This window comes from Ooceraea biroi, chromosome 13 (assembly GCF_003672135.1).
Source record: "Ooceraea biroi isolate clonal line C1 chromosome 13, Obir_v5.4, whole genome shotgun sequence".
NCBI classification, from domain to species: domain Eukaryota; kingdom Metazoa; phylum Arthropoda; class Insecta; order Hymenoptera; family Formicidae; genus Ooceraea; species Ooceraea biroi.
The window spans coordinates 394,028-466,116 of NC_039518.1; the positions used below are offsets into that span (position 1 = coordinate 394,028).

The following is a 72,089-nucleotide window of genomic DNA, read 5'->3' on the forward strand; positions in this document are numbered from 1 at the left end:
ACGTACAAGTTTGGTCACTCGTGAAAAATTGTTGCAGCTTGGATGGATGTGTTACCACATCCACCATATTCGCCAGACCTGGCACCATCAGATTACCATTCGTTTCGTTCTTTGCAAACGCCTTGAATGGTAAAACCTTTACTGCTGATGAGGATATCAAATCGTTCCTGGAATTGTTTTTTGCTGAAAAAGATAAGAACTTTTTGAGCGCGGAATCATGAAGTTGCCTGAAAAATGGCAAAAGATAATCAAACAAAATGGACAATATATTGTTTAATAAAGTTTTTGTTTCCCATGAAACATTCGCCTTTATTTATATAAAAAAAAACGCACTTGCTTTTTGGCCAACCCAATATATGGCGAAGATGCTTTAAAACTGCGGCAGTGTCAAAATTGGTTTACTAAATTTCGATCTGGAGATTTTAATGTGAAAGATGCACCACGCTCAGGAAAGCCAATCGAAATTGATGATGGCAAAATAAAGTCACTGATCGATTCCAATCGGCGTTTAACGACACGAGAGATTGCTGAGAATCTTAACATATCGAAATCGAGTGTTGAAAACCATTCAAAACGACTTGGATACATTAGTAAGCTCGATATTTGGGTACCACATGAGCTCAAAGAAATTCATCTCACTAAGCGTATTGACATCTGCGATTCTCTTTTGAAACGTGAGGAAAATGATCATTTTTAAAACGTATGATAACAGGCGACGAAAAATGGATCGTCTACAACAACGTCAAACGAAAAAGATCGTGGAGCAAGCGTGATGAACCTGCTGAAAGCACTTGAAAAGCAGATATTCACCAAAGAAAGATCATGCTGTCAGTCTGGTGGGACTTTAAAGGTATTGTGTATTTTGAGCTGCTTGCAAGGAATCAAACCATTAATTCAGACGTATACTGTCGTCAACTGGATAAATTAAATGACGCCATCAAACAGAAACGTCGAGAATTGGTGAATCGCAAAGGTGTGTGTTTCACCATGATAACGCTAGACACGTACAAGATTGGTCACTCGTCAAAAATTGTTGCAGTTTGGATGGGACGTGTTACCACATCCACCATATTCGCCAGACCTGGCACATCAGATTACCATTCGTTTCGTTTTTGCAAAACGCCTTGAATGGTAAAACCTTTACTGCTGATGAGATATCAAATCGTTGTTGGAATTGTTGTTTGCTGAAAAAGATAAGAACTTTTTTGAGCGCGGAATCATGAAGTTGTCTGAAAAATGGCAAAAGATAATCAAACAAAATGGACAATACATTGTTTAATAAAGTTTTTGTTCCCATGAAAAATTCGCCTTTTATTTATATTAAAAAAACGCAATTACTTTTTGGCCAACCCAATAATTCGGCACGATTCGGGCACCTTGTAATTTCAAATGTTACATTTATTTCACGTTGCTGCTCGCACTGCTGCATTGTTGATAATGTGCACACACACTAATGCCGATATTATCTGGATTCGAACGTGCAACTGAAGAGTTATTTAGTAGCGGTCGTCCCATAAATATCTCGCGCGCGTTCTGGCAACCGTGAAGGGGACGCGAAAGTAGTTATTCATCGCGCACGGGATTCGCCCCGTGGAAGGATAACGCGAGCAAGCGGATTACAGAAATTTATGCACGCGTCGATCTGCCCGTTAGATTGCACGAACGGCAGTCCGATTTTGAGAAATGTTCGTTGTAAGGAAGAGATCGCGTGCCCTCTTCTAGGCAAGAAAAGTCACGGACGCAAGAAGAAAAACCGATATTCAAGCCTGCCTCATGACGAGTCGCTCCTTTATTTCCCCGTAATAGAGAATCAAGAACCTCCTCGATTATCCATTATTCCCGGAGGAACCCAACCTTTGTCCCCGCGGAGAATAAAATGACTTTGAAAAACTTCCGTCTCTCGTTCGCGATTCTTTCACAGCGCCTCTTGAAACAGTGCAAGAGGAGGAAATTTCCTCCCCCCGTCTCTCGCTTCCATTCAACCGTTGCCATATCTTCTCAATTATCGAGTAGTACTCGATTACCATACAAAACGTATTTCGCGCTTCGTAATGGCCGTCTTTTTAACTCTCGTGTATTCGCAATTTGCCGGACCGAGTTAATCGAGCGTCGCCTGAGCGCTATGGATATTTCCGTCAAAACGCGCGCGAAACTCCATCTTTCCGCCCGATTTCCGGATAACTTGATCGCGATGGGACGCAATTGTGACATGAGATCTGCGAGGATCCGTGCGACGATGCTCGTTCGACGGCCATCGGTTACATAATAATGTTCTTGTTTTTGCAAAAGCCCATAATATGTCGTAGATACCGCACTTCCTTTGCCGCGTTTGCCTTTGACAGAGACGGAGGAAAGAAGTATCTAAGAGCGAACTCGTGTGTCGAATGGTATAAAAGGAAGGAACGTCTTTCCCGTCTTCTGCGCAAGAGGTCCTCCTTTCACAGCGCGAGGAATGAGCAACCGAGGAAGGATGAAAGAAATGGGAAATAATGCGAAACCAGGACGCCACTGCTACCGGAGAGCGAAAAAGAGACAAGAGAAGGAAAATAGAATAAAATACAGGACGATAAAGGGAAGGGAAAGGTGTGGATCGCGATTTTAGCCGAGACTTTTCAGACACAGGCAGGCGGGCCATTAAAACGCCTCGCAAAACAACGCTTCGTTATAAACCTCGTGAAACGCTTCTCATCTGCTCCTTTCTGTCCCTGTTCCTCATCTCGCTCTTTCTCACCATCTCCATCTCGTTACTCTTTTTCCTTCGCCCCTCGTAAGCGCAATAATAATAAATGAGGAGAAGCGGCTTTACGATGCCACTAATAACTTTTTACCTATCGCAGCGAAAAACCGCGCGACAGTATTCAGCACTCTTCGAGAGATTCGTACACACCACGTGCGCTTTACAGTTCGCTCGGAGGTGTCTGTGTGAAACTAGCGCTATGTTTAATTATGAACGCTCTCAGTCTCATAACGATGCGGTGAGCTCGGGAAACCTTAATCGTTGTAAATGTCCATCACGGCTAATAATCATACACAGTTTAAATGCACAGTATTTTATGACATCACCACGGAAAATTATTTATTGCTGATACTTTGAAATAAAAATATTGCACAAATTTCGTGAGAATTGAATTTCACATATTCCAAAATAAAATTTTAAATCTTTTATGATAATGTGACAATCGCGAGAAACATTTGTATCATTCGAACGATATCATGATTCGTTGATACCACTAAATAAAGCCATCCTTTCGAACGTGCACTGTGCACAAGTGTAATAAAACAAGCATACACCGCGAGGTAATATTTCGTAGTCAGACGCGGCGAACCAATTGGTAGCGGATGTCAACAGTATGCCCAACGCGCGCCGAGGCATGACCACAATAGAAAAAGACATAGAAAAGCTAAAATATTTGAAGAGACGTCCGTAACAGGTACGCGGAGTGGAGTCACAGGAGTCACAAATAGTGATAGGCTGATGCTTTCTTTATATGTTTTATGTCACGAGAGTCGCTCAACCAGCTAGAAACTGATCGTTACGCAGTTCGGTTCATAAAACAAGCCCGTCCACCTCGTCTATCTCTCTTCGTCTAATCCCCAGGATTCTGTGAAGAATCTGGAAAGAATAGAGATCGATGTGACTGAACTATGTAACGTATTACAAAGATTTCCGAAATGACGTCTCAGAAACAAGTTGGTATCACAAAACAAGTAGACGTTATTGGCCCGCTATAGCAGGCCTAAGGAGCCTTAGGCCAGCAGTGAACCCAGGTGATCCTCGGGAGAGTTCGAGCGTGTCCACTATCGTGACACAGGACCCTAGTTGATCTTTCTCCTAATTATTTTCACCATGTCACAAATTCCAGAATAAGCCATGTAGGGAGAATAAAAAATCCCGTGACCCTTAAGGGACCAGGTATAGGGAGGAGAACATTGCGAGAGCAAGCTAGCGTCAAGGTGCCCTCAGGATATAAAGTATGAATGAAGCAATAAATTTCCATTTCGAACACTGGTAGGTCCCCGAGTAATCCAAACTCAAGAGGAGTATGCAACAACCACACTGCATTCGGCATCGATTGGGAAGGTACATACCGAGAGGAACGATAGAACCGATAATCCAAGAGGCAGAGGTGGGATGGATACTCCAGCGAAGATGATACGAATCGAACCAACGAAATTGTGAATGGCGATTGGCAGGACTCAAGAAAGAAGTTGAAACCCAAATAATCAGACGGTGTTAGAGGAGGACTCAAGTGGAGTGAACGGACGATTTGGAGACATTCGGGACGAATGTGAATGTCAGGAGACTGGTTCACCCGAATCTGATTAGATCTGGAAAGATAGTCGCGAACTGTATCTCTGACAGGTTCGAATATGCTTATTAGCATAAACGAAATACGGAAATCTGTAAAAAACCGAGTTGGATCGATAACTCAGTATGGAGTAAATTCGCTCCGTACGCATAACACTAGACCTGAGGCGTGTGTAAATTAACATGGTGTATTACCACGAGAAGTGTACAGTTCACGTAGTTCATATCTAAGGAACTAGCGGTCTTCGCTAAAGATGTAATTTTTCGACTAACTACATTCAGAAGTTGTGGATAAAAATCCGCTATCCTGAAGACAGTTTGAGAATTCATCGCTACCCCTCGGAGAGGAGGCGAGTTGAGAAAAGCGAGAGCTCGGATCCTGTGCGTTAGTGAAGTCCATCAAGCATGCAAACTGGAACTAACACTGGAGGTCGGGAACGAACTACAGGAGAAGTACTACAGGCTGACCCATAGCCATTATGGTAGATATGAGGAAAAAGAGTCTATAGAAGGTGTGAATACCAAAACCATGTGTAGTGCTGGCCAAGACTCAGAGAGATGATGAGCAGACCCAACTATGCAAGCAATCGGAGAAAGGACTCACGAGGAGGCGTGATGAACCCAACAGATGAGAGAGAGGTTGGTACGACGAGACATCAGAAAGATCTGTATACCCAAATACGCATGTATGGGGGGACTAGAAGAATGAAACCAAAATGGAGGTTGGAGGGACTAAGGTGGAGTGAACCCCGACGGATTTGGCAGACCATTCGGTAACGCGGAATTGTACCAATAATAGTCTCAGGAGCTGGCGTAGCACAGCACGAAAACTGATAAAAGATCTGAGGTGTGAACCGATAGTTCTCCGAGCGACTGGATTCAAGAGTACGTGATACTAAGAGGATTCAGTGACTTTAAAAACACTGCATACGTTGACTCTTCATATAACATTGCTTATAGTGAAGGAGAATTGAACCGACAAGCCTCAAAAAAGAGCCTAGGCTTGACGTAGTAAACGTCATGGAACTCCCGCTGAGAATCGTTCGCGAGTGTCAAATTCATAAAGAACAGTCTGATCACTTAAGATATATTTTATTATACGCTTCATCACAATTCAGTAAATGTAGGGATAAAACTCGCCGCGTCGTAACACACCATCAGACAAGACAGTTTTAGAATTCATTCCCGCGTACCCTCCCTCGCGCAGCGAAGGAGGGCGACAGTTGTGAAGCAGTCGTGTGCCCTTGTCATCAAGGGCTATGTGTAAGAACGTAACCATGAGCACATTGAGAACGGTCGGAGACGCGGTTGACTACAGAGGAATTAGAAACACAAACATGGAGGATTATGAGAAGGAACTTCAGATGGAGTGACAACCAACATCTGTTCAGCGCGGAAGTGAATTTCGGCAGAAGGAGTTGAACCAACAGGAGGTTGGAGATGGAAACACTCAAAGAGTCGAACGAACAGAGGTTGATGTTGGGAGGGACTCAGAAGAGTGAACCAAAAAAAATGGAAGGTTGGGAAGGACTCAAGTGGAGTGAACGACGATATTATAGAGAGACCAATCTAGGGACGAGTATAGACTATTCGTCAAGACTGGAGTCGATGTAAGATCTGCGAAAGATAGTCGAGTACGACTGTGCGCGCGCGGCGCACGCGGGCCGGCTTCAGGTGGCTCCGCGCGAATCAGCCTTACATGGCCGCACGTAATTACTATCATCGTGCACCTCACGGTGCTCCAGTTCTTTGGACGGCGAGGGTGGGAGACCGACGGCACGGCACGGACTCCCGCGACCCGGCCGGGAAACGTCAAAATGCACCGACACGAAAGAAAACCTGCAATCAGCGCGTCAAGAGCAAGAACTTTCACCCGCCGCCCGTGCTCGTGTGCACGTCGCTCGCTCGGGGAACGCTCGAGGAACGCGCCGCGCGTGTGCGGATCTCGCGGATCTTGGCGAACGCTCGCGCGAGTTCACTGGGACACCGCGCGAGGACGAAATTTCGATACGTTTGGAAAGTTATTGGATCCTTAATGAGGGGCCATTACGCCAAATGGGATCGATTTGCATCGCAACACTGTTGCGCGCGTTCGGTGCGGTCCTTGCGGTTTTGCGTCGTGAAACTCGTGAGACTCGCAGGTGAACGGGACACGCGCAGCGGAAGAGAAAAGAAAAATGATATTATATGCTGTATGCTCTCGAAGTTACACTCGACCTACTCGCAGATCGCTCTCACAGAGTCTGCGGTGTGCGATTTTTTGTCGCAATCTCGCAAGAGTGTCCACTCGTCCGCTCGAGATTGGACAACGCGGCAAGATACTTGCTGAAGCTGATTAACGAGACGCTTCGCTCCGGCCAGCGCCGGCTCCGTCTCGAGCGTCTCGAGCTTAAATCGTTAAAAGTGCCGCGAATATCTATTCATAAGGCTATTAAAGAGCCTTCCAGTCGTCGTTCCATCAACCCGCTCGCTCGCGACGCCGACACTTGCACCGAGCTGGAGCTTTAATCGCGGCAGCCGTCGCGCGTAACTCGCAACGGACAGGCCACGTCCGTCGCGCGTACGCGCGATGCGACGTCCGGAGGAGGCACATATATGCATTTATGCATACGTCCGCAGTCTCTCTCTCTCTCTTTCTTTTTCTCTCTTTCTTTCTCCGTGCATGGATGCAGATGCGGCACGCACGGCCCGGCAGCGCGGCTCGGCGCGTCCGTAATCCTTTCCCGACACTCGTAATGGCCGGAATCGTGAATTCAATTGCATCTGAATTGGACGCAGTCGTCGCGACTCGGTATAAAGAGTTCGGTCCGTCGAATGCGGCTCAAGGCACGTACCGGGCCGTGAAAGGAAGCGAGGCTGCGCGTCTCAGCGTAGGTGCGCATCCGTCAAATGAACGCGCTCCGGTAGCCAGCGCGTCGTGCACAAAGGGAGCTCCCTTGCGCAGCGGCGCAATGAAGATCCAATGAGTAAGTGACGACGTGGATGCCTGCGCCACGATCGCTCGAGTGCGCTCGAGTGGACGCCGGCAGTTGAAGAAAGTTTAAGTGCCAATCGGCGGGAGAGATTGCGCCTGGAAGACGTTTATCAGGCCGATAAGAAACGACGAGGTCTCGTTCGACGATCAGCGACGCTGGTGGACGCTGATGGGCTAGCTTGAAACACACCGCGCCCTGTGTTCGTCAGGAGATAACGCTGAATTCTGATCGCCGCGCTCAGTAATCTCTGCGGCTGCCGCAGAGCGCTCAACAAAGGGAGGAATACGAAATTAAGGGGGGAGCCTGCTTTAGAACGTTGAAAATAAGGTATAATTTTACGAATTTTTTGGAGAAACTATACAGCGGATCATTATAAAACTTTGATGCATTTATTAGTACGTGTTTAAAGATAAAAAAATTATTTTTTTATTTGAATATATCGCCTGTAGAGGTCGTCCTGGAGGCATCTTAGTGCAGCCGGCATTGTAAATTGGTGAGCATTCTCCCGCCTCCAAATTTCATCCAAACTGAAAAATTGAAATATTTTCTCGGTATTTATGAATTCCCATCGTCGATGAACCTTTATATTCATAAAAATTAAGTTAAACATTATTTTTGCATGAAAAGTTCAAAACTTTGCCTAAAAATCGTACTTTTGTGTTCTAAGCTCCACCATTTTGGCACTTTTCAACTTTTTTCTTCGCGTGCATTACGAGTATCATCATTACATTCACCGTTCGCAGCGCAGCGTTAAGGGGGAGCCTGCTTTAGAACGTGAAAATAAGGTATAATTTTACGAATTTTTTGAGAAACTATACAGCGGATCATTATAAAACTTTGATGCATTTATTAGTACGTGTTTAAAGATAAAAAAATTATTTTGTGATTTGAATATATCGCCTGTAGAGGTCGTCCTGGAGGCATCTTAGTGCAGCCGGCATTGTAAATTGGTGAGCATTCTCCCGCCTCCAAATTTCATCCAAACTGAAAAATTGAAATATTTTCTCGGTATTTATGAATTCCCATCGTCGATGAACCTTTAATATTCATAAAAACATTAAGTTAAACAATTATTTTTGCATGAAACAGTTCAAAAACTTTGCCTAAAAATCGTACTTTTGTGTTCTAAGCTCCACCATTTTGGCACTTTTCAACTTTTTTCTTCGCGTGCATTACGAGTATCATCATTACATTCACCGTTCGCAGCGCAGCGTTAAGGGGGGAGCCTGCTTTAGAACGTTGAAAATAAGGTATAATTTTACGAATTTTTTGGAGAAACTATACAGCGGATCATTATAAAACTTTGATGCATTTATTAGTACGTGTTTAAAGATAAAAAAATTATTTTTTGATTTGAATATATCGCCTGTAGAGGTCGTCCTGGAGGCATCTTAGTGCAGCCGGCATTGTAAATTGGTGAGCATTCTCCTGCATCCAAATTTCATCCAAACTGAAAAATTGAAATATTTTCTCGTTAGTTATGAATTCCCATCGTCGATGAACCTTTAATATTCATAAAAACATTAAGTTGAACAATTATTTTTGCATGAAACAGTTCAAAAACTTTGCCTAAAAATCGTGCTTTTGTGTTCTAAGCTCCACCATTTTGGCACTTTCCAACTTTTTTCTTCGCGTGCATTACGAGTATCATTATTACATTCGCCGTTCGCAGCGCAGCGTTAAGGGGGAGCCTGCTTTAGAACGTTGACAATAAGGTATAATTTTACGAATTTTTTGGAGAAACTATACAGCGGATCATTATAAAACTTTGATGCATTTATTAGTACGTGTTTAAAGATAAAAAAATTATTTTTTTATTTGAATATATCGCCTGTAGAGGTCATCCTGGAGGCATCTTAGTGCAGCCGGCATTGTAAATTGGTGAGTATTCTCCCGCCTCCAAATTTCATCCAAACTGAAAAATTGAAATATTTTCTCGTTATTTATGAATTCCCATCGTCGATGAACCTTTAATATTCATAAAAACATTAAGTTAAACAATTATTTTTGCATGAAAAAGTTCAACAACTTTGCCTAAAAATCGTACTTTTGTGTTCTAAGCTCCACCATTTTGGCACTTTTCAACTTTTTTCTTCGCGTGCATTACGAGTATCATCATTACATTCGCCGTTCGCAGCGCAGCGTTAAGGGGGGAGCCTGCTTTAGATCGTTGAAAATAAGGTATAATTTTACGAATCTTTTTAGAGAAACTATACAGCGGATCATTATAAAACTTTTATGCATTTATTAGTACATGTTTAAAGACAAAAAAATTATTTTTTTATTTGAATATATCGCCTGTAGAGGTCGTCCTGGAGGCATCTTAGTGCAGCCGGCATTGTAAATTGGTGAGCATTCTCCCGCCTCCAAATTTCATCCAAACTGAAAAATTGAAATATTTTCTCGTTATTTATGAATTCCCATCGTCGATGAACCTTTAATATTCATAAAAACATTAAGTTGAACAATTATTTTTGCATGAAACAGTTCAAAAACTTTGCCTAAAAATCGTGCTTTTGTGTTCTAAGCTCCACCATTTTGGCACTTTTCAACTTTTTTCTTCGCGTGCATTACGAGTATCATCATTACATTCGCCGTTCGCAGCGCAGCGTTAAGGGGGAGCCTGCTTTAGAACGTTGACAATAAGGTATAATTTTACGAATTTTTTGGAGAAACTATACAGCGGATCATTATAAAACTTTGATGCATTTATTAGTACGTGTTTAAAGATAAAAAAATTATTTTTTGATTTGAATATATCGCCTGTAGAGGTCGTCCTGGAGGCATCTTAGTGCAGCCGGCATTGTAAATTGGTGAGTATTCTCCCGCCTCCAAATTTCATGCAAACTGAAAAATTGAAATATTTTCTCGTTATTTATGAATTCCCATCGTCGATGAACCTTTAATATTCATAAAAACATTAAGTTGAACAATTATTTTTGCATGAAACAGTTCAAAACTTTGCCTAAAATCGTACTTTTGTGTTCTAAGCTCCACCATTTTGGCACTTTTCAACTTTTTTCTTCTCTCTTTGGTTCATCGACGATGGGAATTCATAAATAACGAGAAGATATTTCAATTTTTCAGTTTAGACGAAATTTGGAGGTAGGAGAATGCTCACCAATTTGCAATGCCGGCGACGCGGCTGCACTAAGATTTCTCCAGGACGACCTCTACAAGCGATATATTCAAATAAAAAAATAATTTTTTTTATCTTTAAACATGTACTAATAAATGCATCAAAGTTTTATAATGATCCGCTGTATAGTTTCTCCAAAAACAATTCGTAAAATATACCTTATTTTCAGCGTTCTAAAGCAGGCTCCCCCCTTAATGGAGCAAATGGTCGTTTGAGCAGCCGCTATTCATCTGAATTTTTACCATGTCGCATGATGAATGCAGAAACTCACGGGGCAATCATCGGCCATAAGCCGAAACGTCCGGCCGCGAAAGCCCTCTACATAGAGAAAGAGAGAGCCCGAAGGCGTCTGCTTAAATCAATTTCATTCTGGTAATTTTGCTCCTTCTAGACTAACGCCAACTGGCGTCATTTGCCTCGTGATTGAGTGCGAAAGATTGCAACCGGATTATGCGCGGGCCCACGACGTGCTCGCCAGGATCTGGAGTCCAGCGAGGGGTTCCCGGTCCGTTCGGTGGCGGAGAAGAACGACCGTAAACCATTATTCCGCAGCGTCATGTGGACGTACGCTGATGCGCGCGAGTCGCAAAAGAACCTTCGCGAGAGCTGAAGAGAGAATAATGGATTCGCGAGACTGGGGATAATGGTCGCGTAACGAGCTGCAGAATGAGCAGAAACGCGTAGCTTTTGCTCGCGGTGGACTCGCAGCCGGGTTTTCTCCCCGTGCTTTTCCACATCCGGCGAGGTGAAGTTAATTGAAAAAAAAGAAAGTGAAACTCCACACGCGGGACGGAGCGAATTTACGATCGCCCTTCTCGGGCTTCTCGGGAGTGCCTGCTGCGAGAAACTTCGCCAGTCACGTCTCCAGACTTTATCTCGCAGAGGGAATTAATAGAATGAAAAATCGCGTAAAGTTCAGGGCGACCCGCGCGAAAGCGCTCGAGAGCTTTTCGAGGGGATGCGAGGCGAGACGAGCGGGATAAAAAAGGGCGCAGCGTGGTGTAACGTAGGCGCGCGACTGTAAACCGACACTTTGATAGTCGGTTCTCGTTCCTAAAGCTGGCGAGGCGTGTGCCGCCCACCGAGGACGAAAAGGGACAACCCTCGCGAAGGAACTCGACAGCGCCAGGGTTTCTCATACGCGACAAGTGCGCGTTCCATCTCGAGGAAGGAACATTAGTCTTGACGCTAGTCCGATTAGCGCTTCTGGCTGGATCTCTTTCAGGATGGGAACGACGAACGCTGCGAGATCTCGTGTCACGTCGTGACCGAGTAGCAAAGCAGTATATCGTAAAATATGGTCGCACGACCACTGAGATCCACTGCTCTTCATTCCTTGCAGCCACGAAGAGGCGCCACGAGGACGTCTTTGAGCGTGCTGTCCTCTTGTCTTCCAGCCACTCCCATTTTCAGCTACCGAGTTACTGCCACTCTGTCAATCCGGTCTGATGCCCGCATCCAGACGCGGAAACATCCAGCCGTGGCACTGAACGACTTCAGAACCAGTCTTATTAAAAACGCGACTGGCGTTTTACGTCGGGACGACATAAGCACGTAAAAAGAATATTTCAATCGCTGCAAAAAGAGTGTTGAGTTGAGCGGCGATTCTGGTGCTGTACATGCGTCCTGCCTCCCGGTCGAATTTGGACATTAATATCCTTTAACTTCGGTACATGTACGTCAGCCACTCCGTCACAATGGGCACCTGTAAAATAAAGTTGTAAAATAAAGTCAAATAAAACAGAACGGAGCAATTGCAGAGCAAACGTCACGCGGGTTTTAATGCTCGAGTCCTCCCGGAGGACTCGTTTCTCTTCGAACGAGAGCCGTCCGAAAACACCTCATTTGAATAAGACAGATGAAGACATCCCGGAGACACAGTCCGAAAAAACGATGAAGCCGATACGACGAGATGGACCGGGGATCACCTACGGCGTGGCCGGGGCGTCGAATCGCGCCGATTGATTGCTATCGTTATGGAGACAATAGCGGACACGGGCTTACTCTCACGATAATGCCCACGTAGAAATTGCCGAGGTTGTTTAACTGGCCCAACATTGGCCTAGCATTGGTAGCCCAGAGTACGGCATGGCGTTACACTCCAGTGTCGGATCTGTACTGGCACAATACTGGCGGCCAGTACTGCAAAGAGTTGGCAGACAGTCTTGTCCCAGTACTTATTAAAAACTGGGCCATTATAAAATACAGACATGGACCAGTACTGGTTGCGAGACAGGCCATGCTTCGGCGACCGACACAGACCCAGCATTCGACTACATGCATTGCCGATAATATATAACTAGCAACACAGGCGCGCGCTACGCGCGCTATAAATGAAATAAGAAATAAAAAAAATAATATAATAAATACAATTGTCAATATAACCGCACTGACAGCCACTATGACATTCTGACATTCGCAACACGAAGTTCAAGTCACACGAAATTCGTCGCGGAAAAGAGGCCTCAATATTCGATAAAAAAGAACTTCACGAAGTTAACACGGCTTTTTTAGAACAGGATTATAACAATATATTGATTCACCAGCGACCGATAGATGGCCAGATCAGGCGTGACGTTCTCGCTAGAAACATTTGCGTTATCACGCATAAATAACCATCCGGAAAACCGATTTAACATCTTTTTCTTTTAAACGCGATATTAATTCACGCGACATTTACAAAATGATTTTACTAATGTTGTTTGCATTAGTCTTTGTTTATAATATTTAAGTCACAAATACAAATAGTACAAAATACATATTATATATATATATAAAATACATTTATAAATTAATACATTAATTGGTCCACTTCTATGCCCAATGCTGGTCCATATATTGGGTTGTTCGGAAAGTTATTTCGTTTTTTCAAGGAAAAATGAAAGGCGGTTTTTTCATATTTAGAATAAATTTTATTCAGTGATGTATTGGCCATTTTGTTCCACTACCTTTCGCCATCTTTCTGGCAACTTTAAGATTCCACGCTCATAGAAGCCCTTCTCCTTATTGACAAAAAATTGAAGCAAGTGATTTTTGACGCCTTCGTTTGAATCGAAGTTTACATTGTTCAAAGAATTTTGTAGAGACCGGAACAAATGGTAATCGGATGGTGCCAGATCAGGAGAGTATGGTGGGTGTGGTAGCACACCCCATCCAAGCTGTAGAAGCTTCTGGCGAGTGACCAAACTTGTGTGTGGTCTGGCATTGTCGTGATGGAATACGACACCTTTCCTATTCGCCAATTCTGGTCGCTTCTGCTTGACGGCAGCATCCAATTCATCCAGCTGACGACAATACACTTTCGAATCAATCGTCTGGTTGCTTGGTAGTAGCTCGAAAAATACGATTCCCTTCCAATCCCACCATACAGAAAGCATGGTCTTCTTTTCATGAATATCTGCCTTGGATGTCGATTGAGCAGGTTCATCTTGCCTGGACCATGATCGTTTTCGCTTAACATTGTTGTAAACAATCCATTTTTCATCTCCAGTTATGATTCGCTTCAAAAATGGTTCATTTTCTTCACGTTTCAACGATGAATCGCAGATGGTAATGCGTCGAATCAAGTCAATTTCCTTGAAATTGTGTGGAACCCAAATATCGAGCTTTGAAACGAATCCAAGGCGTTTCAAATGATCGTAAACGGTCGAATTCGATAAATTTAACTTTTCAGAAATTTCGCGCGTTGTTATGCGACGGTTTGCATCCACCAGAGCCTTTATTTTCTCGTCATCAGCTTTAATTGGCCGACCTGAACGTGGTGCATCTTTCGAATCGAAATTTCCAGTACGAAATTTCGAAGACCAATTCTGACACTGACGTTCACTCAATACATCTTCTCCGTACACGGCACACAATTTTCTTCTCGCTTGTACTGCATTTTTACCCTTTCGGTAGTAAAAAAGCAAAATATTACGAAAATGCTCACTTTGATTTTCCATGTTTGATGTGATGCCAAAAAACAATTACTTGACAGATCGCAACACAATAAGATACTAAATGACGTCTGAAATGTCAGTTGTCAAAATATAAAACGAATTTGCCGCTTAGAGTAAGGTTAAGTATCGAGGAACGCGACTAACGACATCGCTTTGTGAAAAACGAAATTACTTTACGAACGACCCAATATATATATATTGGGTTGTTCGGAAAGTTATTTCGGTTTTTCAAGGAAAAATGAAAGGCGGTTTTTTCATATTTAGAATACATTTTATTCAGTGATGTATTGGCCATTTTGTTCCACTACCTTTCGCCATCTTTCTGGCAACTTTAAGATTCCACGCTCATAGAAGCCCTTCTCCTTATTGACAAAACATTGAAGCAAGTGATTTTTTACGCCTTCGTTTGAATCGAAGTTTACATTGTTCAAAGAATTTTGTAGAGACCGGAACAAATGGTAATCGGATGGTGCCAGATCAGGAGAGTATGGTGGGTGTGGTAGCACACCCCATCCAAGCTGTAGAAGCTTCTGGCGAGTGACCAAACTTGTGTGTGGTCTGGCATTGTCGTGATGGAATACGACACCTTTCCTATTCGCCAATTCTGGTCGCTTCTGCTTGACGGCAGCATCCAATTCATCCAGCTGACGACAATACACTTTCGAATCAATCGTCTGGTTGCTTGGTAGTAGCTCGAAAAATACGATTCCCTTCCAATCCCACCATACAGAAAGCATGGTCTTCTTTTCATGAATATCTGCCTTGGATGTCGATTGAGCAGGTTCATCTTGCCTGGACCATGATCGTTTTCGCTTAACATTGTTGTAAACAATCCATTTTTCATCTCCAGTTATGATTCGCTTCAAAAATGGTTCATTTTCTTCACGTTTCAACGATGAATCGCAGATGGTAATGCGTCGAATCAAGTCAATTTCCTTGAAATTGTGTGGAACCCAAATATCGAGCTTTGAAACGAATCCAAGGCGTTTCAAATGATCGTAAACGGTCGAATTCGATAAATTTAACTTTTCAGAAATTTCGCGCGTTGTTATGCGACGGTTTGCATCCACCAGAGCCTTTATTTTCTCGTCATCAGCTTTAATTGGCCGACCTGAACGTGGTGCATCTTTCGAATCGAAATTTCCAGTACGAAATTTCGAAGACCAATTCTGACACTGACGTTCACTCAATACATCTTCTCCGTACACGGCACACAATTTTCTTCTCGCTTGTACTGCATTTTTACCCTTTCGGTAGTAAAAAAGCAAAATATTACGAAAATGCTCACTTTGATTTTCCATGTTTGATGTGATGCCAAAAAACAATTACTTGACAGATCGCAACACAATAAGATACTAAATGACGTCTGAAATGTCAGTTGTCAAAATATAAAACGAATTTGCCGCTTAGAGTAAGGTTAAGTATCGAGGAACGCGACTAACGACATCGCTTTGTGAAAAACGAAATTACTTTACGAACGACCCAATATATATATATTGGGTTGTTCGGAAAGTTATTTCGGTTTTTCAAGGAAAAATGAAAGGCGGTTTTTTCATATTTAGAATACATTTTATTCAGTGATGTATTGGCCATTTTGTTCCACTACCTTTCGCCATCTTTCTGGCAACTTTAAGATTCCACGCTCATAGAAGCCCTTCTCCTTATTGACAAAACATTGAAGCAAGTGATTTTTTACGCCTTCGTTTGAATCGAAGTTTACATTGTTCAAAGAATTTTGTAGAGACCGGAACAAATGGTAATCGGATGGTGCCAGATCAGGAGAGTATGGTGGGTGTGGTAGCACACCCCATCCAAGCTGTAGAAGCTTCTGGCGAGTGACCAAACTTGTGTGTGGTCTGGCATTGTCGTGATGGAATACGACACCTTTCCTATTCGCCAATTCTGGTCGCTTCTGCTTGACGGCAGCATCCAATTCATCCAGCTGACGACAATACACTTTCGAATCAATCGTCTGGTTGCTTGGTAGTAGCTCGAAAAATACGATTCCCTTCCAATCCCACCATACAGAAAGCATGGTCTTCTTTTCATGAATATCTGCCTTGGATGTCGATTGAGCAGGTTCATCTTGCCTGGACCATGATCGTTTTCGCTTAACATTGTTGTAAACAATCCATTTTTCATCTCCAGTTATGATTCGCTTCAAAAATGGTTCATTTTCTTCACGTTTCAACGATGAATCGCAGATGGTAATGCGTCGAATCAAGTCAATTTCCTTGAAATTGTGTGGAACCCAAATATCGAGCTTTGAAACGAATCCAAGGCGTTTCAAATGATCGTAAACGGTCGAATTCGATAAATTTAACTTTTCAGAAATTTCGCGCGTTGTTATGCGACGGTTTGCATCCACCAGAGCCTTTATTTTCTCGTCATCAGCTTTAATTGGCCGACCTGAACGTGGTGCATCTTTCGAATCGAAATTTCCAGTACGAAATTTCGAAGACCAATTCTGACACTGACGTTCACTCAATACATCTTCTCCGTACACGGCACACAATTTTCTTCTCGCTTGTACTGCATTTTTACCCTTTCGGTAGTAAAAAAGCAAAATATTACGAAAATGCTCACTTTGATTTTCCATGTTTGATGTGATGCCAAAAAACAATTACTTGACAGATCGCAACACAATAAGATACTAAATGACGTCTGAAATGTCAGTTGTCAAAATATAAAACGAATTTGCCGCTTAGAGTAAGGTTAAGTATCGAGGAACGCGACTAACGACATCGCTTTGTGAAAAACGAAATTACTTTACGAACGACCCAATATATATATATTGGGTTGTTCGGAAAGTTATTTCGGTTTTTCAAGGAAAAATGAAAGGCGGTTTTTTCATATTTAGAATACATTTTATTCAGTGATGTATTGGCCATTTTGTTCCACTACCTTTCGCCATCTTTCTGGCAACTTTAAGATTCCACGCTCATAGAAGCCCTTCTCCTTATTGACAAAACATTGAAGCAAGTGATTTTTTACGCCTTCGTTTGAATCGAAGTTTACATTGTTCAAAGAATTTTGTAGAGACCGGAACAAATGGTAATCGGATGGTGCCAGATCAGGAGAGTATGGTGGGTGTGGTAGCACACCCCATCCAAGCTGTAGAAGCTTCTGGCGAGTGACCAAACTTGTGTGTGGTCTGGCATTGTCGTGATGGAATACGACACCTTTCCTATTCGCCAATTCTGGTCGCTTCTGCTTGACGGCAGCATCCAATTCATCCAGCTGACGACAATACACTTTCGAATCAATCGTCTGGTTGCTTGGTAGTAGCTCGAAAAATACGATTCCCTTCCAATCCCACCATACAGAAAGCATGGTCTTCTTTTCATGAATATCTGCCTTGGATGTCGATTGAGCAGGTTCATCTTGCCTGGACCATGATCGTTTTCGCTTAACATTGTTATAAACAATCCATTTTTCATCTCCAGTTATGATTCGCTTCAAAAATGGTTCATTTTCTTCACGTTTCAACGATGAATCGCAGATGGTAATGCGTCGAATCAAGTCAATTTCCTTTAAATTGTGTGAAACCCAAATATCGAGCTTTGAAACGAATCCAAGGCGTTTCAAATGATCGTAAACGGTCGAATTCGATAAATTTAACTTTTCAGCAATTTCGCGTGTTGTTATGCGACGGTTTGCATCCACCAGAGCCTTTATTTTCTCGTCATCAGCTTTAATTGGCCGACCTGAACGTGGTGCACCTTTCGAATCGAAATTTCCAGTACGAAATTTCGAAGACCAATTCTGACACTGACGTTCACTCAATACATCTTCTCCGTACACGGCACACAATTTTCTTCTCGCTTGTACTGCATTTTTACCCTTTCGGTAGTAAAAAAGCAAAATATTACGAAAATGCTCACTTTGATTTTCCATGTTTGATGTGATGCCAAAAAACAATTACTTGACAGATCGCAACACAATAAGATACTAAATGACGTCTGAAATGTCAGTTGTCAAAATATAAAACGAATTTGCCGCTTAGAGTAAGGTTAAGTATCGAGGAACGCGACTAACGACATCGCTTTGTGAAAAACGAAATTACTTTACGAACGACCCAATATTATTGCCAGTATCGGATCAGTACTGGCAATTAAGTACGGCATGGCGGTACATTCCTGTGTCGAATCTGTACTGGCACGATACTGCCGCGATGGCAAACGGTACAGTCCCAGTATTGGACCGTTTTGAAATTTCTACGTGGGTGCTTGGCTCAGAGATCAGGGATTATCTTGGTAGCGCGACGACTAACAAGTAAGGGAGATAGGCCCGAGTCAGCCTGATGAAAACGGATCCCCCAGCGACTACCCACGCTCGCATTTTTTCACTCGCGTTCGCCACTCGACGCCGAGAGATAGGCAAATCGCGTGACTTTGTCATGCAGATCGCCGCGACGCCGAGGGCGAAATTGAAAATTGCAAATTCCCCTCCGCACGAGGCAACGTCCCTGTAACCCCGTGGTAACACGAGAGGCCAGGGATGAACGATCCCCGGTAAAGTGTACTTGTTGCGCGAAAAAAAAGGGAAGAGCGAAACCAGGCCGGGGACGGAACGCTCTTAGAGACACAACTCGCGCGCGGGAACTTAGGACGCGTGTGCTTGTGGCTCGTGCGTGTAGGTAGGTCTCACCCCGGAGCGTCGTGCTTCGTTTTAACACCTTTCCCGACGTAATTTTTATGACGCCACGCGGCCTTCTCGCGGCGTCGCGTTTTTGCTCGTTCCGGGTTCCTGTCTCGAGTGTCGCCTCGCGCGTGAATAATAATTTCGGGCTACTCTCGTGCACATGCTCCCCGAGGAATCTTTCCTGTTTTTCACCCCTTTTTTCAGCGGGCTCCTCTCGAGGCGTCGGCGAACGCGCGATGGTAAAAGTTTAGCAGTCGCTGATTACATGGTGGAAGCTCTCCGCTTTAGGGATAATTCGTGATTTCTCCGGCTGTAACTTTAACGACCTAAAGATCGGGAGAGAAAGAGAGAGAGTTACAGTTCCGTTCCATCTTCCGCATGAATCGAGTATCAAAACTCGAAGAGATAAACGCGATACGCTCCCTTCATACGCCGTACGCGTCCTCGCACCCGAGGACCACGAAGAGGAGCGGAGAGCTGGCTGCCGGGGTGTCTGCGCAGCCCCGTTGCCTTCATCAGCGCGTTTCTCCTCGCCATCTGCTGGAAGCTGGGGAAACCAGGAGATGTATTGAACAGGCTGGATGCGCGCGGCGAGATGCGCGAATATCCGCGAACTCCCGTCAGCGGGGGACCGCAGTCCGTACAATAAGGAAAAAAGCGCCCAGGATAGAGCGAGAGGAGGCGAGTGCAGGCTCCCGGCACGAGCGAGAGGGCACTCCGCCGAGGGAGACCGACGAGGAGCACCGAGTCCCTAATCCTCCCGGACGCCGAAGAGGCGGACTCGATTAATAGTCGCGCTTCGCGGGTGCAACAACGTCGTCCTCGGCAGCGGCGCGGAGATGACTTCCATGGTGCTGTGAGCGGGAACTGCGGTACGCTGCACGTCGATGTACGATCGTGCGCACCTGGAGATTGCGGCTCCCTACGGCAGGCTCTACCCGAGTGACGCGGTCAGTTCGGGCGGTCGAGCGGTCATGTAAACGTCCCCCGGTGTCTGGTGGTGTGCCGTGTGGTCCAACTTGTGCGCGACCCGACCGTCAACGCGATACTTGGTCTTCGTCCGCTTACTCCAGAGTGAACCTCCGTCAGTGGATCCCCGGGATCCGTTCTCGACCAGGATGAGGCCGAGCGCGATCGTGCTGTTGTTGCTGCTGTGCGCCCAGTTCCTCGCGTCGGAGTCGAAGCTCCGGCAGCAGGCGGCCGTCGACGACGACGACGACGACGACGATGATGATTTGGATGAGGACGATGACGACGATGACGACGATGACCCGAAGCTCGAGGTCGACGACGACGGCCGGATCTACAAGAACCCGCGGAACTCGCCGTCCGCTCAGTGCCCGAGGGACGAGGAGCAAGCGGAACTGATCGGCCAGAAGTGTCTGCGGAAGTGCTCGACCGACGAGGACTGCAAGAGCAAGAAGAAGAAGTGCCGATGCGACGGGGTCTGCGGAATGTCGTGCATCAAGCCGGAACGCGAATGCCCGCCGCTCAGCGATATTGAGCACGGCGCGATGACGGTCACCGGCAGATTCTTTGGCGATCGCGCTCATTACGCCTGCGATACTGACTACTACACGGTCGGCCTGTCCGAAAGAACGTGCCGCGCGGATGGCCACTGGACTGGGACGACCCCGTCTTGCAAGAAGGACTCCAGCACCTTCTGCTCGCAGCCGCCGAAGGTCCAGAACGCGCATCACAACGCACTACCGGAGCAGACGACTTTCGATCTCAACAACACGGTGGAATACTTCTGCAATCACGGATACGTAACCACGGGGATGAAGAAGGCCAAGTGTCTACTGATGCAAGGGGCTGCCAGTTGGTACGGGCCGGATATCACGTGCAAGCCGCAGAGCTGCGAAACGCCGCCGGGCATTCCGAATGGGTGGCATGCTGGTAAGTTGATTAGTAGACAGGCGGGTTCGATTAGTCGATTAGTTTAGCATATCACGCAAGGGATCGTTTACCGATTCTGCCTTCAAGGGGAGTGTTATACGTACGATTGTCGCGTGTCGTATCATTGCTCGGATGGATACGAGCTGGTCGGCAAGACAGAGAAGCTGTGCCTGGCGGACGGCACGTGGACCCCGAAGGAGCTGCCGCAGTGCGTTCAAGTAAGAGATTCAAGCGACAATCCGAGCGTAAACTCTTTCTCTGGAGAGGTAGTGCGCTTCTCTTAGACGTGCTTGATGTCCCGTGCAGGTCAAGTCCGTGCAATGCCCAAAGCCGGAGAATCCAGTCAACGGCAAGGCCGTCTACACCTCCTACGCGTATAATTCCATCGTGTCGTACGAGTGCAAGTACGGCTACACTGTCGTGGGCGCAGCGACCAGGCGCTGCGGCGCTGACAAAAAATGGACTGGAAAGACGCCCAGCTGCCAGGAGATCAACTGCGGCTTGCCCGGTGTGCTGTATAACGGTTGGATCGAGAAAATAGAGTCTGGTGTGTTGCTTAGAGGGTTCGAAGCTAGATAGAAGCGAACGTAAAATGTATTGGGTTCTTCGGAAAGTTATTTCGTTTTTTCAAGGAAAAATGAAAGGCGGTTTTTTCATATTTAGAATAAATTTTATTCAGTGATGTATTGGCCATTTTGTTCCACTACCTTTCGCCATCTTTCTGGCAACTTTAAGATTCCACGCTCATAGAAGTCCTTTTCCTTATTGAAAAAAAATTGAAGCAAGTGATTTTTGACGCCTTCGTTTGAATCGAAGTTTACATTGTTCAAAGAATTTTGTAGAGACCGGAACAAATGGTAATCGGATGGTGCCAGATCAGGAGAGTATGGTGGGTGTGGTAGCACACCCCATCCAAGCTGTAGAAGCTTCTGGCGAGTGACCAAACTTGTGTGTGGTCTGGCATTGTCGTGATGGAATACGACACCTTTCCTATTCGCCAATTCTGGTCGCTTCTGCTTGACGGCAGCATCCAATTCATCCAGCTGACGACAATACACTTTCGAATCAATCGTCTGGTTGCTTGGTAGTAGCTCGAAAAATACGATTCCCTTCCAATCCCACCATACAGAAAGCATGGTCTTCTTTTCATGAATATCTGCCTTGGATGTCGATTGAGCAGGTTCATCTTGCCTGGACCATGATCGTTTTCGCTTAACATTGTTGTAAACAATCCATTTTTCATCTCCAGTTATGATTCGCTTCAAAAATGGTTCATTTTCTTCACGTTTCAACGATGAATCGCAGATGGTAATGGGTCGAATCAAGTCAATTTCCTTGAAATTGTGTGGAACCCACATATCGAGCTTTGAAACGAATCCAAGGCGTTTCAAATGATCGTAAACGGTCGAATTCGATAAATTTAACTTTTCAGCAATTTCGCGTGTTGTTATGCGACGGTTTGCATCCACCAGAGCCTTTATTTTCTCGTCATCAGCTTTAATTGGCCGACCTGAACGTGGTGCATCTTTCGAGTCGAAATTTCCAGTACGAAATTTCGAAGACCAATTCTGACACTGACGTTCACTCAATACATCTTCTCCGTACACGGCACACAATTTTCTTCTCGCTTGCACTGCATTTTTACCCTTTCGGTAGTAAAAAAGCAAAATATTACGAAAATGCTCACTTTGATTTTCCATGTTTGATGTGATGCCAAAAAACAATTACTTGACCGATCGCAACACAATAAGATACTAAATGACGTCTGAAATGTCAGTTGTCAAAATATAAAACGAATTTGTCGCTTAGAGTAAGGTTAAGTATCGAGGAACGCGACTAACGACATCTCTTTGTGAAAAACGAAATTACTTTCCGAACGACCCAATATATATATATTGGGTTGTTCGGAAAGTTATTTCGGTTTTTCAAGGAAAAATGAAAGGCGGTTTTTTCATATTTAGAATACATTTTATTCAGTGATGTATTGGCCATTTTGTTCCACTACCTTTCGCCATCTTTCTGGCAACTTTAAGATTCCACGCTCATAGAAGCCCTTCTCCTTATTGACAAAACATTGAAGCAAGTGATTTTTGACGCCTTCGTTTGAATCGAAGTTTACATTGTTCAAAGAATTTTGTAGAGACCGGAACAAATGGTAATCGGATGGTGCCAGATCAGGAGAGTATGGTGGGTGTGGTAGCACACCCCATCCAAGCTGTAGAAGCTTCTGGCGAGTGACCAAACTTGTGTGTGGTCTGGCATTGTCGTGATGGAATACGACACCTTTCCTATTCGCCAATTCTGGTCGCTTCTGCTTGACGGCAGCATCCAATTCATCCAGCTGACGACAATACACTTTCGAATCAATCGTCTGGTTGCTTGGTAGTAGCTCGAAAAATACGATTCCCTTCCAATCCCACCATACAGAAAGCATGGTCTTCTTTTCATGAATATCTGCCTTGGATGTCGATTGAGCAGGTTCATCTTGCCTGGACCATGATCGTTTTCGCTTAACATTGTTGTAAACAATCCATTTTTCATCTCCAGTTATGATTCGCTTCAAAAATGGTTCATTTTCTTCACGTTTCAACGATGAATCGCAGATGGTAATGCGTCGAATCAAGTCAATTTCCTTTAAATTGTGTGAAACCCAAATATCGAGCTTTGAAACGAATCCAAGGCGTTTCAAATGATCGTAAACGGTCGAATTCGATAAATTTAACTTTTCAGAAATTTCGCGCGTTGTTATGCGACGGTTTGCATCCACCAGAGCCTTTATTTTCTCGTCATCAGCTTTAATTGGCCGACCTGAACGTGGTGCATCTTTCGAATCGAAATTTCCAGTACGAAATTTCGAAGACCAATTCTGACACTGACGTTCACTCAATACATCTTCTCCGTACACGGCACACAATTTTGTTCTCGCTTGCACTGCATTTTTACCCTTTCGGTAGTAAAAAAGCAAAATATTACGAAAATGCTCACTTTGATTTTCCATGTTTGATGTGATGCCAAAAAACAATTACTTGACCGATCGCAACACAATAAGATACTAAATGACGTCTGAAATGTCAGTTGTCAAAATATAAAACGAATTTGTCGCTTAGAGTAAGGTTAAGTATCGAGGAACGCGACTAACGACATCTCTTTGTGAAAAACGAAATTACTTTCCGAACGACCCAATAGCAAGTAGACAGTATAACGCGCTGTATTTTCGTTGTCGTGAAATTATCGCAATCGCAGGCACAGGCATGGGCGTCAGTATAATCTTCCGCTGCAAGGATCACATGAAGCTGGTGGGCAACACGTCTTCCGTCTGCCAGAAGGACGGCAAGTGGCGTTATCCACTGCCGCAGTGTCTGGCTCCGTGCGTCGTCCCGCAAATCGAGAACGGCCAAGTAGTTGTAGCCAGCCACGACCGGGATCACATCAACAACGTCACCGTGGTCGAGCACGGCGAGAGGCTTCTGGTCACCTGCATCCAGAACTACGAATTCGCCGCCAATAGCACCCCGGTGTTGTGCAACAACGGCACTTGGTCGATAGTGCCCAGTTGCTCGCCAGCCCGGTGCAAGCAGATGCCAAAGGTTCCGAAAAACGGAATGGTGATAGCACCGAAGACGGACCACGGCATGAGGGCGATCTTCAAGTGCAAGGACGGCTTTGAGCTGGTCGGCGGTGGTCCCCTGAACGCCTCCACGTCCGTGGAGTGCCGTTACGGTAACTGGATCGGCGATATACCGCATTGCGTTCAGGTGTTCTGCCCGTTCCCAGGTTTCATCCCGAACGGCAAGGTCTTCCTGGTGGGCAACATGGGAGTTTACGATTACAGGCCGTACGTGAAGAAGATCGTCAACAACAAGCAGATCATGTACGACTGCGACAAGGGTTACGTGCTCGACGATGGACCGAGTGGTGCGACCTGCATAGGTGGCTCGTGGAGTCCGAAGGAGCTGCCCAAGTGCATTCTTGGACAGCACCCGAGAATCAGATGGAGCAGGCGGCGCAGATCGGTGGATGACGATGACGACGACGCCACCCCGAATTACAAGTAAGAATTTGTATGTCGCGAGCGTTGGCATGTAAACGATTAAAGTGATTTGAATCGCAATTTATGCTCTGTCTACATGAACAGATTTCCTCTAAAACATCCTATTTTTACAAGTCAAGAGATGATCATTTAAAATGGAAATTGGACATTAATGTTTCAGAAAATTCATCGAGTTTTTCCGCAAAGTGGGTAAGAAGCTTCTGCACATGGAGATGAACAGAAGTCGCGAGCACGCCAAGCACAAGATGGAGGCGAAGCTGGCGATCACCATCAATCATCAGAACAATAGCAACGCAGCGGCCTGGAAGCCGCACGCGAATCACGGCAACAAGTCCCGTCTGCGAGAGGAGAGGATGATCGATTTCCTCAAGATGGTATACCGGAAGCTGCAGCGTATGGACGCTCGGCAGCCAAATAACTCCAGCAATAATAACACTATGCACGATCTGCTGAACGCGATGAGCAAGAACTTCTTTCACGTGGACCTGGCGGAGTCGCGACGGAACGGCAGTCGCGGCCGTTCCGACTTCGAGATTCGCAATCAGCGCGAGTTCATCAAGCTGAAGCGAGAATTCGAGCGCATTATGCGATTCTACAACAAGTCCATACGCTGGAACGAAAAGCAGAATCGGAAGGATGCCAAACGGAAGGGTCTGTCGCACGCTGAGAAGCGGAAGGACAAGAAGAAGCACCGGAAGAATTACTACAAGGGCTTCTACGAGTTCGTCAACAGCTACGTGACCGAGAAGCTGTCGATGCTGGAGGCGCGCAACGCGACCGAGGAGCTGATCAAAAAGATGAACATCGACAAGTTCACCGTGAGGAACGGCACGACCTTCACGATCGGCGAGATGTACGCGTTTTTCAAACATATCATAGAGAATAGGTTGAACATGACGAATGAGGAGAGCGTGGCCGTCGCCGAGTCGTCCAGCACGACCGTGGCGACTCCGAAAGTGACCGAGCCGCGTGATAATCAGTCGACGACGGTGTCAACTAGCGAGGTATCCGCGCTGGACAATGAGATTCCAGCCAAAGAGGGGGCGCCCAAGCACCGCAGCAAGCGGATACGGAACGCGTCGGAGGACACCGGAGGCGCGCCGCGCCAGAAGAGGAGACTCCTGTCGCTGAAACCGGCCCAGTCCGAGTCCATCGACGATGCTAAATCAAAACAGTTCACCTTCGACGAGCTGCAAGCGCAACAGCAGAGCCGCTCGAAGCGATTCTTGCCGCTCTCCGAGCTGGATAATCAAATATTCCTCAAGAACTTGTATCTCACCGCGTACGAGGACGAGTATCGAGCGAACGTGAAGCGGTCCATCGGCCCGATAAACCACACGGCCGACTGGTTCACCACGAGGAGGCGCAAGGGGAACCTCGACACGTACGAGATCAAGTGAGGGGGTAATGTGTTGTGATATTAACGGAATTTACTAAATTATTTACCGATATCAATCGACTTTAGGCGAGTATACACCATATACGATAGTTATAATCGTTGTCCCTCGTCGATACGCACTGTAACGTGTATCGCGCTTTTTTGAAAAATAAATCTTTTCCATGCAAGCATCTGTAATTCACCGCTCGTTCGATCCGCTCATGAGCGCGCAGATCTCCTGAATGAAGATGATCAATAAATATTAGAAGAAACCCCAGGTTATACATCTTTTATTGGACAAGCGTACACATAGGCCTATCCAAATCGTTGACGGAGGAGGAGGAGGAGGAGGAGAGATGAAGTTATTGGGTTGGCCAAAAAGTAATTGCGTTTTTTTTTTATATAAATAAAAGGTGAATTTTTCATGGGAAACAAAAACTTTATTAAACAATATATTGTCCATTTTGTTTGATTATCTTTTGCCATTTTTCAGGCAACTTCATGATTCCGCGCTCAAAAAAGTTCTTATCTTTTTCAGCAAAAAACAATTCCAACAACGATTTGATATCCTCATCAGCAGTAAAGGTTTTACCATTCAAGGCGTTTTGCAAAGAACGAAACAAATGGTAATCTGATGGTGCCAGGTCTGGCGAATATGGTGGATGTGGTAACACATCCCATCCAAGCTGCAACAATTTTTCACGAGTGACCAAACTTGTACGTGGTCTAGCGTTATCATGGTGAAACACAACACCTTTGCGATTCACCAATTCTCGACGTTTCTGTTTGATGGCGTCATTTAATTTATCCAGTTGACGACAGTACACGTCTGAATTAATGGTTTGATTCCTTGCAAGCGGCTCAAAATACACAATACCTTTAAAGTCCCACCAGACTGACAGCATAATCTTTCTTTGGTGAATATCTGCTTTTCAAGTGCTTTGAGCAGGTTCATCACGATCTTTTTCGTTTGACGTTGTTGTAGACGATCGATTTTTCGTCGCCTGTTATCATCCGTTTCAAAAATGGATCATTTTCCTCACGTTTCAAACGAGAATCGCAGATGTCAATACGCTCAGTGAGATGAATTTCTTTGAGCTCATGTGGTACCGAAATATCGAGCTTGCTAATGTATCCAAGTCGTTTTAAATGGTTTTCAACACTCGATTTCGATACGTTAAGATTCTCAGCAATCTCTCGTGTCGTTAAACGCCGATTGGAATCGATCGGTGCCTTTATTTTGTCATCATCAATTTCGATTGGCCTTCCTGAGCGTGGTGCATCTTTCACATTAAAATCTGCAGATCGAAATTTAGTAAACCAATTTTGACACTGCCTCAGTTTTAAAGCATCTTCGCCATATATTGGGTTGGCCAAAAAGTAATTGCGTTTTTTTATATAAATAAAAGGCGAATTTTTCATGGGAAACAAAAACTTTAGTAAACAATATATTGTCCATTTGTTTGATTATCTTTTGCCATTTTTCAGGCAACTTTATGATTCCGCGCTCAAAAAAGTTCTTATCGTTTTCAGCAAAAAACAATTCCAACAACGATTTCATATCCTCATCAGCAGTAAAGGTTTTACCATTCAAGGCGTTTTGCAAAGAACGAAACGAATGGTAATCTGATGGTGCCAGGTCTGGCGAATATGGTGGATGTGGTAACACGTCCCATCCAAGCTGCAACAATTTTTCACGAGTGACCAAACTTGTACGTGGTCTAGCGTTATCATGGTGAAACACAACACCTTTGCTATTCACCAATTCTCGACGTTTCTGTTTGATGGCATCGTTTAATTTATCCAGTTGACGACAGTACACGTCTGAATTAATGGTTTGATTCCTTGCAAGCAGCTCAAAATACACAATACCTTAAAGTCCCATCAGACTGACAGCATAATCTTTCTTTGGTGAATATCTGCTTTTCAAGTGCTTTCAGCAGGTTCATCACGATCTTTTTCGTTTGACGTTGTTGTAGACGATCGATTTTTCGTCGCCTGTTATCATCCGTTTCAAAAATGGATCATTTTCCTCACGTTTCAAACGAGAATCGCAGATGTCAATACGCTCAGTGAGATGAATTTCTTTGAGCTCATGTGGTACCCAAATATCGAGCTTGCTAATGTATCCAAGTCGTTTTAAATGGTTTTCAACACTCGATTTCGATATGTTAAGATTCTCAGCAATCTCTCGTGTCGTTAAACGCCGATTGGAATCGATCGGTGCCTTTATTTTGTCATCATCAATTTCGATTGGCCTTCCTGAGCGTGGTGCATCTTTCACATTAAAATCTGCAGATCGAAATTTAGTAAACCAATTTTGACACTGCCGCAGTTTTAAAGCATCTTCGCCATAAACATCACATAAATTTTTATGAGCTTGCACAGCGTTTTTCCCTTTTCGGAAGTAATAAAACAAAATATGACGAAAATGCTCTTTTTGATTTTCCATTTTGAAATCGACGGCAAACAAACAATTGTTAACGAAATCGTGTACTTTGTTTTTGTAAAACAAGCTTGAACTGTGAGTTGTTAACCTACATAATGAATTTGCGGTTTAGAATGAAGTTAGTTACATTTCAAGACATGTATGTCCATCTATTGGAAAAAACGCAATTACTTTTTGGCCAACCCAATAAATCAGATCGAGCGCGCCGTTGCGCAACCGCGCTTTGGGCGACCGCGCAAGCAGCAATTTCGATTCTCTCGCAACGCGATTACGCCACGGCGATGTCATTAAATTCTTACCAAAAGTATTTATCTCGCGCGCACCAGGACCGGTGTGCGCGAAATTGCTCGCCGCAGAGGCGGTCCGATCGCGAAGGTGCGGGCACGATCGTAAACATTCGCAATTGCCGCGCGATATCGCGCGCGATCAGGTCGTACCGTGACGGTGATTATGCCGTAACACGTCTGGGCAATTAGGCCTAAAAATAAGCAGGGCCCGAAACGAGATCAAGGGGCGCGGCCGAGCCGAGTAACTCGCGTAGCACGGCGGCGAGGGCGGCGCACGGCGAGGTTTCCCACCTGTCAATAACGGCGGCATCATTAATTACGGGCCAATTATAATTCGTGAATGCTCGCGGAATGCTCGTGTACGATGGTATCGGTGACGCGCTGCTCGTTAATATATCCGCCAAGTCGTCGGTCGCTTCTCCGAATCGCGCTAAATCGATTAATCGTGACAGCCCATTCGGCGCATTCATCACGATAAGGCGGATCGCGCGCGGACTAGTTGATACTTATGATAATAAGTATTTGTTAAAAGCATGGCGATGGGGGCACGTCAAAGCTCCGAGATTGCATTCAAGTTCCCGGCTGCGCGCTCGCGCGATTTATCGCGGCCGCTGATTAATGACGGAGCCTTGGAATATCGCACGAGATATCCTCGTAGCCCAGTTCGCGGGGTATAAATTATTTCGATGCTCGGGTGTTCGGTGACGGGAGCGCGACAGCGCCCGGCGATCATTCCCGTAGGCGGAGTTTGCTGAATATTCGTGCGCGACCGCATCTAAATTTTAAATCGGCCCGTTCCGCGCGTCAACTCGCGACGAGAGGACGCGCCGAACGGGAGACCGACGCTGCGAAAATCGATACGCGCGAGGGGGGCATTGTTCCGGCGTCCGTAAATGGCGAACCATCAGGGCGCCTGCGCTCGACGAGAGGGAAAAACGGAGGTGCCGGACGCGCACCACTAATTCACTTAGCCGACGCGTTCTCGGCATTATTCCGGCTCAGACGCCGATGATTACGCGGTCAGTTGGCCGCTGAACGCTAAACCGATGCTAAACGCGTTAAACGCTCGCGGGAGCTCGCGGTAACTGGCTGCCAGCTAGTCCGACTCGGTCTCCATTAGAGCCGTTTCACGCGCAACCTTTGGCATACGCCGACAGCCTGTCGTTAGAACGCTCGAAAGTGTGTTAACGACGAATAATGGAAAGCACGTGCGTGGCGAGATACGAAGAGAGAGAGAGAGAGAGATTCCGAAGCCGCTTGGAGAAATCCTCGAGAGGACTCGCGGTCCACGGGCTCGTGTAAAAGTCTCGGAGGGCACTCGATTATCCCGATACTCGGTGCTCGTAGCCGCCGTTAATTGGCTCCTCCACAACGCGGTTCCTCCGCAAGCGAGCGAGGACACGCGCTAATTGCGATCAACGGTGATACTTCGCGGCGGGGTCGCGCGATTTGCGAGGAACGAAATCTTCTCGAGGAACATTCTCGGCGGTTCTCCGGGCTGGTAGGGGACACTGCCGTGTCGATCAGCCACTTGAGGCACTCGGAGACCCTTCTCCGCACGGTCAGCCCTGCGTTTCGCCGGTCGCGTTTATGAATCGTCACCGGTAACCGGTAGCCACGACAATGCGAATGAAGTCGGACCTCGGCCGGCAGGAGGAGGAGGAGGCCCGGTATAACCGGCGATAATCTCATTGAAAGGAGAGTTAAGCGGCGTCGGGCTTCCTGCCAATTCAACTTGCCAAGTGCCAACTCGCCTTAGACGCGCAGTCAATGCCGCGGCGAAATTGCTCGCTGGCGAGGGCTCAATGAAACCTACCTACCAGTATTTCACTCGAGGATTTGCCTAGATAACCGTAGTCGGATGGCTCTGGCAGAACTGGGGAACGTGGACTATTGTAGCCGCCACGAGCTCCCCGCGCGTGAATGGGGAGCTAACCCGTGCCACGTTCGCGCGGCTCGAATAGATTAGAGAAACCCCGGGAAAGGGTTGGCCGTGCCTTTCGAATGTATGCCGGATGGACAATTGACCGGTAGGTCAGTCGGTTTCCCACAAGTGGCGTTCCTGGAACATCCTGTACCCTAAAACCGACACTTTGTGTCGCAAGTTCCTGCCTTCTGCGTAGATCTGCAGATGAAACATAAGACGGAGTTTTTGTTTCAGCGTAGACGTCTTAGACTTTCTGCTTTGGTGCGCCGCCGCCGCCACCGCAAAGGAACTTTTGCAGAAATCAGGAGAGTTAAAACGTGATTTGCGAAGCAACGGAGAAAACAACATCGCGTCTTGCGCTTGTAAAGACCGACCGAGGCGAGCCAAGCACAAAGTGCACTTCTATGTACAGATATATTTTACGGCTTTCCGCGATGATCGTTCTTCCGCTGACTACTCTGCGCATCCTGGTCGCATAGTAGGTGCGAGAATCGATATGCATACACGGATGCACTAAACCACGGCATACGGTAACCCGGTGGCGGTGTATAATCGTGCTAATAGAGTCGTCAAGTAGCCAGTACGTGGTACGTAAGCGATTAGTACATGCTCGTAGAGGCTTCCTGTTCCTACGTACGTTGACGACACAAGTGGCGCACGTTTCACACCCTCAGAAAGGATTTCTGATAACAAGACCAAAACTATTCTTGACTAATTTAATCGTATTACAAGTATAAAAAATATGAAAATAAAACAATTTTTTATTTAAATCAGTAATTTCTATTCTTCTCTCTCGAATTAAATAAGATTGTTTTACTGTCTTGAGACAAGAGTAACATGTACACATTTATGCTTATATATTCTTCTATGTAGAATAATTTGATATTAGCGCCACTTTATAGTAGGCTTTGTCGATGTCGACGCATCATTTTCTCGCAGTCGCTCGTGGCTCGGCGCTTCTGCGTCCTTTATTCGGATAAAACGGCCAATATTTATGTGTTGCAATCGAAAATCGGGAAAGATTTACAATGAATAAGTGCAATACTCTACAAGAAATATTAAAAGATATGGAAATGTAAGTATGTACAATATACTTGAGAAATAAGATTCGAGATAAGGACATTTCCATATCTTTTGCACTTATTCATTGTAAATAACAGAAACACTTTCCCGATTTTCGATTGCAACACATAAATATTGGCCGTTTTGGGCAGATTCTACAAATTCTCTTACAAGAATAGAATAAGATGTCTTTTAGATCTCACGATATTCTTAAATAAAGAATATTGTGAACTTGCTAGAAATTTCTATCTAAATCCTTCTGAGAAAATTAATGAGATAGCACCAAGATTATTTGAATCTAGATTTTCGAATTTTCTATTCAAGATTAAAATATGCTTCTTTTCAATAATAAATATGATTGTCGCTATAGCGATCTTATTTTATGACAGATTAAAGAGTAATAGCATTAAGTCCAGAAATCTTTTCTGTGGGTGTAGCGAGAGGGTTGAAAATCGTCGTGTACCAGTTATAAAAGACACTGGTCACGTAATCGCGTAAACTATGTCCAAACAAAACAGGAGGACAAAACAGTTTAATTAAACAAGTTTGAAGTTATGATCGATGCCAATGGTAAGTATGAAAATGGAAGGCCAAGTGATAATCAATGATTACATCGCGATTAATCCGTGCACCCTCAGAAAGGATTTCTGATAACAAGACGAAAAATATTCTTGACTAATTAATCGTATTACAAGTATAAAAAATATGAAAATAAAACAATTTTTTATTTCAATCAGTAATTTCTATTCTTCTCTCTCGAATTAAATAAGATTGTTTTACTGTCTTGAGACAAGAGTGACATGTACACATTTATGCTTATATATTCTTCTATGTAGAATAATTTGATATTAGCGCCACTGTATAGTAGGCTTTGTCGATGTCGACGCATCATTTTCTCGCAGTCGCTCGTGGACTCGGCGCTTCTGCGTCCTTTATTCGGATAAAACGGCCAATATTTATGTGTTGCAATCGAAAATCGGGAAAGATTTACAATGAATAAGTGCAATACTCTACAAGAAATATTAAAAGATATGGAAATGTAAGTATGTACAATATACTTGAGAAATAAGATTCGAGATAAGGACATTTCCATATCTTTTGCACTTATTCATTGTAAATAACAGAAACACTTTCCCGATTTTCGATTGCAACACATAAATATTGGCCGTTTTGGGCAGATTCTACAAATTCTCTTACAAGAATAGAATAAGATGTCTTTTAGATCTCACGATATTCTTAAATCAAGAATATTTTGAACTTGCTAGAAATTTGTATCTAAATCCTTCTGAGAAAATTAATGAGATAGCACCAAGATTATTTGAATCTAGATTTTCGAATTTTCTATTCAAGATTAAAATATGCTTCTTTTCAATAATAAATATGATTGTCGCTATAGCGATCTTATTTTATGATAGATTAAATAGTAATAGCATTAAGTCCAGAAATCTTTTCTGTGGGTGTAGCGAGAGGGTTGACAATCGTCGTGTACCAGTTATAAAAGACACTGGTCACGTAATCGCGTAAACTATGTCCAAACAAAACAGGAGGACAAAACAGTTTAATTAAACAAGTTTGAAGTTATGATCGATGCCAATGGTAAGTATGAAAATGGAAGGCCAAGTGATAATCAATGATTACATCGCGATTAATCCGTGCACCCTCAGAAAGGATTTCTGATAACAAGACGAAAAATATTCTTGACTAATTAATCGTATTACAAGTATAAAAAATATGAAAATAAAACAATTTTTTATTTAAATCAGTAATTTCTATTCTTCTCTCTCGAATTAAATAAGATTGTTTTACTGTCTTGAGACAAGAGTAACATGTACACATTTATGCTTATATATTCTTGTATGTAGAATAATTTGATATTAGCGCCACTTTATAGTAGGCTTTGTCGATGTCGACGCATCATTTTCTCACAGTCGCTCGTCGATTCGGCGCTTCTGCGTCCTTTATTCGGATAAAACGGCCAATATTTATGTGTTGCAATCGAAAATCGGGAAAGATTTACAATGAATAAGTGCAATACTCTACAAGAAATATTAAAAGATATGGAAATGTAAGTAAGTATGTACAATATACTTGAGAAATAAGATTCGAGATAAGGACATTTCCATATCTTTTGCACTTATTCATTGTAAATAACAGAAACACTTTCCCGATTTTCGATTGCAACACATAAATATTGGCCGTTTTGGGCAGATTCTACAAATTCTCTTAGAAGAATAGAATAAGATGTCTTTTAGATCTCACGATATTCATAAATCAAGAATATTTTGAACTTGCTACAAATTTCTATCTAAATCCTTCTGAGAAAATGAATGAATAGCACCAAGAATATTTTAATCTAGATTTTCGAATTTTCTATTCAAGATTAAAATATGCTTCTTTTCAATAATAAATATGATTGTCGCTATAGCGATCTTATTTTATGACAGATTAAAGAGTAATAGCATTAAGTCCAGAAATCTTTTCTGTGGGTGTAGCGAGAGGGTTGAAAATCGTCGTGTACCAGTTATAAAAGACACTGGTCACGTAATCGCGTAAACTATGTCCAAACAAAACAGGAGGACAAAACAGTTTAATTAAACAAGTTTGAAGTTATGATCGATGCCAATGGTAAGTATGAAAATGGAAGGCCAAGTGATAATCAATGATTACATCGCGATTAATCCGTGCACCCTCAGAAAGGATTTCTGATAACAAGACGAAAAATATTCTTGACTAATTAATCGTATTACAAGTATAAAAAATATGAAAATAAAACAATTTTTTATTTCAATCAGTAATTTCTATTCTTCTCTCTCGAATTAAATAAGATTGTTTTACTGTCTTGAGACAAGAGTGACATGTACACATTTATGCTTATATATTCTTCTATGTAGAATAATTTGATATTAGCGCCACTGTATAGTAGGCTTTGTCGATGTCGACGCATCATTTTCTCGCAGTCGCTCGTGGACTCGGCGCTTCTGCGTCCTTTATTCGGATAAAACGGCCAATATTTATGTGTTGCAATCGAAAATCGGGAAAGATTTACAATGAATAAGTGCAATACTCTACAAGAAATATTAAAAGATATGGAAATGTAAGTATGTACAATATACTTGAGAAATAAGATTCGAGATAAGACATTTCCATATCTTTTGCACTTATTCATTGTAAATAACAGAAACACTTTCCCGATTTTCGATTGCAACACATAAATATTGGCCGTTTGGCAGATTCTACAAATTCTCTTACAAGAATAGAATAAGATGTCTTTTAGATCTCACATATTCTAAATCAAGAATATTTTGAACTTGCTAAAATTTGTATCTAAATCCTTCTGAGAAAATTAATGAGATAGCACCAAGATTATTTGAATCTAGATTTTCGAATTTTCTATTCAAGATTAAAATATGCTTCTTTTCAATAATAAATATGATTGTCGCTATAGCGATCTTATTTTATGATAGATTAAAGAGTAATAGCATTAAGTCGAGAAATCTTTTCTGTGGGTGTAGCGAGAGGGTCGACAATCGTCGTGTACCAGTTATAAAAGACACTGGTCACGTAATCGCGTAAACTATGTCTAAACAAAACAGGAGGACAAAACAGTTTAATCAAACAAGCTTGCAGTTATGATCGATGCCAATGGTAAGTATGAAAATGGAAGACCAAGTGATAATCAATGATTACATCGCGATTAATCCGTGCACCCTCAGAAAGGATTTCTGATAACAAGACGAAAAGTATTCTTGACTAATTCAATCGTATTACAAGTATAAGAAATATGAAAATAAAACAATTTTTAATTTAAATCAGTAATTTCTATTCTTCTCTCTCGAATTAAATAAGATTGTCTTACTGTCTTGAGACAAGAGTAACATGTACACATTTATGCTTATATATTCTTCTATGTAGAATAATTTGATATTAGCGCCACTTTATAGTAGGCTTTGTCGATGTCGACGCATCATTTTCTCACGGTCGCTCGTCGACTCGGCGCTCCTGCGTCCTTTATTCGGATAAAACGGCCAATATTTATATGTTGCAATCGAAAATCGGGAAAGATTTACAATGAATAAGTGCAATACTCTACAAGAAATATTAAAAGATATGGAAATGTAAGTATATACAAATATACTTACTTGAGAAATAAGATTCGAGATAAGACATTTCCATACCTTTTAATATTTCTTGTAGAGTATTGCACTTATTCATTGTAAATAACAGAAACACTTTCCCGATTTTCGATTGCAACACATAAATATTGGCCGTTTTGTGCAGATTCTACAAATTCTCTTAGAAGAATAGAATAAGATGTCTTTTAGATCTCACAATATTCTTAAATCACGAATATTTTGGACTTGCTACAAATTTTTATCTAAATGCTTCTGAGAAAATTAATGAGATAGCACCAAGATTATTTTAATGTAGATTTTCGAATTTTCTATTCAAGATTAAAATATGCTTCTTTTCAATAATAAATATGATTGTCGCTATAGCGATCTTATTTTATGATAGATTAAAGAGTAATAGCATTAAGTCCAGAAATCTTTTCTGTGGGTGTACGATATCCTAATTTTGCAGTTTATGTTGCTCAATTTCAGATAAGCGTAATTGTCGTTTCGTTACATCGATCGGAAGAATCGGGTCTTACGGCGCATATTTTTTGCGGAGCTATCGAGCGGCTAGATTTGATGCAGAATAATCATTCATCTTTCGGTTGGGGTACTTTTTTACGCGCTTCGGGTGAGTGTTTTACGGAAATGGGTCCCCAGGCCTGCGAGCGGCACGAATAGGGGTAGGAAAAGAGAGAGTGAGAGAGAGAGAGAGAAGAAGAAATACATTACGAGGCAACCCCTCGACCAATAATCAATGTTTCACAATTTGCCAGCCGCCGGGTAATAAATTAAGCGAATTTTATTCGCGTCTGTATAATAACCGCGTTAAATATTTACATTCGTCGCTGATTGCGAATAGTGGCCGTCCAGTTGATCACCCATCGAAACGCGCGTTAAATGCCTGATCATATGCGGATTTTCCGTGTTGCGCGTTCACGACCGGGGAGAGCGGAGAGGGTGCGGGGAAATCGCGCGCGGAATAAGGAACTCCGGTTTTTGTTGTCGCGATTCGAGGATCCATTATGCCAAAACGCGCATTAAACGAGGCATTGTCTCGCTCTTTTTGACGCGTGCTCCATTCACTGACTGATGGCCGCGCTGTGCATTGCAGATAAAATTTTAAGATTTTATGTTTAGTGATCACATGAATGCGCCATAATTTTCAACGTGGCGTGTCGCGTTGCGGTTTTAACGTCATTTACACGTACTCGCCGATACCGATTTTCTGGTACGGAGCAAAAAGGTGACAATTGTTGAAGCGATGTCGGGATAATTGTGAAGATACACAAAGATTAAACAGTTTACTGCTACGTATGTATTGGGTCGTCCGGAAAGTTCGTGCCGATTTTTAATAGATGGCGTTGGAACATGTCTGAATATATCAATGTTATTGAAAACATACGATTTATATACATATGCTTAAAGGTGACATTTTAACGCATCTTTAGGAAAAAAGTTGTTTCAGATAAATTGGTTCGTGTCAGTTTTGTACTCTTTTGAAGATGGAAGAAAACAAAGAACATTTTAGACACTTGATGCTTTTCTATTACCGGAAAGGCAAAAATGCCTCACAAGCAACAAACTCGATATGTTCTGTTTACGGAGAAGGCGCTTTAGCTGAAAGAACCGTACGTAAGTGGTTCGCTAAGTTTAGAGCTGGTGATTTTAACCTTAAAGACCAAGAACGCTCGGGCAGACCCTCTACTACTGATGATGACCAAATCAAGACACTGATCGAGAATAACCCGCGCTACACGACACGTGAATTAGCAGAGATACTGAAAATATCGAAAACCACTGTCCACGATCATGTAGTGAAGCTTGGTTACGTAAGTCGCTATGATGTATGGGTTCCGCATCATTTGGTCGAAAAAATTTAATGGATCGCATTTCCATCTGCGACTCGCTGTACAAGCGCAACGAAAACGTACCATTTTTGAAGCAATTAGTGACGGGTGACGAAAAATGGATCATTTACAACAATGTAGAACGAAAACGATCCTGGGGTAAGCGAAATGAACCAGCATTAACCACTCCGAAAGCCGGCCTTCGTCCAAAAAAAGTCATGCTCTGTGTCTGGTGGGATTGGAAAGGAATCCTATATTATGAGCTCCTACCACACAACCAAACGATAAATGCAGATAAGTACTGCTCGCAACTGGACGAATTAAAGACAGCGATTCAGGAAAAACGTCCAAAATTAGCTAATAGGAAGGGCGTCGTGTTCCATCAGGACAATGCCAGACCTCATGTTTCTTTGATTACCCGACAAAAATTGTTGGAGTTTGGCTGGAATGTGCCACCTCACCCACCGTATTCACCAGACATTGCACCTTCAGACTTTCACTTATTTAGATCTTTGCAAAATTCTCTTAGCGGCAAGAACTTCAACTCTTTGATCGACATAAAAAACCACCTTGAGGAGTTTTTCGCCGAGAAACCTAAGAAGTTCTGGGAGAATGGAATCTTCCAGTTGCGTGAAAGATGGACAAAGGTTGTGAAACAAAACGGTGCATACATAAGTCAATAAATATTTATCGACATAAAAAAATGTTGCCTTTGAATTTTCCTTCAAAATCGGCACGAACTTTCCGGACGACCCAATAAATACGTCTCATTTGCGTAATATCATAATTTAGCGAAGCTTGATGCATCAATGTCTTGAAACCAGAGCAGTCAATGACATACGATATGCCATTTCCTCTATATCAAAGCTGTTGGGTAATATTGGTCGTTCCAATTTCAGGGTATTGCCATGCCAAAGTAAATGTAGTCATGAATCATCGCTAATAATTTACTCGAGATGTTTGTTGCATCAATATTCTGACACCATTGTTAATTCGCTTACGTATAAAGCGAGCATCTGTGCTTTAGTGGATTTCATGGATAACCGTGGCTGTGAGTACCGTGACGTATTTCTGTTCTTTCAAGAAATTTCATTACGCATACTATCGGCATTGCGTCGAGGGGAATGGATAACGGTAGTTCTTCGCACGTCACCTTTGAAGAAGTATCGCGATGCGCTTCCTAGCGCCTTCGCGTTTCATTTATAGATCAATCCGTTAAGTCAGCTGAAAGAAAGGTAGAAGTAGAACGAAAGTATGGCGTGTATTCCCTCTTCCGCGGCGCGCAGCATGTCGGAAATTTCTCGCCTTCAATTGCTAGTTACTCGAGAATGGATTTCCCGGACATGGTCGCGGAGGAAAATCCAATTTCAGAATCCAACTGGTGGCAAGATCTCCGAGTCAGCGTTATGCGGTAAGGGACACCGTATATATTTATTGATCAGGTGCGAAATTACACGCGCATAAGTATTCGTGGGCTCGCGTACGCGGGCGTGTTTGCGAAAATCGATTGCGATGCGGCATAGACGTAGACAGACCATGAGGGATGAGTCCGCTGGAACGAAATGTCCAGGGATGAGTTCCGACGGGTGATGGAGGGGAGGTGAAGTGATGCCGGTCGACCTGACAGGGGGTTCATTCTGTATTTTATGGCTGACTCCCCCTGTGCGCGCGGAGTGTTACTAGCACGGCATAGCCATTGGCGATAAAGTGATAAGCTCAAATGTATTGGCTCCTATCAAATCGCGCGCTTTACTGCCATAAGCAACCCCCATAAACGGCAGACGCATCTCCACCTATTTCTCTGTATCTACGGTTGCGTATTTAAGAAAGTCGTTTCACCCCGCAATCATCAACGCACAAGTCCGTTAGCGTTTTATTCGTTTATTCGCCTTCGTTTCATTCCTGCAAACCGATTGCGTGAAAAGAGATTGTTTTAGATTTACTGATAAATGGTAAACAAGCAGTGTTGGGAACGTTACTTCAAAAAAGTAACGCGTTATTGTTACTTAAAAAAATAACGCTTCGTTACTTTTTTATAAAATATTTAAATAAAATATGTACTTGATTAAAAAATGTAATTATTTTTATTTTTACACAGTTGGAAAATTTGTGTTTTCTTCTTAAAAACTATGCCGGTTAACATTTTTGTGTTAAATATTTAACACATTCATGTGTTAATTTAACATGTTGCTGTTGTGTTAATTCAACTCAAGTGTTAAATTTTTAAAACAACTAAAAAAAGTGTAAAAATTACACATTGTGCACCTATTTTTTATTTTACACAATAGATATGTTCCGTATTATTAGTGACAAGTTTTATCTGTTAAAATTTACAGAAAACTATGTTGAGAGTAAAGATGTATGTAAAAATAACTTTTTTTTCGAGTTAATTTTATCATTAAAAATATGTTGATTTTACACAAAATTTATTTCAAATTACTTCTCAGCTTGCATTCATTTTGGGTTAAAATATTAACATAATATTAGTGTCACCATTTAACATATCCATATTATGTTAAATTAACACAAAAATTTATGTGGACCGTTTGGGACATGTGATATCTGTTAAATTTAACACAAATTTTTCACCTGTGTATATATGTTAACATTTTATTCATATATACATATATGTATATATATTATTTTAATAATAATAAATTGGTTTTGCGAAACTCTTGCACTTATAATTGCACATTGTTTTACTTAAAATGGTAACACTAAAATTAATAAGTAATAAAAAGAACTTAATTAGTAACTAATGAAAAGAACTGAAAGTAAAGAGCTGTTGCCTGAGTGGAATCTGTGCGTTCATTCTGCTGATTTATTGAGTAGAGATAAAAATTAAAATAACGATAAAAGTAACGGTTAAATTCGTTACCGTTACTGTAAAAATGTAACTACGTTATCGTTATCGTTACAGACAGCAAAAAGTAACGATCGTTACCGAAAAATAGTAACGGTAACGGTAACGACGTTACAAGTAACGCGTTACTTCCCAACTCTGTAAACAAGTGTGTATATATAGTTACAGCGATACTCCGATTTTATTATACTAGTAGAACACAGGCGCGCGCTATTTTATTTTTCAATATTAATAATGTTTTCGAATAATAATATCTTAAATAATCCTTTAGATCGCCAGAATAAATGAAAAAGTTCTAGCCATTAAAATTTTTTCTTTTCCGAGGAGTTCTGTGCTATTTATATTGTTATTTGGCATATTGCCTAGAGTTCTCGATGATTTTAAATTCGTTAAAACAATAAATGAAAAAGTTCTAGCCATTAAAATTTTTTCTTTTCCGAGGAGTTCTGTGCTATTTAACAAGCCAGTTTTGGTCGAGAATAAAGGAATTTGGTTAATAATATCTTATATCTATTATTTATTATATGCACCATTATCACACTCTACCAAATTGTTATCCTCCACGCGAAGACAGCCGCGCGATGGTAATCTAAACTGAACATAACGCACAACGCGAATCGAGATAACCAATCAGCGTCGCGGAAAAGAGGCAACAATGATTTCGATTTGATTTAACACGGCCTTTTTAAGAGTGGATTATATCGAGCAGGATGGCACCATCTCTGTCACAGTTATCATTTAATTATCTTGTAGGGTACTGCTCAATTTTGTAAAAATTATTTTGCTCGTAATTACTTGTCCATTTATCGCGCGTTTGATTTTACACGTGATGCGGTTTCCACACACGTTGGAATGGGGCATACAAGTTTCGCGCAAGAATTCATCACATGCGAGCGCAGATAGCACAGAGAAAATTAAATTTCTGCCGCGTAATACTGAGGGTAGGGGATGGGAGAATAGCAAATAAATTACGTTCAATCTCCATCATCGAGAGAGCGAAAGTGGAGGATAGAGTTCGATGGGAAAATCATAGGGAATGGGGAAGGTAGAAAGGAAAGAAGATAAAAACGAAAAGAGAATAGGGCTCTCTGGTCTCGTTTGGGAAACTCGGGGCTGCCCAGAGAGCCAATAATATAAGCACGTCGGATTCTTGTTAGGAGTTGCTTAAAAATACAAAAGAATAGTCTCTTTTTTTCCGTTCTCTTAGCGTTTCCTTAGCCAAGCGGGAAATCACTGGTTGGCCGGATCGTAATGATCAAACGTGATCGATTGTCCGCTCTTACTCCAGTTGGACTCGAGCTTGAGGATATAATACTTTTCATGCGCTTTTTGCAGGATTTTCCACTCGACGTTCGCTGTATCGGCGTTTCGAAACTCTCTTGGGCACAGCGAAGATAAGACCGGTGTTCGGCGAGCTCGCAGAAAACCTCGCGTCGTAAATAGAGTACTTAATCGAATACGTGTCAGGGAATAGCGTGAGTGCGATCGGGCGAAGAAACGCGGAATCGCATTTATGTCTTTGGAACGTCCGTATCGAGTGGATATAAAAAGAGATCGATATGTATACGGCAAGGCTCTATTATAAAGATGCATTAGACGGCAAGATAAAATGTGAGTCTTTTTAGCGAAGCTCGGTTCCAAATTTCTCTTTTGACGTTGACTGAAGAGATGTGCATGCGTAACAGGAATATAGAGATTATATGTTAGAGCATGTGTCGCGTGTACATATGTTGTACATACATCGTGTAAACGTATCTTCCGCAGTCCACAAATGCTCCATTTTCGCACGTTCCTCCCAGATTTATATCGCTCTTGGATTTCCTCAGATTTCTCCTTTGTATCCCTCCGCTACTCGATTTCGTTCAGTTCGCGACCTGATTTTGGTATCACGTTTCGTCTCTCGCTCCCCGCACTCTCACGCGCTCTCACAAGGAAAGGGTTTTAGGTGTTACACTCGGATTTCAAACATTTTTTGCATGCAGGTAGGGAGGTCCCCAAATAGAAGAAAAATTAGAAAAGTAGCGGCCCAAATGCATATTTGCGCGCTACGTGCGCAATTTTCGACGTTAGGTTAATTACTCAAAAATGCTATTTCCAACCGAATTCTTTACATTTTTTATTTCACCTAATGCACAACGCTTGAAAAAGAAATCAAAACCAAAATTAAAACTGAAGGAATTAAAAACCTCCCTTGACCAGATCTTTTATGTCCTCGTTATGGATTCTGATCAAATCTATTTAAAGTCGCATACAATAAATCACGCAGAAAGAGCAAACTACGATTTGCGCAATGTACAATTATTCCAAATTGTGTGCATTGGCAGTCGCAGTAAAAAATTAAAAAAGTTACGATGCAAATACCATTTTTGAGCAATGGGCCTTTTATACGCACTGTGCTCGCGCGGCACGAGATTACATTAGACGCTCGTATTTTCTAAACACACACAAGTACACACACGCACACAAAATTATTCAAAGCAATATAAATGTGCATTAGGTGAAATAAAAAATGTAAAGAATTCGATTGGAAATAGCAGTTTTGAGTAATTAACCTAACGTCGAAAATTGCGCACGTAGCGCGCAAATATGCATTTGGGCCGCTACTTTTATTTTTTTTCTATTTGGGGACCTCCCTACCTGCATGCAGAAAATTTTTGAAATCCGAGTGTAACACCTAAAAACCTTCCCTTGTCAGATCGATCATCTCTAGAGTATCTTTGATTCGCATTAAGCGCTCGCCTCGCGATGGTTTTCTCGCTCGTAAAAGCTATTAAGATTGGCACGATCCGGATCTCGAGAAATGAACTGTTACCGGTATTTAAAAGAGCACGTCGATTGTCAATAAAATCTCTCTCGCGAGTCATTGAAAAGTTTTCTCGATAAACGATTTTTATGCGCGAGATGCATCTTACGGTATTATCGCCCTGTAGCGGGCGGTGCGCTTAATGAGAATACAGAAAGTAATGAAACAAGTCCCACCTCCGGGAACGGGGCACGAAGAGCGCGATGAACAAAACGCGCGGCAATAAAGTTTGCTCCCGGCTTGATTATTATTAATCGTCCCGCGCGCGCCACTGGAGAACGAGCGGACACTTATTTCGAATCGTAAAGCGTTAGCTTTAAATAGGAGAAGTACAGAAGTACTTCTCGCCCAGACGACAGCTTCCCGGCTGACAATATCCTTGTAATCACTTCCATCCGAAATTGGAATTTTCGAGGCGGGCTTTCGGGGTCACCGAGAAATATCGCGCTATGAGTCACGGATTTATAAGGGTACACCGTTCCCGCCTTCCCCTGCTCGTCCACAATATTCGCGAACTTTCGGAACGACTTTACTTCTTAATAAGATTCAACGTTCCAAAATGAAATTCGAAGCGCTCTGTGCAGGACGAAGGTCGTTTGATGGCGCGGCGGCGCGCTTTTGCGAAACTTTTCTGACGGAACTTTCCGAAGCTTCCTGCGCCTCTTTTTTCCTCCTGTGGAGTATATCTTCTCGGGTAAGAACCCCGCAGGAAGTTACGCGCGTCGCCTTCCGATGCCGTTACGCATAAAGCACCCTTGCTTGTCGTTTCCGCGTCTATCGTTTCCTTTGTATTAACTTTAACATACGCTTCACGCGCGACGACACTATTACTTATCGATCCTGCGAGCGAGAATTCAAGACAGTTTATTTACCGAATCCGTTAGGCTCGCCCTGTGAGAGATGTATGTAGGGATATACGGAGAAACGTGTTCCCTTGGATCGACGTCGCTTTGCTCAGCGAGCTTTCGGGTCGCGGAGAAAGGCAAATTTGTCGCAATTTCGCCTGGCATTGATAAGTATTTATTGCCATTAGGCTCCATGATTTCACTGTGCCTTGTTCCATCTGCTCCTGCATTCGTACTTTCTAGCCAGACCTCTGCTTTCTCGTCTCGCTCGTCACTGTTCTCTTTTCTTTTCTCTCTCTCTCTCTATATATATATACAGGGTGGCCCATTTTAATTTATACAGTCGAGTTTTTTAAAAACTAAAAGAGATACGAAAAAATGTTTCAGACAGACATGTCACGATTTCGAGGGGGACATAAGATGATACCATTGGTTTGGCCTTGAATAGTCGTTTGAAGGTCACGCGAAGATCACCTTTAATTTCTTAAATTGAAACCCCAACTTTTTATTGCAGATTCTTATTCTCCATCAAAAAGTAAGTAACTTTTGTCTAAAACATTTTTCCGAAAAATGTCATCTTATGTCCTTAAAATTTCCTCAAAACTCATCTTGAAGATCATTTTAAGGACATAAGATGACATTTTTCGGAAAAATGTTTCAGACAAAAGTTGCATGTTTTCTCGCGTAGAATCCGAATCCGTAATAAAAAATACCATGTCTCATTAAAAAAAATTTCAGACCGGAAGTTAGAATTCTAACTTCCGGAAAAGTATATATATATATATATATATAGTTCATTTGCACGCACATACTCAACGAATCATTTCCTGATCGCTGGATTGGACATGGTGGAAGAATTTCTTGGCCGGCTCGATCCCCAGATCTTACGCCTCTTGATTTTTTTTCTTTGGGGACACCTAAAAAATGAAGTTTATCGCGATATTCCGACAACACCTGAAGATATGCGAGAAAGAATTCAGCGTGCGTGCACCGCAATTACTCCGGAATCTCTCAAAAACGTAAAACAATCGTTTATTCATCGAATTCGAAAGTGTGTGGAAGTAAACGGTGATCATTTCGAACATCTGTAAAAAAGGTATATCTTTGTAGTTATACAATAGAGTTTCTTTTCCTAAACGTGATTTTTGTGGTTCAAAGTCATTTGAAGGTCAACATATTCTGTATGGTTGAATTTGTTTTTTTACAAGCTACACCATTTCGTTAAGGAAAATATACCATCTCATTTAAAAAAATGTTCATGACCTTGATATCTTGTGAAAGGTCACATTAAAAAAAATAATTTTCTTACCAGAGTACTAGTCTCTTTGAATCGAACAATTTTCGTCCTTTGACTTTTTTCATACCATCAAAGGAAGCAGAGATATTCTAAGTGCTACAGTTAGAGGAAACACCCTGTGTGTATATATATATATATATATATATATATATATATTTGTCTGTCTGTCTGTCTCCTTCCTCTCTCTCTCTCTTTCTCTTTGTGTGCAATTCACTCTTACATATCAACCTGTGCGCCTCCCAGTCGGGGGCTTACTAACTTCGCTCCCTCTATAACTCCCACGAACTGTTATCGCCTCGTTGTGTACAGGGTGTCCCCATTTCCGCGATCGCTCGAGCATTTGCCACAACTTCGAACAGAAGCTCGTGGACGCTTCGAAACGTGAAATTGATTTCTCGGTACCGCGAGATTATTATCGGCAGACGGCGCAGTAATCTCCAAAAGTTTATTCGCACTTATAAATCGGGTCTGTATTCGAGGGATCGGCTTCCGGCTGGGAAATTGCTCGGAAAATTCCGTATGAATTTTATTCGTGATTTAAATCGGCCGCGCTGTGTTCTCGAATTAAAATTTAAGATTTATTTCCGCGCTCCGCGCGCGCACGCACGCAGCCAGGCGAGCCGAGCGATTCAGAGCAGTTGCATAAAAAACGAGTTCCTTTCTTGTTCATTTTTTTCCTTTTTTTTGTGAGAAAAGACGAAAGAAACCGCGTGCAGCCGCGATATTTTCCGGGCGTCTCTCTCTCTCTCTTCCCCTCTCGTTAAGCGGCCGGCTGCACCGGTGGAAAAGCCGAGGAATCGCGTAATTTTTCTTACATGCTACATGAATTTTCTCGAGAACATTGCCATCGGCAATCGGCCGTGGACTGCGGCCATTGGTCGGGACCGTGAAAATAAAACACCGTCGTAGCGAGGGTGGTGGGCGATCTGGGAGAATCGGAGTTATCGACGTCGTACGATGCGGAAGGAAAATGAATGGAACGAAAGAAACAAGGGGTTAGAGGAGTGAGAGCTCCGCGCGAGCGAAGCGGAGAGAGAGAATGAGAGAGAAAGATAGAGAGGAGAGTGACGGTGAGGATTGGGGACAACGTTGCGATAGAGGGAACGGGCGGTTAGGAAGTAGAATCGAATGATTCTGGCTGGCTGATCAATTTCATACGCTTGGACCTCCTACGGCGAGCTATCCATCACGTGGCATTTGACCCTTCGTTTCTTCGATTTTTCCTACCTCCAGCTGGTCGCGTTGGCGCGCCCCCTAATTCCTCGCCCGGGCCCCTTTCACCCTTCTCATGCTATTTTACCCCGTACCTCGGAGATCCTGGTGGCGGCGACGGCGGCGAGGGTGGCGCGGATCGCTTCCGTCGTCGTCGTCACCGCGGCGACAAAACGCCTGCAAATTGCTAGCAAGCTACGAAACGCTGATCCCCCATGAAAATGAAACGAATCACCCTTTATGCCGACGACTTTTTTTTCCGTTCTCCCTTTCTCTCTCTCTTTCTCTCAACTCTGTCATCGATCCTTCTTCATTAGTGGCGCCGCGGATTACGTAGCTTGCACCACAACGTTGCTCGCATACATATTTATATCGAAAAAAAGTAGCTGGTGCTACCGCTGTCGCTGTTGCCGTCGTGCTTAATCCTCTTTTGTTAGTTCGGGCTGTCAAAGCGTTTTCGACTTTTTAATTTACCGCTGCGAGCATTAAAAGCAAAACCGTCGTCGGCGAATTAAATTAAACAAAAAAACACACCGATTCGCGCTCCCGCGTCAGCAAAAGTGATAGGAGCTTTTGACGGAAAGCCCACGCCAGGCAATTAGTGTCCACGCGAGTGCTCCAAAATCTTGAATCACAGAGAACACGAATCTTCGGCGAGTGGATAATTTTCGATCAAGATTTATACAATTAGACTCACCGTGAACTGTCTGGATGTCAAATCGTGCGTACTTCTGATATGATCTCGGTTAGTCTCACTCGCTCGTTCGTGCACCCTCAGAAAGGATTTCTGATAACAAGACGAAAAATATTCTTCACTAATTTAATCGTATTACAAGTATAAAATATATGAAAGTAAAACAATTTTTAATTTAAATCAGTAATTTCTATTCTTCTCTCTCGAATTAAATAAGATTGTCTTACTGTCTTGAGACAAGAGTAACATGTACAAATTTATGCTTATATATTCTTCTATGTAGAATAATTTGATATTAGCGCCACTTTATAGTAGGCTTTGTCGATGTCGACGCATCATTTTCTCACGGTCGCTCGTCGACTCGGCGCTCCTGCGTCCTTTATTCGGATAAAACGGCCAATATTTATGTGTTGCAATCGAAAATCGGGAAAGATTTACAATGAATAAGTGCAATACTCTACAAGAAATATTAAAAGATATGGAAATGTAAGTAAGTATATACAATATACTTACTTGAGAAATAAGATTCGAGATAAGACATTTCCATATCTTTTGCACTTATTCATTGTAAATAACAGAAACACTTTCCCGATTTTCGATTGCAACACATAAATATTGGCCGGTTTGTGCAGATTCTACAAATTCTCTTAGAAGAATAGAATAAGATGTCTTTTAGATCTCACAATATTCTGAAATCAAGAATATTTTGAACTTGCTACAAATGTGTATCTAAATCCTTCTGAAAAAATTAATGAGATAGCACCAAGATTATTTTAATCTAGATTTTCGAATTTTCTATTCAAGATTAAAATATGCTTCTTTTCAATAATAAATATGATTGTCGCTATAGCGATCTTATTTTATGATAGATTAAAGAGTAATAGCATTAAGTCGAGAAATCTTTTCTGTGGGTGTAGCGAGAGGGTTGACAATCGTCGTGTACCAGTTATAAAAGACACTGGTCACGTAATCGCGTAAACTATGTCTAAACAAAACAGGAGGACAAAACAGTTTAATCAAACAAGCTTGGAGTTACGATCGATGCCAATGGTAAGTATGAAAATGGAAGACCAAGTGATAATCAATGATTACATCGCGATTAATCCGTGCACCCTCAGAAAGGATTTCTGATAACAAGATGAAAAGTATTCTTGACTAATTTAATCGTATTACAAGTATAAAAAATATGAAAATAAAACAATTTTTAATTTAAATCAGTAGTTTCTATTCTTCTCTCTCGAATTAAATAAGATTGTCTTACTGTCTTGAGACAAAAGTAACATGTACAAATTTATGCTTATATATTTTTTTTGTATGTAGAATAATTTGATATTAGCGCCACTTTATAGTAGGCTTTGTCGATGTCGACGCATCATTTTCTCACGGTCGCTCGTCGACTCGGCGCTCCTGCGTCCTTTATTCGGATAAAACGGCCAATATTTATGCGTTGCAATCGAAAATCGGGAAAGATTTACAATGAATAAGTGCAATACTCTACAAGAAATATTAAAAGATATGGAAATGTAAGTAAGTATATACAATATACTTACTTGAGAAATAAGATTCGAGATAAGACATTTCCATATCTTTTGCACTTATTCATTGTAAATAACAGAAACACTTTCCCGATTTTCGATTGCAACACATAAATATTGGCCGGTTTGTGCAGATTCTACAAATTCTCTTAGAAGAATAGAATAAGATGTCTTTTAGATCTCACAATATTCTGAAATCAAGAATATTTTGAACTTGCTACAAATTTGTATCTAAATCCTTCTGAGAAAATTAATGAGATAGCACCAAGATTATTTTAATCTAGATTTTCGAATTTTCTATTCAGGATTAAAATATGCTTCTTTTCAATAATAAATATGATTGTCGCTATAGCGATCTTATTTTATGATAGATTAAAGAGTAATAGCATTAAGTCGAGAAATCTTTTCTGTGGGTGTAGCGAGAGGGTCGACAATCGTCGTGTACCAGTTATAAAAGACACTGGTCACGTAATCGCGTAAACTATGTCTAAACAAAACAGGAGGACAAAACAGTTTAATCAAACAAGCTTGCAGTTATGATCGATGCCAATGGTAAGTATGAAAATGGAAGACCAAGTGATAATCAATGATTACATCGCGATTAATCCGTGCACCCTCAGAAAGGATTTCTGATAACAAGACGAAAAGTATTCTTGACTAATTTAATCGTATTACAAGTATAAGAAATATGAAAATAAAACAATTTTTAATTTAAATCAGTAATTTCTATTCTTCTCTCTCGAATTAAATAAGATTGTCTTACTGTCTCGAGACAAGAGTAACATGTACAAATTTATGCTTATATATCCTTGTATGTAGAATAATTTGATATTAGCGCCACTTTATAGTAGGCTTTGTCGATGTCGACGCATCATTTTCTCACGGTCGCTCGTCGACTCGGCGCTCCTGCGTCCTTTATTCGGATAAAACGGCCAATATTTATATGTTGCAATCGAAAATCGGGAAAGATTTACAATGAATAAGTGCAATACTCTACAAGAAATATTAAAAGATATGGAAATGTAAGTAAGTATATACAATATACTTACTTGAGAAATAAGATTCGAGATAAGACATTTCCATATCTTTTGCACTTATTCATTGTAAATAACAGAAACACTTTCCCGATTTTCGATTGCAACACATAAATATTGGCCGTTTTGTGCAGATTCTACAAATTCTCTTATAAGAATAGAATAAGATGTCTTTTAGATCTTACAATATTCTGAAATCAAGAATATTTTGAACTTGCTACAAATTTGTATCTAAATCCTTCTGAGAAAATTAATGAGATAGCACCAAGATTATTTGAATCTAGATTTTCGAATTTTCTATTCAAGATTAAAATATGCTTCTTTTCAATAATAAATATGATTGTCGCTATAGCGATCTTATTTTATGATAGATTAAAGAGTAATAGCATTAAGTCCAGAAATCTTTTCTGTGGGTGTGATCTGAAATCACAGGGAAACACATTTCAACGTCTCGTTTTACGATGGCAGAAAGCAGGTCGGCTCTATAAAGTTTAAGTATGATGTAGTGAGATTACGCGATTACATGCTGCCACATTTACAATCTTATGATGCCGCGCGTTGCATCGTGATCGATATTCGCACGTTTTCGGTGTGCAGAGATCGAGGGAGAGCTGTGAGAAGCAGTAAAAAGGCGGGAAAACACATTCTCATAGTGGTACGGTACATGGGTGGAAACGTGGCTGGAAATGTGGGCTACACGGATTTATCCCCAGGGACATATCCGCGGAGTTACGTCGCTCGTGAGAGCAACAGAATACTGAGTGTATACGTGGACGTCGTGTTCGAAAGGGATTTGTATATATCTTTAATTACGACGTGTATCGTTCAGATTGAACACGTGCAAAAATATTGGTCGCGCTCTGAGATGACGCACTCTGCGACTCCGCGATTAATTTTAATTTGTCGGCGAAAAGGATGAGATCGCCATCGGAGATAAATCTTATGAGCGACCTTCACGGAAACTTTGCTGCAGATCGAAAATGATCAATCAACTTTTTCTGTGATATTAATTTAGATTGAACGATTAATTACAGCGTGTAAAAGAGTCACTTTAATGTTAATTATAAGTGGATGAGATTCGTTTGACATATTACAGATAATTACGTAAGTATTACAATAATTATAATTATATAAAATACATCGTTATTTGACAAGTTTGAAAATTTAGTGAAAATTAAATTGTCCACGTTTTCTTTCCTCAAGATTACAAATACATAAATTCATAAATTCACGTGACTGTAAGCATATAAAACAATTTAAATTTAAATCACGCTACATTTGTGTTACGTGTCTGAATAAAATAATCTCGATTATTTCCTCGATACAGTTTACTTTTTCTTTATCTTTATAGAGATAAAAATCAATGCTCAAATACAAATTCCATGTTAGAATGATTACTTCTCAGTCTTGTTCTACTAATAAAATTAATACGTTGAATATTTATTAATTTATCGGGATAACTTTCATGAGAATCATGCAAATACAATTCCGCCGATAGGAAAATCCTTGGAGATACATAAATGAGATACGAGTCACGGAAACATGGGCTACACGGAGCTCTCCTCAGCTTGTTGATATATTATTCAGTTTTAAAGAAATCGTCCTTGTTTGAACTCGCATGATATTCTATTACGAAGCATTCACCACCCATGGGATTTTACCCCGCGCAAGTACAATCGCGCTGTAGTTTGCATGCGAACTGGGTTGTTGAGCGAACTGCTCGCGCGATGTACTGTGCAATTTCTATTTTCTATTCATGCAGAGAAAGGATGAGAAAGACCAAGAGTATATAACATTGAAATCTCAATTTCGAACATATAAGTAATTACTCTTGGCAAGAAATCAGCATAAGAATTCCTCGTTGCTCTTAACGGTTATAGGTAATCTTATTTTAATAGATTGAGAATCGCCGTGCATTGATTCAAGAACTGAACGACCGCAATGGGAAAACTTCTTACTTTTGATTCGACTGTATCATGTATACCAAAGCGGTATTTTTTTACATTCAATTCGCGTGCTGCGTGGTTCACTTAAATCTCGATTTTTTGCGAGAGTTGTGGCCAATGTACAGTATCAACGAGATTCGTCAATACGATGGATATGTTATTTCATCCAGTCACGATATTCCACTACGGGAGAGCTTTCCACTAAGCTTTCGTTGAACATTAAAACACATGCATGGATATGCGTATGGATACGTATGTAAACGTGTGGTAGAGAGATGTATCGTGTCAAATCATCGTGTTCTTCCCGCAGTCGCATTCGCTTGGCAGGTATAATTGCGGCGTGCTAACAAAAGATGGGCTCGTTATCATTTCAAATCTTCCGGGCAGAGGAATCGCGATTTAGCTACTACTAATTTACGTTTCACCCGTTCTGTTCTTCTATTTTGACATTTCTGCAAGCGTGACTAACGCGGGCACAAGTTTCGCGAGTATGAATTGTCATCCTTGCAACAATTAGGCAAGACTGGCTTGTGGAAACGCTACGTGGCGAGCAGCATAGAGATAGGTATGTAAATGTAAGGCAGCTAGTTGACGCAAGAGTCCATTCATGTTGGCGAAATAAGTCTTAAATATTTTAGCTTAAAAGCGAAATACTCATGTTCTTAGAGCAAATCTAGCTGACGAATATATGAAAGATATTACCTTTATTTATTTATTTGCATAGAATGGAGAGAGTTAAATCCGAATTGTTCAGCACGAGATTGGTGTCTCCACATTTATTTATTTAACGCGTTCGTTCCTTGCTTCTGTTAACAAAATTGTTCAATACTTGAAAAGAGACCGAGACAAAACGACAAAATTGTTAATAAAGGGAAACGAAGAATGAAAGATAAAGCATGGAAAAAAGATAAGCGGATAGTCGTGCGAGGATGGTGTTATCGTGGAAGTTTTCGCGCAGCGCGGAAAAAAAGAGAGGTAAACCCTTGAAAACGATTGTTTGCGAGAGTACAGAGAGGTTCTTATTACGGCAGGGCGTAATCGCATTGCGTAATTGGAAAGTATACTCAAGCCCGGAGAAATTCGGTGTAACATTTTATGATAACTTAATCCGCGCGCGTGGGAAGGAGGCGGAGGCAATCGCATTATTGCAGTGTAATTATATAAATTCCAATTACGCAAATTGCCGGCGAGCGAGCACGCGATTGTCCTCGTGAAGGCGGGAATTCGTTCGCTCCGCGTAAAGCAGAGCGACAAGATTATCGCTGCAGACCGGTGGTACAAAACGGCGGTATCTGCATCGTCGATCGCGAATCCATTAACGATCGCGCTCGCGTGGATATCATAAATTCCGTTCTCTCGAGATCATCGGATCGCGTCGGGAGACGTGAGGAACGTTGGGAAAGCTCCGCGCGACATCGATCGTAGATAGCAGGTAGCAGTTCCGAGTGGAAAAGAAGTGGAGGGTCCGAGGGGGAGGAGGGGAAAAACGCACGAGAGAGGAAAGAAACGGGACGGAGGTGGCGCGGCAAGATCTCTTGGCAATTTGTCTCACCCTCTCCTTCTCTTGTTCCTTTTCTCTCGTGCGACTCGCTTGCTCCATCTCACTTTCGCTCTATACGCATCTCTCTCTCCCTGTCTGCTCTAGCGGGGTAGTGACTATCGATCTAGCGGGTCCGCAGGGTGTGGTTGTGTTGCCCGTCGTCGCGACGCCTCCACCCCCGCCCTTATCATCTTCCCTATTTTCCCAGTCAGACGCCGAAATACGTTCGGCACGTGGCCCGTGCTTCGGTACACGCGCGTTACTTTGCAAAGTCGGCTGACGGTGGCTGTTGCTCGTCTACTGATCTACCCTCGTCCGACAGCGTCGGCCTCGGGCGTTTCACGTGACTGGGACACGCGATGGCCAAGTCAGCGAAGGATATCTTGCTGAGCGCGACGCGGGACGCTCCTGGCGATTTTGCGCCATGCAAATCGATGGGAATAAAAGACCGACCGTATCTTACACTCGCTTTCCTCGCTGGTGGAATGACTTTTCGAGAATTCGGGTGCACTGAGCCGCAGTTTTCGACGTCGGGACTCGTTGCTCAGCTACGAGTTACTCAGCGTAAGCAGAAACTTGGATCTCTCGAGAAATAATCTCGTATTCGTGTTTTCGTGCTACCATACGGCTTTACATAATTCTCTGCAGTGTCTAAATTATGAATTTATTTAATAATTAAATTGAATATTACAAACATAGTCTTGCAGCACCGTTATTAATGTCGATTTTGGTAATTATGTACTTTAACGGACCCAGCCCCGATGACCTTGACCTTGACATATGTTGTCAAGGTCACCCTCCTGAGTGACCTTGAAGAAGTTTTAGCCGTCGCTCGTTGTTTGTTAAAAAGTTATAAACAAAGAAAGTTTAATGATTTCGCACGAAGTTTTAGCTGTGCACGTGAAGCAAGAACATGATACTGACATATATTACAAAGGTTAGCTTCCCGAATAACCCGCACTAGGTTTTAGTCGTCGATCGTTGTTTATGAAAAAGTTATTAACAAAAGAAATTTCGAAAATATAGTAGTTGTTTTGAAAGAATATTGAATATTGAAAGATATAAACGACGAATATGTATATGAACGAAGAGAGGAAAGTCATTTAAAGCAGTGAATTGTTAATATATAGAATAGTTTCTTTTAATATAAGTACAAAGTATTCTTCACTTTAACCAAAAGCACAAACAGTTAAATACAAAGTATTCTCTGCTTTAACTTAACCTAACCTAACCTGGTTAGGTTATATTTTCCGAAACTGAAGCCCCGCACGAAGTTTTAGCTGTCCACGTGAAGCAAGAACATGATACTGACATATATTACAAAGGTTAGCTTCCCGAATAACCCGCACTAGGTTTTAGTCGTCGATCGTTGTTTATGAAAAAGTTATTAACAAAAGAAATTTCGAAAATATAGTAGTTTTTTTGAAAGAATATTGAATATTGAAAGATATAAACGACGAATATGTATATGAACGAAGAGAGGAAAGTCATTTAAAGCAGTGAATTGTTAATATATAGAATAGTTTCTTTTAATATAAGTACAAAGTATTCTTCACTTTAACCAAAAGCACAAACAGTTAAATACAAAGTATTCTCTGCTTTAACTTACCCTAACCTAACCTGGTTAGGTTATATTTTCCGAAACTGAAGCCCCGGACACATACGCTCGTTTTCAGCCCGCTTCGCGGGAGGGCTGGGGGGGAGGGGCAAAGCCCTTATTCATTAAACATTTTTGTTAATAACTTTTTAACAAACAACGATCGACGACTAAAACCTAGACTAATAACCCGCACTAGCGGGTTATTCGGGAAGCTAACCTTTGTAATATATGTCAGTATCATGTTCTTGCTTCACGTGCACAGCTAAAAATTCGTGCGAAATCATTAAACTTTCTTTGTTTATAACTATTTAACAAACAACGAGCGACGGCTAAAACTTCTTCAAGGTCACTCAGGAGGGTGACCTTGACAACATATGTCAAGGTCAAGGTCATCGGAGCTGGGTCCGTTAAAGTACATAATTACCTTGTCTATGATTAGACATTATCAGCATTGCCTGTATTAGGTACACGTGCGTGGCGTCAGCTATTGAAAATCAAATCGAACTTTACAACCCAATAATTTTTGAAATATGAATTTTGATTTATTAAACGCAGTTCCATTGCCAATTTACGTAGCGAGTGTGTCTTTGACTCTTAATTATCGTATTTTCATCATCGCTCAAATGAAATCCTTTGTGATCATTATTCTTTTGTCTTTTAACAAATTTATCACGATTCGAACTGTCATTCTGCCCGTGGCGAGTTAACCGGGACAAATTTGTGATACATTATTTGTAATAATGCGGGATTTACTCTGTGGATCTCCCGGTGCATTTCACGCAGCAAAACCGCAATCCGAATAACGTGTTGTTCAATCGGCGCGGAGATGTTTCAATTATCGCGTCGGGAATTCCGACGACGCATGCAGCGGCTTCGTGGATTAACAGCGACCATGATAAATGAAGAAGAACGGGGAAAGAGACGGCGGCGCGGCAGAGGCATCGTGGCAAGCGCTGGTACTGTCCGCAAAACGGGCAGCTCAAATCATTACGGGTCGTGTTTGCAGTCGCGGAACGTTCCGCGACACGTGCCCGAGACAGACCGCTCGATGAACGTCTCTCCAATCCGCAACCTAACTCAATCTCAAGAACCTGGCACATCCCATTCCCTTTCGAAACACGCTTGCCTGGCATTAAAGCCCGTGCGACAGGATGCATCAACGCAAATATCCCGGTTGCATTCGCTGCGTATGCACGGCGGCGCCTTAACGGATCGTTTGCACACGCGAACGCACGTAGCCCTGAGCTGTGTGTACAGGTGTCCGATGGAGATTATACGGTGTAACGTGTTTGAGGGATTTTCAACGGGAGCGGGAGCACGTGTAAATAATACGGATAAATACATGGGACTAAAGAAACAATAAACCCTGGAGCCCAAAATGCTGGAGTGGCGCTCGAGAAATGAACCGAGCTGTAACGGTTGCTGTTTGCCCCGAATTGCATGCAACAATGTGTATACAGTTTATCAAGGATGCACGCCGAAATTGACGCGATCCCCTCGTGCGAAATCGCGTAGCGCTCAGGGCTGTGCCGTTTGTTTTCTCCCCGACAATTTGAGGGATGCATAACAATGTCGAGAAAGTTAACAAACGACTCCGCATCGATAGAGATTTCTATCACAGATGGATTGCATTGCGAAATGGCACTGATTTACATATTTAGTGCTGTAATTATATTTTAAAAGGTTGAGTTAGGCACGAGTCTTTGATAATGTTTTATCAAGTTACACTTATGGAATATATTTCATTAATTCTCGCTTGCAAATTACAATCAATAGCGCGGTTTGTAAATTACGCCGACTCAAAGAGTCGTCAGTCATTGGTTAAATAGATTGCTGTCAACACGAATTATGGGAAAGTTGGATTACACAGGATGTTATCGATCCCGGGAGAGAGTCTAGTTAGTTGCAGGTTTCGCTTGTAATATGTTGTTTAACATGACAGTTGACAGCTTGCGACGACGTAGACGCAGGCACATCCAGCGATCGAGCGCTTTAGCGCATTTGTTAAATTCGCTTTGCGAAACACAAGACAGAGAGAGAGAGAGACTTTCCTCTTCTTCTCTTTTCTTGTCCATTTCACTCGATTCGAAACTCATTCTTCGTTTTCCCTTCTCATCTGCCTCCTCCTCTCCTCCACTCATTCACTTTTCTGTTTCTGTTCTTTTCAGTACTTCTCAGCTACATCTTCTTTCCCTCTTCCTTCCTTTCTTCTTCTCGTAATTCCGCGAGAGTAATTTTCTTCGCGAAAATATTGCCATAGAGAAAAGTTCGCGTTGTCTACAAACCTAAAGTGCAAAATTATTGAATTACCGTTATCCAGTTTGACGTACGTTTCGTCTTAATTTCTGATAATAACACGTTAATTGTACAAACACATTTCTTTTTTATAGCTGCGATGAGTGTAGTTTATTCTGAAATGGAACGTGCGCGTGAACGTAGGTAGCGTACGTGATTTTGACTGCTCTCAAGTTGCGATCACAAGTTTCGGAGAGTATTAAGCACGATCATAATTCATAATTAGGGATTATCGGTGTGAATAATTAACTTCCGCGAGTAAGTTAATAAGGCTTACAAGCTCATGTAACGCAGTGATAGCTGTTTCTCCAAATAGATGAGATTTTCCACGAGATTTATTTGTTTTCAAGTAGGAATTACAGCAATAATATTGCTCTCCGATGAATGAGAATAATATTGTTTCACTGTTATGTTTTTAGTAGGTGGCGACGAATGATTGGCAGTCCGGCGAAACTGCACGAGTCGCGAGTATTATTCAATCGTATTGCGCGTTTTCTCGTGTTCCTGCAATTTATTCGCGAATGAATATGTGGGAATCGAAATTTTATTTGCAAAATATGAAACGTGTAAAGTCGAATTTCGTCCAAACATTCGCCAAGATTTCGTCTAATACGTAAGATCATGCTATTGTTCACGCGAGGGGCATGTGATAGCTGCCCGTGTTTTTCTTTTTTTCATCACTCAAGTTATTGATTATATATTGTTCAAATATGAAAACAATCAAATTCGTAAGACAGTACCGATAACAAACAAATAAATCATAAGATAAAAGCACGGAAAACACAAGTCTACATCTATCGATAAGATGTCCGGATAGAGATCGCTGAAAAGATTCGTTATATTACCGCCTTTGTTATATAACAGTTTTATATACTCTATAGTATATTTAATAAATTGTTTTAGCCATTGCAAACTAAAAATCCTTTTTATTCTATCATTCGCGTTAAATAAAGACGATACTACAAATTGTGCAATATCTGACATTTTTCGTACGATTGATGAAGTGTCCGGAATGTCGTTCTAAGTAATTGTGCAACGTTCATCAATCTTACTGACTCACACGATCAACGTTTGCAGTTAACAGTGTCTTTGTGAACAAGTGTCGCGTCAAAAGTCCCGCATTTTACACGATGAATTAATCACATTTCTGTGAGTGAGTGAAAAGGAGCAACCATTGGTGGATCACTGAAAGGAGGTGAGTTTCGATAATCGTTAGGCATAGATGGAAAGACTGTACGAATAATTATCGCAATTTTTAAAAAGAAAAGTCGCATCAAAAGATCTATCAAGAATATTTTAACAAATAGCAAGAATTGTTACCTCTACCTCCGTAAACTTAATTCACGAATCCCGCGCAATGAATCGTTTAGCAATGTATTGGGTTGTTCGGAAAGTTATTTCGTTTTTTCAAGGAAAAATGAAAGGCGGTTTTTTCATATTTAAAATCAATTTTATTCAGTGATGTATTGGCTATTTTGTTCCACTACCTTTCGCCATCCTTCTGGCAACTTTAAGATTCCACGCTCATAGAAGTCCTTTTCCTTATTGACAAAACATTGAAGCAAGTGATTTTTGACGCCTTCATTTGAATCGAAGTTTACATTGTTCAAAGAATTTTGTAGAGACCGGAACAAATGGTAATCGGATGGTGCCAGATCAGGAGAGTATGGTGGGTGTGGTAGCACATCCCATCCAAGCTGTAAAAGCTTCTGGCGAGTGACCAAACTTGTGTGTGGTCTGGCATTGTCGTGATGGAATACGACACCTTTCCTATTTGCCAATTCTGGTCGCTTCTGCTTGATGGCAGCATCCAATTCATCCAGCTGACGATAATACACTTTCGAATCAATCGTCTGGTTGCTTGGTAGTAACTCGAAAAATACGATTCCCTTCCAATCCCACCATACAGAAAGCATGGTCTTCTTTTGATGAATATCTGCCTTGGATGTCGATTGAGCAGGTTCATCTTGCCTGGACCATGATCGTTTTCGCTTAACATTGTTGTAAACAATCCATTTTTCATCTCCAGTTATGATTCGCTTCAAAAATGGTTCATTTTCTTCACGTTTCAACAATGAATCGCAGATGGTAATGCGTCGAATCAAGTCAATTTCCTTTAAATTGTGTGGAACCCAAATATCGAGCTTTGAAACGAATCCAAGGCGTTTCGAATGATCGTAAACGGTCGAATTCGATAAATTTAACTTTTCAGCAATTTCGCGTGTTGTTATGCGACGGTTTGCATCCACCAGAGCCTTTATTTTCTCGTCATCAGATTTAATTGGCCGACCTGAACGTGGTGCATCTTTCAAATCGAAATTTCCAGTACGAAATTTCGAAAACCAATTCTGACACTAACGTTCACTCAATACATCTTCTCCGTACACGGCACACAATCTTTTTCTCGCTTGCACTGCATTTTTACCCTTTCGGTAGTAAAAAAGCAAAATATTACGAAAATGCTCACTTTGATTTTCCATGTTTGATGTGATGCCAAACAAAAATTACTTGACAGATCGCAACACAATAAGATACTAAATGACGTCTGAAATGTCAGTTGTCAAAATATAAAACGAATTTGCCGCTTAGAGTAAGGTTAAGTATTGAGGAACGCGACTAACGACATCTCTTTGTGAAAAACGAAATTACTTTCCGAACAACCCAATAATTACAGATACAGAATAATTTTTGGAAATCTACTTCTAAGACGACTCACTTTTTGAATCATGGCACTCTCCATCGCGAGAGATACGGCACGCATTAGCATTTTATTATAAATTACTATTACGTTATCGCAGACGCTCCGATCTCTCGCTCTTACGCAATCTAGTAGCGAGCAGCGATGAGGGTTTATCCTATCGCCCGTTAGGACCCCCATCCCTATCTCAAGCTATCCATAAACCACGATCCGAAATTCCGCAGCACCGCGGCTTATACGCGCAGGCTGATATCGTGGCGTCCGCAAAACCGTAAACAGCCCTTAAACGCACCCTTAATCCTCATCCACCGGGGCTTATATCCTCTTCCACACACGCCGCGTCCACAGGGATTGCCTTTATAAATATCTCAATCTTCTGCCCGCCAACCACGCCAACAGGCCGATCGATCGAAATGGCGCATTTGCGAGTCCGCTTCTTATGTGAGCGCGCGCGCGCGATTTCATTTTGATGGCGCGGCCATTCGCCTACCGACGAAAAAGTAACAATTATTATTCTTGATCTTTAACCATGAAAAGAATACTTGCGTGAATCATCTGTAACGAAAGTTATCGTAACTGATTGACGGAACGTTTTGTTGAACGAAGTACAAGATCGCGATCGGGATTAAGGGATTGATCAAATTTGATGAAATGTCCCAGCTGATCGTATTTTTTGAATTAGGGATTACGGGGCTCTGGGATCGTGCTTGTTGAAATTGCGAACTTGTTGATCTTCTAGATTTCGCTACTTCCTAATCTTCAAGTTCTGGGCTTACTCCAAGTTTTCCGAACCGCTGCGTCTCCGTTGATGCCTCGGTTATCCCTGAATCGTTGGAATTCTAACTTTTCGAATTCATTCTGAGTTATTAGATTCCTGGATCTTAGTGAATATCTCGTGCATGAATTCTTGTGTCTTCTCAGCCAGTACAATCGGTAATTATTTAGTTTAACGGAGCAACCTCGGTGACCTTGACCTTGACATATATTATAGAGGTCACCTTCCCGAATAACCCGCACTAGGTTTCACCCGTCGCTCGTTGTTTGTTAAAAAGTTATTAACAAAAAAGTTTAATGAATAGAGCATAATTTTACGATATTATGTACGTTTACGAAAGAGTATATTTGATGGAATTTTACCTTTAAATCAGAAATAGGTTTGGGTTAGGTTATATTTTCCGAAACTGGAGCCCGGACACATATACGCTCGTTTTTCAGCCCGCTTCGCGGGACGGCGGGGGGAAGGGGCTTCGCCAACCAGGTTAGATTAGATTAGGTTAGTTAAATCACTTTCCTTCCTTCGTTCATATTCGTCGTTTATGTCTTTCAATATTCAAAATAACTACTATATTTTCGAAACTTCTTTTGTTAATAACTTTTTAATAAACAATGAGCGACGGCTAAAACCTTTTGAAGGTCACTCAGGAGGGTGACCGTGACAACATATGTCAAAGTCAAGGTCATTCGAGGTTGCTCCGTTAATCTAAATAATTACCACGAGTATATAAATAGAATTCGTAATATGATAACATCTCGAATTCGTAAATTGTATTTTAGATTATATTTAAATTGAATTCTACGTATTGTTGTTTTCTTTCGCTTCGGACTCTGCTCGTCTAATGAAAAAAAGTCATCGTGAAACTGTAATGCTTGTTCCAACGCATCGCTATCGATCCTTGCCTATCAGTATCGACTCCTCGCCGATATTAGATTAGCGGAGACGCGTGCACGCAACGTCGAACGAGAGGCGATCCGTGACCACCGACGTAACGAGTACGACGCGCATTATTAAGCGCGCCGAGAGACAAATCCCTTAAGCCAATTTACGCGGATAACTCGACTCACGATCTTATCCTCCCGGTAACTGCGATGGGTAATGACGAAAAAAAAAGAAAGAAAAACGCAGTAAGTACCGTAGGGCACTCGCGCCGCACCCTTCATGCGGCGGAGAGCCCTCCTTTCTTTTGTCGTTGGGACCAACTGTGCCGTGGGTGCTACCCGGGGGCGTTTTCATTCCCCGAGTGACGTAACCTATTAAGGAGAGGGAGAGGAGCAAGGGAAAAAAGTTGGGCGAGCGAATCTTCGGGTGAACCGTCTCGGCTGCGGGCTCGATCATCAATCTTCATGGCAGACCGGAAGGTTTTCTAACGCGTCCGTGCTGCGTAAAACGCTTTTCCTGGAGGCCACGGCGTACCGAAAGCCTGTCACAAGGGTGGTATCATAATTATCGTTCGAACGGATCGCCGCGAACACGGTCGTCTCGCCGTGGACGCTGCAGTTGGACGGTTAATGGTGAAAACGCCTGAAAAAGACGTGCGAGACTCGCGCTGCAACGACATCAGATGATTGGTGAACGGATGATGATCGTAAGAAGCAGCAAAAGCTGCGGAGGAGAGAAGACGGTCGTTGCGTTGCAACTTTAATGAGGAACGAGAGAAATTAGCACCACGTGCATCGGAATTGCCGAGGGTGAAGTTGCTCCTGAGACGCAAAATGTAATCTTTTAATTAAAGCGTCTCATTGTAAATGAGAACTCCACTCCGGAACTCAACCGCGGAAGCACGAGGAGACGCGACTTCCCCGACCTCCCCTTTACTCCATTATTATGCGATACTAAATTACCTGCCATGTGTCGCCGAGTTTGAAATTCTGAAACAGTCGGCGGTATTACATCGCGACATGTAATCGGAAGAATATGAATTTCATAAGCGAACTCGGCCGGACTAATAAATCTGCGGGAAAAAATATTTGCTCGGTGCCGCGAATATATGTCGTATTAAAGGAAAACTCGATCTATTTGCAATGTGAAATTCATCGTGATTCAAAATTTATCATGGAATTCGTTTATTAAAATAAATATCAATTAATTAAATCTCCTTTGTTTTCTTCGCTTCACGGATATCAGCCGAACTGCATTTTACATTAAACGCTCGCGTATATTGTGGTGTCAAATGTCACAAAAGACAAAGAGAGGAAGGGAGAGAAAGAGCGTAAAGCCGCAAGTGGAGGCGGGGGGAGGCTAATCTTGAAGGACCTAAGTAAACCGCTTCTAATGGATCCTGTCACTGGGCTTCAGGTTGCTCGCGTTTTGTGTACTTCGCTCCGACGGACCGCACAGTGACGTTAATAATGGGGAATCGAGTGTGAAGGGCTGACGGAATGCGATATCCAAGGAAACGGCGGAAGTTTCCGTGAGATTCTTGCAGTCTTCGTGAAATATTAATAAGACCGGCTGGAACGGTCTTGAGCATGAGCGACATATTATTGGCGTCTCCTGAGCTCCTGATCTTTTAATTGTATTTTATCATTTGTGCATCGCGATAAACATGTGACGCTAACAACGTCGGAAAGTTTAGGAGCTTAACGATGCTGTCTCGCGTCGCCCATTTGTTATAACGTTCCATAAAGGTATATCAACAGAGCGTTACTAAACCAGATCGGTCAATCTTCCAACTTACGCTGAAAGTTTAAAGTCGTTGGCGCGCGGAAATTCGCAAGTACCACAGGAGGAGCGACAGGCACGCCCTATGCATCAGGAAAAGCACGCATCGCAATCAGAGTTTGTGTCCAAAGTTGAGCAAGTGTAGAGAACGTCGTTGACTGTGTCTGTGCCGAAACTCGACGAGTTTTCGAAGCTCCGGTGCTCTCAGCGGCATCAAGGATTTAAGTCCCTGTTCCATGTACATCCTCGAACTGACGCACGCTGATACGTACGACAACCCGCGTAATTGATCACAAATTAGGGAAACGGTAAATGGACCGATTTGTCTTTCAGTGGTAATGTTGCTCCCGAAATGCGATGACGTGATTTTATCAAGATAGAACAAAGAGTGTTAAGAGTGATCAAAAGAATGTGCATTTGGTAATTATTTAGTTTAACGGAGCAACCTCGGATGACCTTGACCTTGACGTATATTATAGAGGTCACCCTCCTGAGTGACCTTCAAAAGATTTTAGCCGTCGCTCATTGTTTATTAAAAAGTTATTAACAAAAGAAGTTTAATGATTTTGCACGAATTTTCACCTGTCCACGCGAAGCAAGGACTTGAGTTTGACATATATTACAAAAGTCACCTTCCCGAATAACCCGCACTAGGTTTCACCCGTCGCTCGTTGTTTGTTAAAAAGTTAACAAAAAAGTTTAATGAATAGAGCATAATTTTACGATATCATGTACGTTTACGAAAGAGTATATTTGATGGAATTTTACCTTTAAATCAGAAATAGGTTTGGGTTAGGTTATATTTTCCGAAACTGGAGCCCGGACACATACGCTCGTTTTTCAGCCCGCTTCGCGGGACGGCGGGGGGAAGGGGCTTCGCCAACCAGATTAGATTAGATTAGGTTAGGTTAAATCACTTTCCTTCCTTCGTTCATATTCGTCGTTTATGTCTTTCAATATTCAAAATAACTACTATATTTTCGAAACTTCTTTTGTTAATAACTTTTTAATAAACAATGAGCGACGGCTAAAACCTTTTGAAGGTCACTCAGGAGGGTGACCGTGACAACATATGTCAAAGTCAAGGTCATTCGAGGTTGCTCCGTTAATCTAAATAATTACCTGTGCATTTAATTAAAATATGATAGAGTAATTGTAAAGATAATCGCAATAGAATAAAAAATATAATTACCAACAAATATGTTATAAATACAAGCTAGAATATTTTACCCAAAAAGAGATATTGGAGTCATATCAACCATATATGAATCATTCACCGACTCTTTAGGTTTTTGAGTTGGTCCCTCGGGGGTTCTTTTAATAGATATCTACAACGTCGACGTTTTCCGTGTGTAAGGGTGCTCTCATCCCTTTCCTCGGCTCTGACGTCCTCGTCGGTCTCGAACGAGTGCGCCTGTAGCTCTAGAATCCTCATCAACAAACTTCCCCGTCGTCGAATTACCGTCGATCCTAATAAGGCCGCGTCCCCCATTGACACGAGGTAGGCAAAGGCATCCTGGGCGTGGCGTGGAAGGAGCATTGCCTCGAGGTAGCCCGCTTCCTCTGTAAAGGCATCGGCGTCGTGCCTTTTCGATGATTCGTCCTGCCGTCGCGACCCTTTGTGAAACGGCCGGGTTATTGACGTCCCCCCGTCACGACGTGAGGTGGCATATATATCGCACACATATCTTGAACTTGGTATCCTCAGGGATGACGGGTGCAGATATATTCGATCGTGGATAAGGAATTCTATCGTTCCCTAATCCCATTCGCTCGATATTAACCCTCGGCACCAGGAGGGCGGTTTCCTTCCTTCGGAGTAACACGGAGCTCCCAGCTCGCTCGTACGAATCCCCTTTGTTCCAGTTACTGTGTGCCCTTTCACGTGACGCGTGCGATCGCGAACGACCGGCAAGTTCAAACACGACTCGAGTGTCGAGAATGATTAGAATCGCATCGGGAAACGTCGTGCGGTGCAGTGGCACGTTTTTCCGCGCCGATGGCTCGACGTATTCGACGCGCGGGTGAATCATATATAACTCAACGTCGCTACAATTCATCGTTTGCGGTATTTCTCTCGCAGCTCACCGGGTCGAGGAGCGAAAATTTCCCTGCCAATGTGTAGCATGAGGCTGCACTAAGAGATGCCTAATGGCGTTGCGGCGGTTGAACGCTGAAGTGCAACGATTTCGCTGTGCGGCATAGAGGTTGAACAGCTCGAGGGGGACAGCGGAGAGCGAAGGAGGCGACAGAGAGGCAGACAGGGCGGTGAAGATATACCCCCGCAGTCTCCGATCGAGCTATCAAATTGTCGCACTGCGGTAGTGGTGTAGGCACCGGTTTAGCCAGTCGGTCGCACGACTGACTAGAAGCAGGACGCGATTACTGTCAGCAGCGTGGAGAAAGAGAGAGAGAGAGAAAGAGAATGAGAATGAGAGGACATGGAAAGGGGGTGGTTATCGCGAAAGGAGACAAGAGAGGCGACGTGAGTGGCTACCAGAGAATCGTCGCTTACGATCGCAGCTGGTTTTCGTCGATCTTCCTCCTGTCGACGGCATTCTCCAACAATTCTGCCCCTCCCTCTCTCTCTCTCTCCCTCGCTTTGTTCCTCTTTTTCTATCTCACTCCCGCTGCTTCCGTTATTCCAACGGCCGCTTTCCGCATCACCCTCATCACCCCTCGTCCTTGCCGTGTCCAGGTACCCCCTCTCCCGCGCAAGCCCCTGCTTCCTTCATGTCCTCTGCTCCTGTCGCTCTTTCCTCCAATCTCCACTCCATTCCTCTCCTCTCAAGCCTTCCACTCGACTCCCAAATACTGCAATTTCAGCCTTGTCGCCACTACGGCACTTCAACTACGAAATGATAAATTCCTAGCCCGTCTGCCTTGTCTCGTCCCCCGCTCCGATCCTTCCAGCCCTGGTCCCCCGGTCGTGCCGTGCCACCCCGGTGCACCGTCGTCCTCGTTTCGCCAGCAACCACTTCGTATTTCCAGGACGGTTAAGTTCGTTCGCTCAATTGACTCGATTGACTAGATTGCTGCCCTCGTAACTGCATTTCTTCGCCACTATCGTCTCCGTAAAGGCAGCATTGTGACAAAATGGGAGAATTAAAATGTAAGCTTATTGTTGTGCCTTGCACAACAATGCGGACGAATCGTGGAACGAAAGATCGTAGTTTCGTGTCTGCGGATTCATCCACGTGTCGCAATTATTCAGCATTGTTCACAATCCATTTCGCGACATCGCTCTTAATGAAATCGAGTACGTTTCTTCTTGATCACAAGTCCACGCGCTCAATAGACTCGCGAATATCCGCTTTGCCAAGGAGAAAAAGTAAGGTCCTGTAGTACTTGTACGAAAGATATACGCAAACTGCCGAAACTTGGACCCTCTCCGGTTGGCTCGTACGGCGAGTTTAATCGGCGGGATGCTCCGGTTCGATAGGCGAATCGAGGTTAAACGAGGCTCCGTCCTTAAACGAACAGTAGGAACTTCCGGGTAAACAGAGAATAAGCCGAGGGGAAGAGGCTTCCATCCGGATCGATTAACGAATATAGCTGTACGTCATGCGCACGCGACAGGAAGACGGAGTGTGGAAGGACAATTGGAGGGACATAAGGCGCTCGAAAAGGATGGGCAGACGAGAGAGCGAGCGAGAAAGAAGACGAAAACGAAAGGTATGAGTACGGATAAAAGCGCAAGCTGAGTTAGCGCTCAAGGGGGTGGAGATACGTCAGAACGGAAGAGGATACGATGAACATCTCGGTAACTGCCGACAGAAGCGTGGAACTATCCGGTAACCGGCCGTTTTCAGAAAGCCCATTAACCCATTTGCTCCCCGTTCGCTTGAGGCACTTTAAGTCACCGATATATACCTGAATTCGCACTCGTCGAATACGTGCTGCGCGCTCTCCCAGCTTACTACGTGCCATCGCTACGAAACTGTTAAACCGCCGGACACTCGGTCATGCTCGTATTTCGCCGGTCGGTTTCATTAGACCGGCGTGAAACGCAAATATTTACCGGAAACTCAAGAAGCAATAAGGTCTCACGTGCCGTGGACTGGCGGATATGCTACAAAACAGCTAAATGAGCTTAAACGAGGACTACTCGCGTGGTATTTTAATTACGGATTGTAAATCGCGCTTATGTATTAGGGGTGGGATTTAGTTTTGAGGATTTTTTTGCTCAAAAACGCATGTATTTAAATATGATAATGAATGAATACCTTAATCAAAATATTTTCCTTCGTTTTCTATAACTTTTTCCCATCTTTCTGGCAAGAGATGGATTCCACCACGATAAAATCACTCTTCTTTTGAGTCGATCCATTCGTCGACGAATTTTCGCACTTCTTCGAAATTATGAAAGTGTGTATCCTCTAAAGCGTGTTGCATCGACTGGAACAAATAATAATCGCATGGAGCAATGTCCGGAGAATACGCGGGGTGCGGTAAGACTTGCCATTCAAGCTCTAATAGTGTTTGTTTCACTGATAACGCAACGTGAGGTCGAGCGTTGTCACGAAGAAGAATCATTTTCCGTCGTTTACTCGCACTTGGTGGTCGTTTTTGGTCCAATGCTTGCTTCAACTTGTACAATTGGTGTCGATAACGATCAGCCGTGACAGTCTCATGCGGATTTAACAGCTCATAGTACACTATCCCACCAAATACAGAGCATTACTTTTGAACCGTGAATATTGCGTCTCGGAGTGAATGTTGATGGTTCGCCTGGATCCACCCATGATTTTCTGCGTTTCGGATTATCAAAATAGATCCACTTTTCATCCCCAGTAACAATCCGACACGAAAGACTCTTCTTTTTTTGCCTGGCGATCAACGAAATGCAAATGTTCAAATGGCACTTTTCGATAATTGATGTCGAACCCATTTCCCTTCTTTCTGAAGTTTTTCCATTTCATGTAAATGTTTGGTAACTGTTGTACGATCAACATTTAATGCTCTGGCAAGAGATGGATTCCACCACGATAAAATGACTCTGCTTTTGAGTCGATCCATTCGTCGACGAATTTTCGTACTTCTTCGAAATTATGAAAGTGTGTATCCTCTAAAGCGTGTTGCATCCACCGGAACAAATAATAATCGCATGGAGCAATGTCCGGAGAAGACTTGCCATTCAAGCTCTAATAGTGTTTCTTTCACTGATAACGCAACGTGAGGTCGAGCGTTGTCACGAAGAAGAATCACTTTCCGTCGTTTACTCGCAATTGGTGGTCGTTTTTGGTCCGATGCTTGTTTCAACTTGTACAATTGGTGTCGATAACGATCAGCCGTGACAGTCTCATGCGGATTTAACAGCTCATAGTACACTATCCCACCAAATACAGAGCATTACTTTTGAACCGTGAATATTGCGTCTCGGAGTGGATGTTGATGGTTCGCCTGGATCCACCCATGATTTTCCGCGTTTCGGATTATCAAAATAGATCCACTTTTCATCCCCAGTAACAATCCGAGACAAACGACTCTTCTTTTTTTGCTTGGCGATCAACGAAATGCAAATGTTCAAATGGCACTTTCCGATAATTGATGTGGAACCCATTTCCCTTCCTTCTGAATTTTTTCCATTTCATGTAAATGTTTGGTAACTGTTGTACGATCAACATTTAATGCTCTGGCAAGAGATGGATTCCACCACGATAAAATGACTCTGCTTTTGAGTCGATCCATTCGTCGACGAATTTTCGTACTTCTTCGAAATTATGAAAGTGTGTATCCTCTAAAGCGTGTTGCATCCACCGGAACAAATAATAATCGCATGGAGCAATGTCCGGAGAAGACTTGCCATTCAAGCTCTAATAGTGTTTGTTTCACTGATAACGCAACGTGAGGTCGAGCGTTGTCACGAAGAAGAATCACTTTCCGTCGTTTACTCGCAATTGGTGGTCGTTTTTGGTCCGATGCTTGTTTCAACTTGTACAATTGGTGTCGATAACGATCAGCCGTGACAGTCTCATGCGGATTTAACAGCTCATAGTACACTATCCCACCAAATACAGAGCATTACTTTTGAACCGTGAATATTGCGTCTCGGAGTGGATGTTGATGGTTCGCCTGGATCCACCCATGATTTTCTGCGTTTCGGATTATCAAAATAGATCCACTTTTCATCCCCAGTAACAATCCGAGACAAAAGACTCTTCTTTTTTTGCCTGGCGATCAACGAAATGCAAATGTTCAAATGGCACTTTCCGATAATTGATGTCGAACCCATTTCCCTTCCTTCTGAATTTTTTCCATTTCATGTAAATGTTTGGTAACTGTTGTACGATCAACATTTAATGCTCTGGCAAGTTCTGAAGTGGATTGTGTTGGATTTTCGTCCAATAATGCTTGCAAGTCTGCATTTTCAAGCTTTCTTGGTTGTCCCGAGCGTTCTTTGTCCTTCACATCAGTATCACCACTTTTAAAGCGTCTAAATCAGTATTCACACGTCTTAATTGATGGTGATTCTGCGTCACCATAAGTTTCCACAAGAATTCTATAACCGTCAGCCGCAGTTTTCTTTTGATTAAAAAACAAAAGCAACGCATGTCGAAAATGCTAAAGAGCTTTCGGAAGTTGCATTTTTACGATGATATAAACACGACTGTTATTGCATCTATTGCTATAATGCTACTAAATGTCATGGATAATGTCAACACTGTAAGAAACAACAGTTATCGGAAACAGCTATTGGAACAAACTGACACTACAGCCATCTGTTGCAAAACCCTCAAAACTAAATCACACTCCTAATATTATTCAGGAGAAATGGAATTTCTTGATTTATAAATTTTCGGTACCGAGTCGTGGTGAACTTGGAAATCTTTTCCATTATCCGTTTCTGTGCACAATTTAATTTCAACGATAATTAAATTGCTCAGACTTTTTAAGTACATGTCACGTTGGAAGTCTTCGAGATTCTCAAGTTTATGAATTTTTGATTCCATAAGATTGTTTTCGAGTGTTGTGGATCTTTACATCTTGAGACCTTCATTTTTCAGAGGGTTTTGATAAGATGTATAATAAATATTCGTCAGTCAATGCGGGATTAAATTGATGTATGCTCTGATGAAGAAAGATGAAAGCATTGATCCAATCCTCATCTTGATACCGTGTTCCGTGCGCGTAACTAGGGTCCGCATAATACTCACCGTCCAATCGATATTCCTCGAGAGATGCTTGCCATGTACCTCTTTATACTATCGATATACGCTGCGGCGTGTGTAGGAGCATGCGAAGTTCTTTACGCGTCTGTATATTTCGCGGCACGGCGAGTTCCGGAAAATTTAGTGAGCCCCCGCGAGACGACAAATCCACTTTTCATGCACGCCGGGAAGACGGAAATGTATCGCGCCGCTGGAAAATCTGACTTTTGAAATTCCACGAGCGGTCCCGCCATAAATTTCGGCGAGAATGTGCCCGATATATTTATAGATACAGGCAACGTGGATAGGATTGCGGGAATCCGTATCACGCACTAAAGTTATTCTCAAGTTTTGCGTTCAATAAGTCAGACGCGCGCATATTCCGACTCACGGTACATTGCAGTTCGGCGCGGTCGAGCCGCGACCAGATTTCCGATGCGCGGCTTAACGCGTATTATTATGGTAAAATACCACCATCGTGCGGTACACCGCGGCAATGTGAACTACCAGTGCACGCATAAAACTGCTAGCTGGCAGAGTTATACGTTGCGTTAAACGCCTTTACTCGCGACGTGAGCGTTCCTTCCAAAAGGCGCAGCGCGGTTCCGCGCCGACGACGTAGTCGTTGTCGACGGCGGCATTGTTGCCCATGAAAATACCATAAGACCATCGTTATAGTTCCGCAAAGTTTGATAGGCGAGATCTTTCCCTCCACCTGCGCCGGTAGTCCTTTATTTCGCTTTTTTTTCGCGTAACGCTCTGGGCACGACATGATCTACATTGATCGCCGTTTCCGTTCGCAATATCACAAGTACTACGGTCGTACCTTAAGTTATATCTAATATCTCTTAGCGACCCATCCGCGGATCAATCTCGTGATAAATATCGACACGGACACTATACCCATTTATAGGTAGGGACGTTGGCCACGAAGAGGGACGATCGTGTGCACGGGAGGGTGATCTTTTTTCATGCAGGAGGGATGGAGCGACAGGACGATGGGGGAAGAGCAAACAGAGAAGGCCGGAGGGTGGTTCTGTCAGGCCACCTCCATCAATCTTCGGCAAAGGGATGACGCTAATACCCACGGGGAAACGTCTTCGTGGTTCCTTCGAGC

The 72,089-nt window shown here is 42.6% G+C and overlaps 2 protein-coding genes across 3 annotated transcripts; both read left to right on the top strand.

Annotated features, from left to right (window-relative positions):
• Window positions 1-19,691: 19,691 nt before the first annotated feature.
• On the top strand, window positions 19,692-26,610 carry LOC105281865. Of its 2 annotated transcripts, XM_011343397.3 has the most exons (5): window positions 19,693-20,904; window positions 20,992-21,122; window positions 21,211-21,451; window positions 24,148-24,955; window positions 25,116-26,610. In XM_011343397.3, exons 1-5 carry the CDS (start codon window positions 20,124-20,126, stop codon window positions 26,353-26,355), a joined length of 3,201 nt encoding a protein of 1,066 aa, XP_011341699.1. In that variant the 5' UTR covers window positions 19,693-20,123; the 3' UTR covers window positions 26,356-26,610. The 2 variants fall into 2 exon arrangements, with proteins under 2 accessions (XP_011341700.1, XP_011341699.1); XM_011343398.3 differs by lacking the exons at window positions 20,992-21,122; window positions 21,211-21,451 and having other exon boundaries at window positions 19,692-20,904.
• Window positions 26,611-38,412: 11,802 nt separating this feature from the next.
• On the top strand, window positions 38,413-38,688 carry LOC113563216 (histone-lysine N-methyltransferase SETMAR-like; the record flags this gene model as incomplete). Its single annotated transcript, XM_026974568.1, has 1 exon — window positions 38,413-38,688. A coding segment is annotated over one exon (276 nt), but the record flags the coding sequence as incomplete, so codon positions are not given.
• Between the last annotated feature and the right edge of the window lie 33,401 nt (window positions 38,689-72,089).

Excerpts from the sequence above, each read along its gene's own strand:
- LOC105281865 (XM_011343397.3), top strand. The coding sequence starts at position 20,124 with ATGAGGCCGAGCGCGATCGTGCTGTTGTTGCTGCTGTGCGCCCAGTTC. Across the intron at positions 20,905-20,991 it reads TCCGAATGGGTGGCATGCTG|GGGAGTGTTATACGTACGAT; the intron begins GTAAGTTGATTA and ends TCTGCCTTCAAG. Across the intron at positions 24,956-25,115 it reads GACGCCACCCCGAATTACAA|AAAATTCATCGAGTTTTTCC; the intron begins GTAAGAATTTGT and ends TTAATGTTTCAG.